Source organism: Hakea prostrata, chromosome 3, assembly GCF_041222555.1.
Source record: "Hakea prostrata isolate BN-2017 chromosome 3, UWA_Hpros_2, whole genome shotgun sequence".
Classification (NCBI taxonomy): Eukaryota; Viridiplantae; Streptophyta; class Magnoliopsida; order Proteales; family Proteaceae; genus Hakea; species Hakea prostrata.
In genome coordinates, this window is record NC_142602.1 from 64,247,137 (window position 1) to 64,319,225 (window position 72,089).

Consider the following 72,089-nt stretch of genomic DNA (forward strand, 5'->3'; position numbering starts at 1 on the left):
CTAAATCTATGCAATCTATGTTAATATGGTAACAACTTCCTTACCTTAAATAGATTCGAAAATATTCCCGACGGACAAGAGGATGAATCCAAAGGTAGCAAATAAACCCTAGAATAGCATCACACAATCATTAGGAAGTAGTCCTAAAAGAATAAGCATGAATCGAATCGAATCGGACGAAGAAATCAGATTCTGTTCTTGCGGGTTGATTGGCTGGGTTGAGTGCTCCAGTCGACCCAGGCAATCTACCCAAGAGCAAATCCGAAAATAAAAAGAGAATCTTGATCCGAAACCTATGCTACACAAACCAGAATGCGACGAAACTTGGAGAGAATGTCTAACACAGTAGTCTAAGACTAAAAAGCATAATTTAGACATCAAACCACCATTAAAACATTACTTACTAATTTAGAATCATAGTTTCTATTTTAGTAAAAATCATAGTTTTCATTGGAAACATGCTATGAATGAAAGAGATGAACTAGAGATGATTAAATCTCATTCTAGTACAAAAACACAGTAGATCAAAGGTATGAATAATCATAGAGAAGTATCTATAATGCTAGAATGAATCAAAATAGGAATATTATCATAGTTTAAGAAGAAATCATAAGAATCATGTCAAGAATGAATGAGATGATCATAGTACAAGAGAATGAGAAGAGATTGTAAAGATATGACTACAAGGTTGCAGCATCTTCATCATCATCTCAGTTCAGAGATGAGAGTGATCATAGAAAGAATAAATCAATAACATGAAAGATAGATTACTAACCTTTAATTGAAGAACAAGAGAGAGAGAGTTTGCAAGATTGCAAGATTAGGTCTTTTTCTTCACTCTTGGAAGCTTGGAGATGGTTTCCCTTCGTTCTTTAAGTGTTATGGAGGCTAGGGATACTAAAATCACGAAGTCATGGGGTATATATAGCAAGATACTCAAAACAGAAGATCTCGTTCGAGTTCAGCATCTCTGGGTTGATTGGCTGGGTAGCATGGCCCAGTCGACCCAAGCACTCGACTCAGGCTGACAGCAAAGCCAAAGATAGGGATTTGAGGGTCTTCCACTACTCGGAATCAAACGAAACTTTAAACACAAATTCTATAACATACCTAGCATGGAAAAATGGCTTTAAATCATATCCCACCAAGCTCTAAGGTCATCAACTAATCTTCTATTCATCAAGGTGCAATCTCTTCTCTATATCTAACATTGTCTTCAAGTATGGGGCATCATCTTCAATCTCCATAGGTTCGGAGTCGAACACTATATCTTCTACCAATATGGCCCATAGTTGACTTTCACTTTTACTTCGGGTCTTCGGACCTACAATCAAAGAGTATCCGGGTTAAGGTTAGGGCCGGGTTTCACATTCCCCCCACCTTAAAAGAAATTTCGTCCTCGAAATTGAAAGTATACCTGAACTTCCAAAAAGATGAGGAAACTTCTCCTTCATGTCTTCTTCCTTCTCCCAAGACGCTTCTTCAGGGGTATGGTTCTTCCACTGAATCTTCACCAAAGGGATAGTTTGATTCCTTAACTGCTTGTCCTTTCTATCCAAGATTTTAACCGGTTCTTCCTTATAAGATAAATCAACACAAAGTCCTTCAGGTTCTTGCTGTAGTATGTGTTCCGGGTTCTCAACATACTTCCGAACCATTGAAACATGAAATACATTAAGAGTCTCAGCGAGTGACGGAGGCAAAGCCAAACAGTAAGCAACTGATCCAATCCTTTCAAGAATCTCATAAGGTCCAATATAACGAGGACTAAGGTTTCCTTTAACATTAAACCTCATTACACCCTTCATAGGCGATACCTTTAGAAAAATGTTCTCACCAACTTGAAATTCCAAATCTGACCTTCTTCTATCAGCATAAGATTTTTGTCTTGACTAAACAGTCTTAATCCTTTCTCTTATCATATCTACCATCGCACTTGTAGCTTCAATCATTTCTGGTCCTAACACTTTTTTTTCTCCAGTTTCAGTCCAATACAGAGGTGTCCTGCAAGTGTTTCCATATAAAGCTTTAAAAGGAGCCATGCCTATCGTAGACTGATAACTATTGTTATAGGCAAACTCAACCAAAGCTAAATGTTCATCCCAATTACCACTCATAGCAGCAACACACGATCGAAGCATATCTTCCAAAATCTGAATTGTCCGCTCAGACTGTCCATCACACTGAGGGTGGTGAGCAATACTCAAATTCAACTGGGTTCCCAAAGCTTTCTGCAAACTATTCCAAAATCTTGAAGTAAATCTAGGGTCACGATCAGACACAATACTCACAGGCACTCCATGCAGACGAACAACATTGTCCACATAAAGCCTAACTAACTTATCCATAGTGTGAGTGATCTTCATACGAATAAAATGGGCTGACTTGGTCAATCTATCAACAATTACCCACACAGTGTCATTACCTCTACTTGTTCGAGGCAAACTAGTCACGAAGTCCATAGTAATGTTCTCCCATTTCCAACCAAGTAAGGGTAGGGGCTGCAATAATCCAAATGGAGGTTGTCGAACAACTTTAACAAGTTGACAAGTCTCGCACTTTGCTACAAAATCTTCTACATCAGCTTTCAATCCAATCCACCAAAAATGTTCTTTCAAATCCTTATACATCTTTGTACTTCCTGGATGTACAGTAAAGATCGACTGGTGTGCTTCCTTCAAAATTTCCTTTTTAACTTCTTCAAATGTAGGCACACAATGTCTTCCTCTAAACAATAAGGCACCATCCATAGACATACTAAAATCAGGGTCCAAATCAGAATTTAAAGAAATCTTCTCTATCTTCTCTTTCAATTCCGGATCCGAATCTTGCAAGGCAACAATTCGATCCCTAAGGGTGGATCTTGCTGTCATGGCTGAAAGCACAACATCTAAACTTTGCGAAACAACTTCCAATTCAAAATCTGAGATTGACTTCAACAACGACTTGCTCAAAGCATTGAAATCTAGATCCTTCTTGTTACTTTTCCTACTAAGAGCGTCCGCAACAACATTTGCTTTACCAGGATGATACTGGATATCGCAATCATAATCAGAGACAAACTCCAACGATCTTCTTTGTCTCATATTCAACTCCTTTTGGGTAAAGAAATACTTTAAGCTCTTATGATCTGTGAAAATAGCAATCTTCTCACCATACAAGTAATGTCTCCAAATCTTTAGGGCAAAAACAACGGCTGCAAGTTCTAAATCATGAGTGGGATAATTCCGCTCATATTCCTTCAATTGTCTTGAAGCATAAGCTATCACCTTCCCATGTTGCATTAGAACACAACCCAAACCAATCTTAGACGCATCAGTATAGACTGTCAGACAACTGGAATTATCGGGTATTGTCAAAACCGGGGCACGTGTCAATCTATCCTTCAATTCTTGAAAATTCTTCTCACATGCGTCAGACCAAACAAACATCTCTTCTTTCTTAGTTAGCTTAATCATAGGAGCAGCCAACTTAGAAAAGTTCTCAATAAATCTCCTATAATAACCAGCCAAACCTAAGAAACTTCTTATTTCTGACACCGTCTTCGGTCTTTCCCACTTGGCAACTGTCTTAACCTTGTCGGGATCGACACGAATACCTTCGGCTGAAACAACACGACCAAGAAATACCACTCTTGGAAGCCAAAAATCACACTTACTAAACTTGGCATACAACTTCTTCTCTCTTAGTCTTTGCAAAGTAAAACCAAGATGCTTCCTATGCTCTTCTTCGCTCTTTGAGTAAATCAAAATGTCATCGATAAAGACAATAACGAACTTATCTAACACATCATGAAATACTCAATTCATCAAGTCCATAAACACAGCAGGAGCATTAGTCAAACCGAAAGGCATGACTCTAAACTCAAAATGACCATATCTTGTCCTAAAAGTTGTCTTACAAATGTCACTGGCTTTCACCTTCAACTGATGATATCCGAATCTCAAATCAATCTTCGAGAACACTGCTGCACCTCTTAACTGGTCGAAAAGATCATCAATCCGAGGCAGCGGATACCTATTCTTAATGGTCAATTTGTTCAACTCACGATAATCAATGCACATACGCATACTACCATCCTTCTTCTTAACAAACAAAACCGGGGCTCCCCAAGGCGATACACTAGGTTGTATATAACCTTTATCTGAGAGTTCATTCAGCTGGTCTTGTAGTTCTTTCAACTCGGTAGGCGCCATTCTATATGGAGCTTTAGATACCAGAGCGGCTCCTGGAATTAATTCAATCGAAATTTCCAACTCTCTATCCGGAGGTAATCCTGATAAATCATCCGGAAAGACATCCTTGAAATCACAAACAACTTCAACTTCTTCAAGTTTCTTCTTCACTTCCTTGACTTCACTTTCAGCTATAGCACTTTCCACTAATGCACAAACTTGCATCAAAGCAGACAAAGTCTTCTTACTAACTCTTCCTTTATCACCTTGAAACTCAAAGGCTGAATTACTACTAATCTGAAATTGAATTTTGCTCGAAGAACAAACAATTACAGCCTTATGGGCTGTCAACCAATCAATTCCAAGAATCACATCAAAATCTTTCATGTCAAGAATCACTAAATCGGCTTTCAATTTCTTCTCGCAAATCATAATGGGACAATCTTCTATCACTTTATCTAGTTTCACAACTGATCTAGTAGGAGTATTAATCATTAAACAACTAGACAAATTCTTAGGTAACAAGTCAGTCTTCCTAATGAATGCAGATAAAATGAATGAATGAGATGCACCCGTATCAAACAATACAAATGCAGGAATAGAAGCGATTAACAAAGTACCTGTCACAACTTCATGACTTGCATCTTGTTCAATACCAGATATACTAAAAACTTTTCCAGGTACAGGGGCAGATACACTCTTCGCTACAGGAGCATAGGGCTGATTAGGCTTCTTGGGACAAGTACGAGCAAAATGACCGGACTGCTTACAAAAGAATCAAATCGGCGGTCCAACTGAAGGTACAACAACAAGAGGCTTCGAACCCATAGGTCTAGGGTTCACACTCACTGGCTTAACATTTGGAACATTCGCAATTGGCCTGTTCCCACTGAATTGACGCTGTTGTCCAGCTGGTGCAAAACTAAAATTTTGGCTCACACTTCTAGGCTGAAAACTAGGAGTAGGATATGGTGTAGGCCTAATGAATCTTCTTTCCGTACGGTCAACCAAACCATTGTTCCTTGGCTGCCACGTCCTTTGCACACGTGCACTTTCCTTCTCAGTTTCTTCAATCTTCTTCGAAACTTGAACTACCTGAGAGTAGCTCTCAATTGAAATCACAGTCAGATAAGCCTTGATTGCAGGACACAATCCCTTGAAAAACTTCTTTGCCTTGGCACGATCAGGTCTTACAGAATCAGGGGCAAAGTAAAATAATTCCTCAAACATCTGTTGGTATTCCAACATAGACAAAGGGCCTTGAGTAAGGGCCATGAACTCAGCTTCCTTAGCGTCAGTCACTGCTTCAGGGAAATAGTTCTTACAAAATGCATCCTTGAAAATTTCCCAGGTTAATCCACCAATATGCAAGGTTTCCAAAATAGGACGAGTGGAGGTCCACCAAGCATCTGCTTCTTGCTGAAGCTTCTATTTGGCAAACAAGATCTTCTGTGCTTCAGAACACTGCAAGTGACGGAATGCTTTCTCTAATTCCCTCAGCCACTTGTTAGGAAACAAAGTGTCCTTAGTAACACTAATGAAAGAAGGCACTTGCATCTTCAGAAAACTTTCCATCAGACGAGTATGAGGAGTTCCAGCTAACCTTTCCGCATTAGGGACTGCGGTATGAGGAGTTCCATTCACACCAGTACGAGTCTCAGTATGAAGAGTCATGAAACCCGTCATCATCTGGTTGAACTGATTCGACTGCTGCTGCATGATGTTTCCCATGATGTTGGCAATATCACGAAAACTGTTCACTTCCGAAGCATTGTATACTGGTCGTATTATTACCATTCACATGGGTTTGCTAACCAGTGCTACCATTAGGAGTATCTCCATGAAGTACTTCTTCCTCATTTCCAGTACTATTAGAACCAATATTGCGATTCCTTAGCACAACCATTTTGCAAAATCAAAATAAGTCAAAACACCGAAAATTTCCAATATACCATCAATAATTCAATTGGCTGATAGATCAAATGTTTATCCTGAAAGAGTGTTAGAAGATGTTTAGTTCAAGTAAATGGATTAGTTTTTCCTGTAGATTTTTATGTACTTGATATGGAAGAAGACTAATTTCCTAATTTAAGTTTGATTTTATTGGGGAGACCTTTCTTGAAAACTACTAGAACTAAAATCGATGTGCATGATGGAACATTAACAATGGAGTTTGATGGCGAGATCATTAAATTTAATATCTATGCTTCCATGAGATATCCTAATGATGTATATGTTGTTTATGCTTTTGATGCCATTGACACTCTAGCTCAAAAAACCTTTAATTTTTGTGATGAAGACAAGTTAAAAATTGCACTTAGTAATGGTTTAACTCTTGAAGAAGTGCAGCTTGCAAAAGAAGAGTTTGCAATAGAGGATGAATTGCAAAATACTATTTTTGAATTAGAGTCACTTAGACCTATGAGGGTTAATGTTCCTTTTGCTAATCTTCCTATTTCTAATACAAAACTTTTACCCTCTATTGTGCAGGCCCCCAAGTTGGAACTCAAAACATTGCCAGATCATTTAAAATATGCATTTTTGGGTGATAATAAAAGTCTCCCCGTAATTATTTCAAGTAAGCTGAATGCATTAGAAGAAGAAAGATTGCTTAGAGTGCTTCGGGAATATAAGGAGGCTATGGGATGGACCATAGCGGACATAAAAGGTTTAAGTCCCTCAACATGTATGCACAAAATCCTGCTTGAAGAGAATTGTAAACCTTTTAGGCAACCTCAACGCCGTTTGAACCCACCTATGATGAAGGTAGTGAAAAAGGAAATTTTAAAACTCCTTGATGCAGGTATGATCTATCCAAACTCAGATAGCAAATGGGTAAGTCCAGTTCAGATAGTTCCAAAGAAAACTGGCATCACTGTGATTCAAAATGAGAATCGTGAGTTGGTGCCCACCCGAATTCAGAACGGATGGAGAGTTTGTATAGATTATCGTAAATTGAATGCATCAACTAGGAAGGATCATTTTCCTCTCCCATTTATTGATCAAATGCTTGAACTGTCACATCCACCCAGCCGGTACCCCATTTGGAATACCCGGGATGTGATCCACAGTCCAAGGATCAATGATCTGAGGTCCATGCCTCCCACATATACGGTAACACAATCATGAACAATAATAATCAATGGTAAAAACAGTTAATACTAAGTATCATGAATAAGATAAGATTAACTAAATCAGAGTGCGGAATATAGATAATAATAAAGTGTGATCAAAATCATAAAGGGTGAGAAGGTGTGGTAGCCACCCTCTCAGAGCAGCGGAAAAGAAGTAAATCAAGTTAGTTACATATCCAAATGTCACCAGAATAATTCAAAGACAAGTTAATTACAATATCCAAGGTTCCACAAATACACCAGGGGAATGGGGCACTATGCTAGGGTTTCTTCTATACTAATGGTAGTCTCCTCAACTGTACGGATGAAGTAAACCCAACGCTGCCTCTCCCGCACAACTGTGGGGCTAACCCTGGTGCGGATAGTAATCCTCCTCGGCTCCAATATACGGATCCTCACCGACGCCACTACCCGGAGGATAGTATGTGGAATCATAGTCCGAATCATTATAAACAAAAGCAAATCAAAATGATAAAGTAACACAACAAAAGTATAAAGATTTAAATGCTACTGTTCTAACACATATGTAACAGTCTCATAATGATTTAAAGGAAATTTAGGGATTTCATTCTTTAAATAAAGCACAGTTCAATATTTGATGACTTATATGTTTATGGATATAACCATCCTTACCTTGGATGAGTTGATGATGAATTGAGAATACCAAGAATAGTCCAATAGAATTGTTAAGGCCCTAAACAAACATCAATAATAAATTAGAAAAGAAGTCGGGAAGATCGGATGTCATTTGGGTCAAAACTGACCAAGGTTGTAAAACCCAGCCCTAACCTTGACCCGGAAACCTTGTTATTTGTAGGTCCGATGACCCGAAGTAAAGTAAGAAGTCAGCTTTGGGCCATCCCAGTAGAGGACTTGGTGTCTGGCTTTGAATCCATGAAAGTTGATGATGAGGTTCTATTTATGGTAACTGAATCCTGATGAAGATCTAATTAGTTGATGGACTTGGAGTGCTCTCTATCTTGGTTTGAAGGCATTTCTACCTATTAGGTAAGTCACTTGACTTGTGTGCAAAACCCCTTTAGGATTGGATTTGATCTGGACCTTCAATTCCCTGTTTTGGTCTTGCTTGTCAAGCATTGGTCGACTGATTGGTCGACTGGGCCAGTCGACCAATCCACTCGACCAATGAGTGTTGTCTTTGGCAATTAGGTTGTTCTTGCTCTATTTAAGTCCAATCTCGAGTCCACTTCGTATTTGCTGCCTCCAAACCCTCTGGAACGAACCAAAGACCTCTGCAAGTCATCTCTCTTGCATCCTTGGTGTTTTCTTGACGGATCTTCGTCGAAACTCTTCTTTTTGCATCAAAAGGTATGTCTACTCTCTCTTCTTCTCCTCCATCTTTGTTTTTCTTTCCTTTTTGAGTTGAGACAGTAGAAGAGATGCTGCATTCTCTGTTGCAGACATCTCTGAACATGTTCTCATGATCATCCTAAGGATTTGAGGCTAGAACAATGATCTTAACCATGATCATTGCAAGCTTTTGAAGGAATCATGATCAAACCATGATTTAATCTCTGTTAAACTTCTAATCTGAATTCTGATCTCTTTGGATCTTCTATGTTGATTATGTTAGTAGGTAATTACTGTGTTTTCTTTCCATGATCCATAATCTATAGATTTCTAGTTGTTCTCTTCTACCATACTATGTGTTCTTCATGATGCATGATAGTTACATATATGGTAGGTTTTATTTCCTTATTTAGATTTATGCTTCTAAGCCTTATTCCATGAAGATCTATGTATGTTTTCATGTTTTCATTACCGAAAGCAATGATCCATCCTCCTATTGTTCTTGTCTTTGTTTTCTATTTCAAATTCATCAAGATCCATGGTTGAGTTAATTATGGTAACTTTTTGTTTCCTAATTTGGATCTTGATACCTTGATTGGATTAGTGTTTTGAGGTCCCCTATTTGTTAGAATACTACTGATGTAGTCTACCCCTTGATTAGTACCCTTTTGAACCACCAAATTCGGATTTCATATCTTAAAACTCTGATTTTTAGGCTTATCATCCGCATTGGTCGACTGATTGGTCGACTGGACCACTCGACCAATCCACTCGACCAATGAGTACAGCAACTCCAGATTTGGTCTGTTTCGGATGTTTTGATATCTTTTCTGTTAGGGATCTTTCCTAATATGTTGTATATACTTGTTTAGGACCTTCTTCTCAAGTTTGCCAAGATCTTACTTGATTTCTTAGGATTCCTTTGTGAGTTATAAAAGGTAAGGATGGTTATTTCCTTAATTACATACATAGCATGAATCTAGTTTCTATATTTGAATATCATTAATATGTTTCCTAAATTAGATTCTTACAATGATATACTACTGTTGTATAACTTTGATTACAGTAGCATTACTTATTCATATTAAATTGATTCATGTATGATTTACTTACCAATGTTATACAAGTGATTGTAATTACTGATTTCTTTCCATATATGAAGTTACCATATATGTGATGATATGAATTGATGCATGTGTATGCTTACGTATGGTTTGGAAAGGAGAGGTGTCCTTTCGACACTTCTGTCCTTGGACTACTACGGGAATACTATGGGATGTTTCCGGAGATGCCCTCTGGACACCTTCCTAAACTGTTGGATGACATATCTAGGATTGTCTAGTAGTGTTTGGCTAGGATGTCCTGTTATGTCAGACCCTAATCGGAGGGGTATTGAGACCGAACGACCCGTGGTAGCAATGGGGATTCATGGGCGCTCAAGACCGGTAACCAACCCGTGAGAGGACAGGAATCACATTGTGGGGGCCATTTATTGGTAGGGTTGCATATGGTTAGACTTGGGCTCACGGGCGCTTAAGACCGGTAACCAACCCGTGAGAGGACGTGAGAGCTTCCCGTTTACCATATGTGGATGATCAATAGGGTTGATGAGTCCGTAGTCCGAGTTGGTCGGTGCCATAGGATACGCTGACTCTAGTGTGAAGGATACCGGAAAGGATCGTCAGGGACGAGGAATGGAAGTATCTGGATCTGACTTGATGTAACTAAGTAGAAGACTTGCATTTGGCTAGGTTTTACCCTGACATGCGCCAAGTACTTATACCAAATGGTTGTGAGAGAGTGTGTTGACTTAACCCCCTGCCAAGGTTTGTCCCGAGGGATGAAGGACCCATTACCAATCGGCTGCTCAAGACCGGTGAAATGATCCGTGAGAGAATCCAAGATATCTTAAATGGTTGAGGATGTGAGTGGACTTTCCTAAAGAAGTACGGTGCTATGACTTAAAGCATGTCTCGCCAATAGAGACCAGCATACATAGAGTTAGATTCATTCATTCATTGTTTGTCTCATATCATATTGCATTTATGTTTGTTCGGAATCCTGCCATTTATGTTATTATGGATTTTAATTGCCTTACCGAGTTTCTTTGAAACTCATTCCTTTATTGTACAATGTTGTTAGACTATCCTGCAGTACTTGAGTACTATGACGGTCCCTATGAAGAAGCGCAAGACGAAGAGGCATATCTCCGGGAAGGTGATTGCGGTTACCACAATTACTCGAAGATCCCGCGGGTGGTTATGCTCCGTACGATGCTTAGTCCGACCATTGAGTGGAAGCGTCCTTGTGCCATTTATGAGATTTACACTTACAAGGATGTTGTCTATAAAGTGGAGAACAATTTAGTTACCCAATGTACTTGTTACTGGGATTAGGTTTTGTCTAGTTTATTCTTTTAGAGCTACTTTTCCGCTGGTTGTAAAGTGGAATTTTTGCCTCGCTTTACTTATCTGTTTGATACTCTGATTATATTTAGTATTCTGATTCATTTATGATTCATTCTTTCTTTATTGGATCTATGATTTATCTTCCGCACTCATGTTATGATTGTTCATGATTATGTTATTGTTTATGTGGGAGGTTGATCACTCGATACCTGATCTTCGGGCTGTGGATCACACTCTCGGGTATGCCAGATAGGGTACCGGCTGGGAGGGCGTGACAAAGGTTGCTGTCAGCAACAACTTTGGTCGATGGCCTTGGTCGATGGTATCGACCAGAAGGATCGACCAAAATTGTCCTCGGGGCAGAATAGTGGATTATTGGGATTTTGGTCCGAAATGAGTCTTCCGGTGTTCGGATCAATCTGAAACTTGGAGGCATACTTAACAACAGTAGTAGGACACTATAAATCAAGGAATTAACCCAATCCAATGGTCTAATTAAGAAGCCCCAATTTGAGCTATCAAGTTCAAGTGATAAACATCATGGCATGAGTTGGAATTGATTGCATTGATGAGGAATAGCATGCAATAGTTAGAGGAACTAATAGAAATTCGATTGGAATCATATGGCAATGTTAAACATGAACATAATACATTCATAGCTCAGTTTGATATCAAATGGTATGATGTTAATAGGTAAATCATGGAATACATATGCTAAGCATGAGATATAAGCATAGCATCAATGAATGGCTAAGGGAATCATGGATTGAGCATGAGTAGGCACTTGGAATGGTGGTTGCAAGGTTGTAGCACCATTCCAAATGTCTCATCAGCAAGATGACAATAGAAAAGAGTAGAAAATGGTAGGGTAGAGAGTGGAATGAGGAGTCATACCTTAGTGTGGAAGATGAAGACAAGAATCTATGATAAACTAAGTGTCTTTGATGAGATACCCTTCACACTAACCAAGGAGCTGCTTTGGGAAGCTCTCCCCACGTTCCCAGGTGAGAAAAATGATTGCAAAAGGCTCAAGGCTCGAGGTCACATTAAATAGAAAAGGAATATTCCATGGAATCATTAACTTGGCAAACTGGGATATTTTGGTCGATGGTCCTTGGTCGATGGTATCGACCAAAAGGATCGACCAAAATGTTTTCAGCAGAAAACTCAGGTTTAGAACAGCAACTTCAAGTAGGGATTTAAAAGGCTATACAAGGTCAAATTGAGTGAGGTTTTCTTCCACAATTCAATCAAGAAGTCTAGTTTCGGGGAATACCTTCGGATTGTGCACAGGAGGTCATTTGGTACATCAACCATATTAATCTTCTCCGATGCGCAGACTTTCCTTAAACACTGACAATGCATTTAAGCAAGGGGTATCATTGTCAATGTCCATGGGCTCGGTCTCCGAATCATGATCATCAATCAGAATGGTCCATAAATCTCTTCTTCCACCGCTTTGGGTCCTCGGACCTAAATACAACAGTGGATCCGGGTCAAGGTCAAGGTTAGAATGGGGCTGGATATTACATTCTCCCCCCCTTAAAAGAATTTCGTCCTCGAAATTGAAAGCGTACCTGTGCTTCCAAAAAGATGAGGAAACTTCTTCTTCATGTCTTCTTCTTTCTCACATAAAGATTCTTCAGGGGTATGGTTTTTCCATCGAATCTTCACCAGAGGGATGGTGCGATTCCGCAACTGCTTGTCCTTTCTATCTAGGATCTCGGCTGGTCCTTCATCGTAAGAAGATCGGCACTAAGTCCTTCGGGTGCTTCCTGTAGTATGTGCTTCGGGTTTTCTAGGTATTTCCGAAGCATTGAAACATGGAACACATTGTGAACTCCAGCAAGTGACGGAGGCAAGGCCAAGCGGTATGCTACAGGTCCAACCCTTTCCAAAATCTCAGAAGGTCCAATGAAGCGGGGACTAAGCTTTCCTTTCACATTGAATCTCGTCACCCCTTTCATAGGTGATACTTTAAGGAAGACTTTTTCTCCAATTGGAAATTCTAAGTCGGTTCTTCTCTTGTCGGCATACGACTTCTGTCTAGATTGAGCAGACTTGATCCTTTCCCGAATCATGTCAACCATATCACTGGTAGCTTCAATCATCTCTGGACCGAAGACTTTTCTTTCACCAGTCTCAGTCCAATACAAGGGCGTTCTACAAGTGTTACCATACAAAGCCTTAAACGGAGCCATGCCTATTGTTGCTTGATAACTGTTGTTATAGGCAAACTCGACTAAGGCTAGGTGTTCATCCCAATTTCCACCCATGTCAACCACACAAGACCTAAGCATGTCTTCAAGAATATGAATTGTCCGCTCAGATTGTCCATCAGACTATGGGTGATGAGCTGTACTCAGATTCAATTGGGTTCCCAAGGCTTTCTGCAGTCCATTCCAAAACCTTGAGGTGAACCTAGGATCACGGTCCGAAACGATACTCACTGGCACTCCGTGTAGACGAACTACGTTGTCCACATAAAGTCTAGCTAGCTTATCCAAAGAGTAGGTGATCTTCATAGGAATGAAATGGGCTGATTTAGTCAACCTATCAACAATCACCCACACAGTGTCATTTCCCTTACTCGTCCGCGGCAAGCTAGTCACAAAGTCCATTGAGATATCTTCCCACTTCCAACTAGGAATAGGAAGGGGCTGAAGTAATCCAGATGGGGGTTGGCGAACAGCTTTCACACGTTGGCAAGTTTCACACCTGGCAACAAAGTCTTCAACGTCTGCTTTCAAACCATTCCACAAAAAATGTTCCCTTAAGTCCTTGTACATTTTGGTACTTCCAGGGTGTACTGCAAAGATGGACTGGTGTGCTTCTTTCAATATTTCCTTCTTGATTTCATCAACAGCGGGCACACAGAGTCTACCTCTAAACAATAAGGTACCATCCATAGATGTACTAAAAGCAGGGCCCATTTCCGAATTCGAGGCAATTTTATCAATCTTCTCTTTCAACTCTTGATCAGAACTTTGCAAGGCAACAATTCTATCTCTAAGGGAGGATCTTGCAGTCATGGCATAGAGAATACAATCCGAACCCTTAGGGACCACTTCCAAACCAAATCTTTCCATCGAGGACAACAAAGGCCGACTCAAAGCATTTAAATCCAACTCTTTTCTTTGACTCTTTCTACTAAGAGCATCCGCCACTACATTCGCTTTACCCGGGTGGTACTGGATGTCACAATCATAGTGAGAGACCAACTCCAACCATCTTCTCTATCTCATATTTAGCTCCTTCTGGGTGAAGAAGTATTTCAAACTTTTATGATCCGTGAAGATGGCGATCTTCTCACCGTATAGATAGTGTCTCCAAATTTTCAAAGAAAATACAACAGCTGCAAGCTCTAAGTCATGAGTGGGGTAGTTCCGCTCATAATCCTTTAGTTGTCGAGAGGCATAAGCCACTACCTTTCCGTGTTGCATCAACACGCAGCCCAAATCGATTTTAGAAGCATCCGTGTAGACCGTCAATCCACCGGAACTATCAGGTATAGTCAGAACCGGGGCGCTTGTCAATCTAACTTTCAGCTCTTCGAAGTTCTTCTCACAAGAATCGGTCAAGACGAACTTCTCTTCTTTTCTAGTTAGCTTAGTCATAGGGGCAGCCAACCTAGAAAAGTTTTCAATGAATCTCCAGTAGTATCCTGCTAATCCAAGAAAACTTCTTATCTCAGTCACGGTCTTCGGTCTTTCCCAATCAGTAACAGTTTGGACTTTCTCTGGGTCAACACGAATACCCTCGGCTGAAACAACATGGCCAAGAAATACTACACTTGAGAGCCGGAAGTCACACTTGCTAAATTTAGCATAGAGTTTCTTTTCTCTCAACCTTTGCAACGTGCGATTCAGGGTGCTCCGCATGCTCTTCCTCATTCTTTGAGTAAATCAAGATGTCATCAATGAAAATGATTACAAATTTATCGAGTACATCATGAAATACTCGGTTCATGAGGTCCATGAACATGGTAGGGGCATTAGTCAAGCCGAAAGGCATCACTTTAAATTCATAATGTCCGTACCTTGTTCTGAACGCTGTCTTAAGGATGTCACTTGACTTCACCTTCAGCTGGTGATATCCCGATCTCAAATCAATCTTTGAAAAGACAGCAGCACCCTTCAACTAATCAAAAAGGTCATCAATCCGAGGCAAAGGGTATCGGTTCTTGATTGTCAGCTTGTTCAATTCCCGGTAGTCAATGCACAGGCGCATACTACCATCTTTCTTCTTTACAAACAAGACCGGAGCTCCCCAAGGCGACACACTTGGCTGCACGAAACCTCTCTCTAAGAGTTCATTTAATTGAGTTTGCAACTCTTCGAGTTCGGTAGGTGCCATTCTGTACGGGGCCTTGGATACAGGAGCCGCTCTAGGAATTAAGTCTATAGAAAACTCAACTTCCCTATCAGGAGGCAAACCTGACAAGTCATCCGGAAAAACATCAGGGAATTCACTAACAACTCTGACTTCTTCAAGTCTCTTCTTCTCTCTGACCTTGCTTCCAGACGAAGCATCTCCCAAAAAGGCATGGACTTGCATTAGAGTGGACAAGGTCTTCTTGCTAAATCTTCCCTTCTCTCCTTGAAATTCGAAAACTGAATTCTCTTCTACACGGAACTGAATCTTCTTTGAGGAGCATAAGATCACGGCATTGTAGAAAGTCAACCAGTCGATTCCTAAGATTGCATCAAAATCTCTCGTGTCAAACAATACAAGGTTTGCCTTCAGATTTCTTCCACAAATCAAAATAGAACAATCTTCTAACACTTTATCTAGTTTAACAGCAGACCCAACAGGGGTACAAATTGATAAATGACTAGATAAACATCGAGGTGTCAAGTTAGTTCTCAAGGCAAAAGTAGATGATATGAATGAATGTGATGCACCCGTATCAAATAATACAAATGTGGGAAGAGAAGCTACTAACAGAGTACCTGTTACAACATCGTGGCAGGGGTCTTGCTCGGTGCCTCTAAATACTCTGCCAGAGGGAGGGGCAGAAGTAGCAGCAGGAGTACTCTTCACTACAGGAGCTTGAGGTTGCACAGACTTCTTGGGGCAGGAACGAGCATAATGGCCTGCTTGCTTGCAGAGGAAGCAAGTAGTATCTTTCGGTCCAATAGGAGCTGCATCAAGGGGAGGTCTCTGATAAGCTGGTCTAGGATTCATCATCCCAGGCCTAGGAGGATAAGTAGCTCCCTGAGGTCTGGCTCCACTGGACTGACCATAAAAGCTCACAGGAAGGGAATTAGGATTCTGACCAACATTTCTCGGCTGAAAGGCGGGTGCAGGATAAGGAGTAGGTCTAGCAAAACGCCGATCAGTGCGGTCTACAAATCCAGAAGGTCTAGGTTGCCAGGGTTTCTGAACTTGAGCATTTTCCTTTTCATTTTCTTCAAGCTTCTTCGAGTTTTGAACCACCTGAGCATATCCTTCAAGAGGCAAGACAGTGAGGTAAGCCTTAAGAGAAGGTCGCAAACCCTTGAAAAACTTTTTCGCCTTGGCTTCTTCAGACTTAATAGACTCGGGGGCGAAGAAGAAAAGTTCTTCAAATTTCTGCTGATACTCAAGCACAGACAAAGTTCCTTGTACTAAGGCCATGAACTCGGCCTCCTTTGCGTCCTTTACAGCTTCCGGAAAGTAGTTCTTGCAAAAAGCTTCCTTAAATTTCTCCCAGGTAACAACACCACCATTCAAGGTCTCAAGGATAGGCCTAGTGGAAGCCCACCATGCATCGGCTTCTTCTTTGAAGCACGCTCGGCAAACAACACTTTCTGAGCATCAGAACATTGCAAATGTCTGAAGGCCTTCTCCAACTCACAAAGCCACTTGTTCGAAAAGAGGGTGTCCTTTGTTACACCAGTAAAGGAAGGTACTTGTAACTTTAGGAAACTTTCCATCAAACGAGTGTGGGGTGTCCCGGTGAATCTTTCCATAAGAGGTGTTGCGGCTCCAGAAGTTCCAATTCCGGCACGGTTCTCATTGCGAAGGGTAGCAAAACCAGTCATCATTTGATTAAATTGGGCAGCTCTTTGTTGCATCATGTTGGTCATGACGCCGCGATATCTCTAAAGCTTCTGATATCGGGGGCACCAGGAATGCCATTCGTGGTGTGGCTATCATCCTGTGTCTGCTGATCAGAGCCCCCAGCAGGGGTTTCTTCGTTTCCGTTGCTTCCGGATCCGACGAAACGATTTCTAAGTAAGACCATTCTGCAAGGATCAAAGATAAGGATACCAAAATTTCAAATTTAACAAAGATAACTTGACCAACGAATAGGATAACCAAATCATGGTTAGAATTATCAATATAACAGTAAAATAAATCAGCATTGATCAAAATCCAAAGGAAATGAGTCAAAGAATCAAAAACTCCCAAAATAACCCAATGCAGAAAACTGAAGAATTTTGGTCGATGCTTCTTGGTCGATGGTATCGACCAAAATAAATTCTGCGCGAAAATCAGATTTAAAGGGCCCACTTCTCATTTCATTTTCATTTCTTACTCAACCATTTCGAGTTTAGCTCTAGAGAAAGCGATTTTCTAGGGTTTTCAAAAGTGCTAGGACTTGATTCAAGGCTTCAATCATTCTTGATAATCTCACTTGATCATCTACACAAGTAAGTTCTCTTTCTTTTTCTCTTTTCTTGTAAACTTCATTCACCATTGTTGTGTTCTTCAATAAAACTGAGTAATACTTGTAGCTAATGGTTAGAATCATACATATAAATGATTAGAAACATGTTTTCATAATTTTTCAAGTAAGGTTAAGTTCCAAACACAAGATTGCATCTATTTTGGTTACCAAAACACTATTCATTTCACAAAAACTCAACTTTACAAGCACTTGTCTCATTTTCAAACCAAAAGGAATTTTGACATGAAACAAATTTCTACAACACTGATCTACTAGGGGAAAAGTGTTCCCACTCTCCATTCGGTCAAATTCCAATTTTTCAAAAATCACAAATGCAAGCCAAAAGAGGGATTTTTCTCTCTCTTACTTGCTGAATTTTCACTTTGAATATGCCAAAAAGATGGATTTTCACCAAATAAAGTATTCTAGCATGCTTGTATAGGTCTCATGCATATGTTAGAATGATCAAATCAAAATTTCACCAAAATCGAATTTTTTGAAAATTTACGAAAATGCCCTTCATCTAACAATCACACATTGAGACTAATCCAAATGAGTTTCTTTCCTTGTTTCAACAGATACACCATGCCTAGAGGAGGGAGACGAGTGGACAGGGGTAGAGGACTTGTTCCCCGGACTGAGGTCATAGACGAGGAGCATTTCACTACTCCTATGGCGGAGTTTCTATACAAGCATTATTTCCATGATATACCGATCGAGCACGAACGATTGGTGGATGTGAATGATTTAGAGGTATTTCGCATCCGAGAGAGATTAGAGGCTATGGATTGGCTTCACTTATACACTACGGCACAGCCAGTCTACCCAGATCTTATCAGATACTTCTATAGTAATCTGACTTACCGTATAGAGGATGATCCGAGGGATGGTTATAGGATTGTCATAGATTCCATGGTCGGAGGTAGAGAGATCAGCTTCACTACGAGGACACTGGCTCGCATCTTAGATGTACCGATCGTACGAGATTCCCGTTGGCGGATTCCCGCTGGTACAGATATCACAGAGGTGCTTCTTCCTTATGAGGTATACGAGGTGTGCATGACTCTATGGGATGACATTGACTGTTATATGCCCCGGTGTGGTACCGCAATGCGTCCTTCAGCTAGAGTTATCGCTCGCATCGTCGAGCGAAACATCCTTCCGAAGGCAGGGCATCATAGCAAAGTGTCGGCGATGGAGGCACTGGTCATTTATAGTATGTATACTGGAGTACAAATCGATTTAGCATACATCATGCAAAATGGCATGATTGATCGGATCGAGTTTCCTGGGAATAGGAACTTGGCTTTCGGTCGACTCTTGACTCGTATCTTTGAGTACTTTGGTGTGGACTTGGAGCATACACCTACGATTCAGGGTCGAGATCTAGGTGAGCCCATTTGTACATGGTTGATCAGGAAGATGGGGCTCCAGGATGCAGTCAAATCAGAGGATGAGGATGATATCGATGATGCATCGGGAGATGACGACTCAGAGGATGATAGTATTGATGATGATGATGGTGGTGACGATGATGAGCATAGTGAGGATGATGATCAGGGTCATGAGGAGGCTCCGAGGCATGAGGAGGTTCCCACTCCACGATTTACTGAGGTCAAAGGCCCATCACGCACGACTTCTGAGGCTCCAGATGTGGCTTCTCATCAGTCATCGATTTACTCTATTCTTGAGAGGATCGAGGCTCGGCAGGAGAGGATGGAGTTACACATGTGCACCCTCAGTGCGAGGTTTACACGACTGGAGGAGGAGTTCAGATCTAGGAGGAATCAGACAGATCGCAGGAGTCATTCACCTACATAGACATCACTAGGAATTTTCTTTTATGTCATTATGGATGTATTTCTCTTTTTCAGACTTGTAAAAATTTCCCTATGAAATCAATGAAGTTCAGTTGTTTTGTCTATATTATTGTATCTTATTCATGAGTCAAATTATGTTTAAATATTTTGGTTTCTAGTCCAGGTTATTTATTATTCGCTTCTAGGAGTACTTGAGTCACTTTCGGATTTGTGACTCTGAATGTTCCGTCACCGTTTCTGTGGTCGGGGTTCCACTTGATCTTGGGCTCTGATACCAATCTGTCACATCCACCCAGCCGGTACCCCATTTGGAATACCCGAGATGTGATCCACAGTCCAAGGATCAATGATCTGAGGTCCATGCCTCCCACATACACGGTAACACAATCATGAACAGTAATAATCAATGGTAAAAACAGTTAATACTAAGTATCATGAATAAGATAAGATTAACTAAATCAGAGTGCGGAATATAGATAATAATAAAGTGTGATCAAAATCATAAAGGGTGAGAAGGTGTGGTAGCCACCCTCTCAGAGCAGCGGAAAAGAAGTAAATCAAGTTAGTTACATATCCAAATGTCACCAGAATAATTCAAAGACAAGTTAATTACAATATCCAAGGTTCCACAAATACACCAGGGGAATGGGGCACTATGCTAGGGTTTCTTCTATACTAATGGTAGTCTCCTCAACCGTACGGATGAAGTAAACTCAACGCTGCCGCTCCCGCACAACTGTGGGGCTAACCCTGGTGCGGATAGTAATCCTCCTCGGCTCCAATATACGGATCCTCACCGACGCCACTACCCGGAGGATAGTATGTGGAATCATAGTCCGCCTCATAGGAGGTGCCATCGTAATCTTCGGTACCTGGAATGTAATCTAAAACATTTGCACGAAAAGGAATGAGTTCGAAGAACTCAGCAAGGAAGTTATTCCATAATTAGAAATCATACACATTCAGAACATATAGTAATGAAATGCGATATGGAACATATGATGTAGATATGAGCCTAACTCTATGAATGCTGGTCTCTAGGGTAGACATGCTTTAAGTCATAGCACCGTACTTCTCTAGGTCGTCAGTCACTCTCCCATTTCCATATCTTGGGAATGCCCGGGGAAGATCGGTAAAGTCATAAAAAAGCCATGGTAAGGGGATCGGTCACCACTCTCTCACATCACCATTTGGTCAAATCTTGGCGCATGTCACAGAGAAAGCCTAGCCCAATGCAAGTCATCTACTCAGTCGGTCAAGTCAGATTCAGATACGTCCATTCCTCGCCCCCGGCGATCCTTTCTGGTATCCTTCACACTAGAGTCAGTGAAATCCCAGATTTCGGACTCATCAACCCTATTGGTCATCCACATATAGTAAACGGGAAGCTCTCACGTCCTCTCACGGATTGGTTATCGGTCTTGAGCGCCCGTGATCCCAAGTCTATCCATATGCAACTCTACCAATAAATGGCGCCTTTCAGGTATCCGTAGCATGGTTTATGTCCCCTACCGGATTGGCTACCGGCCTAGAGCGCCCATCCAACCATACATTACCACGGGTTGTTCGGTCTCAATGCCCTTCCGATTCGGGTCTGACACGACAAGGATGAACCTAGCCACACAACTAGACAATCCTATGTATGTCATCCAATAACTCGGGAGAGTGTCGATAGGCACCATCGGAGAACATCCCATACTATTCCCTCCGATGCCCAAGGACAGAAGTGTCAGTAGGACACCCCCAAATCCCAAGTCATACGTAAGCAATCACACATCCAATCTCATCATTTCTCATGCATCCAATGCATATTCATAATAGTAATCAAATCATGATATTGAAACGAATCATTATAAACATAAGCAAATCAAAATGATAAAGTAACACAACAAAAGTATAAAGATTTAAATGCTACTGTTCTAACACATATGTAACAGTCTCATAATGATTTAAAGGAAATTTAGGGATTTCATTCTTTAAATAAAGCACAGTTCAATATTTGATGACTTATATGTTTATGGATATAACCATCCTTACCTTGGATGAGTTGATGATGAATTGAGAATACCAAGAATAGTCCAATAGAATTGTTAAGGCCCTAAACAAACATCAATAATAAGTTAGAAAAGAAGTCGGGAAGATTGGATGTCATTTGGGTCAAAACTGACCAAGGTTGTTGTCAGCAACAACTTTGGTCGATGGTCTTGGTCGATGGTATCGACCAGAAAGATCGACCAAAATTGTCCTCGGGGCAGAATAGTGGATTTTGGGGATTTTGGTCCGAAATGAGTCTTCCGGTGTTCGGATCAATCTGAAACTTGGAGGCATACTTAACAACAGTAGTAGGACACTATAAATCAAGGAATTAACCCAATCCAATGGTCTAATTAAAAAGCCCCAATTTAAGCTATCAAGTTCAAGTGATAAACATCATGGCATGAGTTGGAATTGATTGCATTGATGAGGAATAGCATGCAATAGTTAGAGGAACTAATAGAAATTCGATTGGAATCATATGGCAAAATTAAACATGAACATAATACATTCTATAGCTCAGTTTGATATCAAATGGTATGATGTTAATAGGTAAATCATGGAATACATATGCTAGGCATGAGATATAAGCATAGCATCAATGAATGGCTAAGGGAATCATGGATTGAGCATGAGTAGGCACTTGGAGTGGTGGTTGCAAGGTTGCAGCACCATTCCAAATGTCTCATCAGCAAGATGACAATAGAAAAGAGTAGAAAATGGTAGCGTAGAGAGTGGAATGAGGAGTCATACCTTAGTGTGGAAGATGAAGACAAGAATCAATGATAAACTAAGTGTCTTTGATGAGATACCCTTCACACTAACCAAAGAGCTGCTTTGGGAAGCTCTCCCCACGTTCCCAGGTGAGAAAAATGATTGCAAAAGGCTCAAGGCTCGAGGTCACATTAAATAGAAAAGGAATATTCCATGGAATCATTAACTTGGCAGACTGGGATATTTTGGTCGATGGTCCTTGATCGATGGTATCGACCAAAAGGATCGACCAAAATGTTTTCAGCAGAAAACTCAGGTTTAGAATAGCAACTTCAAGTAGGGATTTGAAAGGCTATACAAGGTCAAATTGAGTGAGGTTTTCTTCCACAATTCAATCAAGAAGTCTAGTTTTGGGGAATACCTTCGGATTGTGCACAGGAGGTCATTTGGTACATCAACCATATTAATCTTCTCCGATGCGCAGACTTTCCTTAAACACTGACAATGCATTTAAGCAAAGGGTATCATTGTCAATGTCCATGGGCTCGGTCTTCGAATCATGATCATCAATCAGAATGGTCCATAAATCTCTTCTTCCACCACTTCGGGTCCTCGGATCTGAATACAACAGTGGATCCGTGTCAGGGTCAAGGTTAGAATGGGGCTGGATATTACATGAACGGTTAGCGGGAAAATCTCATTATTGTTGTTTGGATGGCTTTTCAGGTTTTCATCAAGTTTTGGTTGCACCAGAGGATCAAGAGAAAACCACATTTACATGTCCTTTTTGTACTTTTGCTTACCGACGGATGCCATTTGGACTTTGCAATGCGTCTGCTACATTCCAGAGATGTATGGTTAGTATTTTTTCTGAGTATGTTGAGAACATCATAGAAGTGTTTATGGATGATTTTACACTCTATGGTGATTCTTTTGATATATGTCTAACTAACCTAACAAAAGTGTTGCAGAGATGTATAGAAGCTAATCTTGTTTTGAATTATGAAAAATGTCACTTTATGGTAGATCAAGGACTTATTCTTGGACATATCGTTTTTGCAAAAGGATTTTATCGTCACTTTATCAAGAACTTCTCCAAAATCACACAACCTTTGTGCAGACTATTGCAAAAGGATGTAGCGTTTGACTTTGATAAAGCGTGCAAGGAAGCTTTTGACATTTTAAAAGACAAGTTGACTTCAGCCCCCATCATTAGATCACCAGATTGGAACCACCCTTTTGAAATCATGTGTGACGCAAGTAACTATGCAATAGGAGCTGTTCTTGGACAAAAATTTGGAAGAGAGTCTCACGTCATTTATTATGCTTCGAGAACTCTTGACAGTGCACAATGCAATTATTCAACAACAGAAAAAGAACTTTTAGCTATTGTATTTGCTTTAGAAAAATTCCGTTCTTATTTATTGGGTACTAAAATTGTTACTTACTCTGATCATGCAGCTCTGAAATATTTGTTTTCAAAGAAAGAAGCAAAACCGAGGCTGATCCGTTGGATACTCTTGTTACAAGAATTTGACTTGGAGATCCGTGACAAGAAAGGTGCAGGAAATTTAGTTGCCGACCACTTGGGTAGATTGATTTCAAGTGAAGACTCATCTCCACTATAAGACAATTTCCCAGATGAGCATCTCTTTTTCTTTAATGAGGTTCCTTGGTATGCAGATATAGTTAACTATTTAGTTACTAAAACTCTACCTAAGGATTTATCTAGAGCTCAAAAAGATTAAATAAAAAGTGATGCCAAATATTATATGTGGGACGATCCTTACCTTTGGAAGCATTGTTCAGATTTAATTATTCGCAGATGTGTCCATCAACAAGAAATATCATCCATCTTACAATTCTGTCATTCATATGCTTGTGGTGGACATTTTGGTCCAAAAAGAACGGCTCGAAAAGTTCTAGAATGTGGGTTATATTGGCCAAATTTGTTTCATGATGCATATAGGTTTTGTAAATCATGTGAGCGTTGTCAAAAAACTGGGAACTTAGGACATAGAGATCAATTACCCTTTATCCCTATACTTATTTGTGAAATTTTTTATGTCTGGGGTATAGATTTCATGGGTCCTTTTCCTAATTCTTTTGGTAATTTTTATATAATTCTTGCTGTGGATTATGTCTCTAAATGGGTGGAGGCTAAAGCTACCCGAACTAATGATTCTAAAGTGGTTGTGGATGTCAAGTCACAGATTTTTGTCAGATTTGGCACACCCAAGGCAATGATTAGTGATAGAGGCACTCATTTATGCAATAAAGTGATTGAAGCATTGTTCCGCAAGTATAATGTCACTCATCGTGTTTCCACTGCATACCATCCACAAACAAGTGGGCAAGCTGAAAGCTAAGGTGTTAAACCGAGAAGTCAAGTCCATTCTTGAGAAAACGGTAAATCCAAATCGAAAAGATTGGAGTTTAAGACTTAATGATGCATTGTGGGCCTATCGGACAGCCTACAAAATACCTATAGGTATGTCTCCTTACCGTTTAGTGTTTGAGAAAGCTTGTCATCTTCCTGTCGAGATGGAGCATAGGGCATTTTGGGCTGTAAAACAATGCAATATGGGAATGGACAAAGTTGGAGAACAATGAAAGCTTCAGTCACAAGAGTTGGAAGAAATTCGCAACGAAGCCTATGAGAGTTCAAGGATTTACAAAGATAAAACAAAGGCTTTCCATGATCAGCAATTGCAAGGTAAGAATTTTACAATTGGTCAAAAAGTTTTGCTCTACCAATCTAGATTGAAATTGTTTCCAGGAAAACTGCATTCTAGATGGTTAGGACCTTTTGTCGTTACTAATGTCTTCTCTCATGGTGCAGTTGAAATTCAAAGTTTTGAGACTAATAAAATTTTCAAGGTTAATGGTCATCGGTTAAAACCTTTTTATGAAGGTTTTCAAGTGCATAATGTTGAAATTGAGCTTGGTATTCCAGAATACAAGGAATGAAAATGCACCAGGTCTAGCCAAAGACGTTAAATGAAGGCGCTAATGGGAGGCAACCCAATTTTCTTTACTTTAATTATTTTTTTTTTATTGATTTCATTAATTACTTGTTTTTTTTTTAATTTTAATTTTTATTGTTAGAAATCTTAATTTAATTTTTTTTCTTTTCTGACAACCAGTTTTTTTAACTCTTTGCCTTCCGCTTGATTGCTCAGCTTCAGTCCACTGTTCTATATATGAGGGGAGTATTCCTAGCTTCTTTTATTTCTATGACAATGGGGACATTGTTAAATTTAAGTGTGGGGGAGGGGATCACATATTTATACTTTTTGTGGGTGAAATTTTCTGAAATTCTTTTTAATGATGTTTCATTTTCTATGAGTTCAATGGAATGCATGACCAATATTTATAGGTTGAATTCAATTTTGATGAATCATGATCAATTAAATTCTTTGAAATCACATGCTAATGAAAGATTGTTTTAATTTTTGATTTAGAGGAAAAGATGCTAAAGATTCATATACACAAACAATTTTTGTGAGATTTTGAGCCTAAGAGCATATATCATTAGTTTTGCTCTGATTTTCTTGATTGAGTGGTAATCTTTTATGGTTGGGTACTTCTAGAACTTGTTTAGTTTTGCATGTTGAAATCATATAATTGGATTAAATGCATACAAATGACAAGGGCATCTAGGATTTACCACTTTTTAGCTTTCTTTTGATAGCCTATCCTTGATTATTACCTCTAGGAGCCCACTTTGAGCCTTGACCTTTTCTTTTGATAATATACCACTGTATAAACCTCATTAACCTTTTTTTGTTCTTTTCATTCTATTGAACCCAAATCGAAGGATGGTTGAGTTACTGATATGAAATATCAATTAATGTGAGAAGGAAAGGCAAGTACTGTCAAACTTAATGCATCTTTTACTTAAAGTGCATCGAGGAAAAAAAAAAAAAAAAAAGAAGAAGAAGAAGAAGAAGAATCAGTTGTTTGGGAAATAATATCATTGAGAAAAATACTTTATTTTTTTTCAGTGCATACTGTTTTGCCTTTTTGCTTTATGGCTTCTATAAGTTTTTGAGAATCTGAAAAGAAAAAAAAATTGATTATGACATATTATTGTGACTCAACTCATTCCTTTGGTTTCATTTTATCCCAGTTTCCTTGTTTTTCCATACCCTACCTAAAGCCTCATTTCAACCTATTAAAGACCTTTGGATGTATGTGTTTAATTCAATGCTTAGTGGTAGAGGTGTGATTTCTTTACAAGCATATGGTAATTATCCTTCTGTGATTGATTTGAGTGACTTTGTTACCTTTAAACACTGAGTGTATAGAGTGAATCCAAATGAGAGGGTATTGGATCTTGATGCATCTTGAATCTGATGATTTATTGAAACTAGTTCATTCATGTCGATTGATGAAGTTTAGTTGAAATCGTTGAGTCTTAGTTGAAATTCAATATATTTTTGAAATCTTAGAAGAAAAGAATATTTAAAATAATGCTTGAGGACAAGCAATGGTTTAAGTGTGGGGGAATTTGATAGGTCATTTAATTGCATTAATATTATATCAAATCATTTATATTTTAATGAGACTAATTGGTTGTTTTATTTGGATATGGACAGATTATAGCATTCGGATATCAAATCTATAAAAAGAATGGTTAGAACCATATTGGCACATTTTTAAATCAAATCAAAGAATCACACCCAAATTAAGATGGAAGATTTGATTATGTCCAAAGCTAGAGGTTTGATCTTGCCCAAATCAGAAGGATTTTCGTAAAAAGTCTTAATTCAACAAGCAAATATTTCGTTCTCTCTTGCGATCAGACATCTAAGGAAGAAGCTGAATTGGAAAGGGACTAAATTGGAAACCATTGCATTGGCAAAGATGACGAAAGGAAACAACTGAATTGGGAAGAATTGCATTGCCAAAGCGAACGGAAATAACAGATTTGGAAAGAATGCAGAATTGGCAGGAATCCTCTATAAGAAGGAACGCATTTTCAAAGATTGAAGAACACACACAAGCTACAGCAAGAGGAAGCCACAGTTCTGAGGAAGAACGGCATAATGTTTTCTATTTTCGTTTCTTTGTTTTTCTTTTCCATGTCTAGCTAATTCTAGCTTTCGATCAAGATTAATGGAAGTTTGATTTTCACCAATTGTGAGACTTTGGATTATCAGTTTTCTTCAATTCTTAGGTATTTATACGTTTTCTATATTTATTATGTTATTGTATTAATCCTTAGACAAGAGGCTTGTTGTTTCATGATTAATACAATACTCAGTCAATTCTTATATAAGTGACAAATAGCATTCTCAAATGGTTAATCAATGCCCTGGAGAATTTGCTATGAGAATGTATATCCTAGTTTAAAAAAACAAGGCTTTTCCGGGTTTATTGACTAGGGATTGGGACTTTCAATTTTTAATGCGATTAATAGACATAACTCAAAGGACAGATCCGAAGGTTATCAATAAAGTAGGGAATGATTGGTTGTTAGAGGACTGATCCTCAATGACCATAACCAATCTACCCGACATTAAAGTTTTTATTTTTTAAGTCAATGATCACTTGAGAGAATCAATTCTGAAGTTGAATCTTGATCGAAAGTTTTTATTATTCTTATTTTCTTCTTAACTACTGCATTCGTTTATTTTTATTTAATTTGTTGATTCAAAACTCCCCAATTTTTATCAAAGAATAAATCTTCACCAATCTCTGTGGATTCGACCCTACTCACTACTAATACAAATTCAGTTGAGATAAGGATTATCTTTGGTGGATTCGACACCCATCAGGATCGGATAGTAGTAATACCATATCTACATCCTATTATATTTAGACGCATTCGGATAATATCCTATCAATTTTCGAATGGATTCAGATGATAATTGGATAGTTATTTTCTTAGGTAGATTCTCAAATGGGCATGAATACAAATTGAATACAAGTTTTTGACTACCTAATTACATCTTTACCATTTTATTTTTGAGGGCTATTTTTGAAATTTAAGAATTTAACAACTTTGGTAGCTATTTTAGTAGAAAATCCAGAAAAATGGTCACATAGCATTGGTAAAAAATTTATAAAAATAAGAAAATAAATCTAAATAAGTAACTTAATCGGATATATAATAATCGGTAAGAAAGGGGTATACCATATCCGCATCCTATTAGTAATCGAACGGATTTGGATACCCCTAAATGGATACGGATGCAAATTCGAAGTGAGTTTCAGTTATCTACACCCCTAGAAACAGATTAGTCAAGTTGAGGTATCCACAGTGGCTTATGCCTTCAAATCTTGCGTGTGAGCTGAATTAATAATATTATTGTTTCTATATGATTATATGAAAACTCTAAATCTGTATTCCATTTTCCCTCCCCCTTTCAGAGCTTGCTTTTACAATGGTTATAACGGAAAAGTGTGATGTTTATAGCTTTGGGTATTGATGTTGGGGACAATCATGGGAAAGCATCCAAGAGAACTCATCTCTTCATTGCAATTGCTGAACACAAAAGATATTGTATTGAAGGATGTATTAGACCCACGTCTGCCACCACCAACACAATTGGCAACAGAAGACTTGAAGGTGTTAATGATGCTTGTAATTGCATGTTTGCACAACAATCCAAATTCTTGTCCAACCATGCAATTTATGTCTCTTAAACTAGCAAGTCTTACAAACCATGATTGCAACTCTCCTACACAAGTTCATTATGGAAATTAGGTACCTCACAATATTTTCAAATCCATAAAGACTTATGGAAGTGGATTGTAGATGGCTAAGGTGTTTTCTTGTTGAATTTGAAGTATTGTTAGTTTCTTTCTTCAATTGAACTATGTCATTGTATTCATATATAGGACCTTCAAAAAGAAAAGGGAAAAAAATAGAAAATAAAAGGAAAGAAAGAGGTGCATATGGCTATATTCCTTGTTGAAACTTTATGCATATCATATCTTGTATTGGGGAAGAAAAAAAAACATGGAATTTTATTTTTAGAATGGTCAATAGTTTGTAGATTTTGAGCCTTAAGTTTCCAACTTAGAGTGCAAATGATTACATAGGAATGAATTGGGAGTTGCACCAATTCAAGAAAATTCAAGGAGAGTTGTTGAGACGGTATAGGTATACTCAACGTGACCCATTGATAGTAGGAAAGATTGATAACATTCAGCAAAAGAAGAAGGGATATGCCTAAATTATCTATTTGACAGAATGTATGGAAATATATGCATCTGATGGGGCTTGATTCTGTTAAGGTGATAAATATAGTCTTCTTCAAAAACAAGTTCACATCTTGGACCCGTTTTAGGGGGATGTTCCTAGAATGTTGCTTTGATAACAAAAAGTTTTATTTCCTTTTCTACCTATTGTCCTCTCAATTTACGTTTACTCTTTTTTATGTCTTATTATCTTTTTTTTTTTTTTTTTTTAAATCTTTGTAGGCAATACAAGTTAGCTTACAAAGTAAACTTCTCAATGATGCTCAAAAAAACTGTATACTTGTACAACAAAAATCTTAATTCTTGTCTAACTATGCAATAAATGTTTAGGGAATAGGAAGTACTATGAATGTCAATTAAAACTACTCTACACAAATTCCTTGTGGCAATTAGAGACCTTGAAATGAAGTCATATTCATGAAGCTTCATGGAATCATAGATTGATGAGATATTTTCATAAAATGTCCTACTTCATGCCTGGAAAATTTCCTAATTAATTGCAACCCCTTCACAATTTGCACAAGGTCATAAATAACTCTAGTCTTTGAATTTATATGATTAGTTTCTTAAATAAAAATTTCAAATAGCTTTGGAAATTTTTATTTCTTAATTAGGAGCAAGGCAGAAATTTTCTAAGGTCCTAAATTATGGTGTTGATGATCAAAAAAGGCCTTGAGATGATGACCCAGGATTTTAATGAGTGAAGCTTTATCGATAAGTTAGACTCTACAATGACAAAGAAAGTCTTATCCTAAACATACTAAATAATTGAATTAAAAAGAATATTTTTGTCGGACTTGTTGATTTTGATTACAACTTATCTCGTGGGAAGGGCAAATTACATACCTTATTGAGTTTCACTTGATACTGACTGAGGTTTTAAATGAAATTAGTATAATTGACATTGTCAAGACAATGAGTAATTGGATCTGATGCGTCCAGAAATTGTTAAGCCTCCGGATCTTCTGGAAATGGCTTGCAAAACAAGGTTAGACGTGGCCCGACCGTTGGGGTCAGGAGCCACCTCCGAAGCTTTAGTCAGTAGCTAAATTGATCACAAAAAGCTCTGGCTAATTGTAGAGCATAAACATGAATGTTAATAGTAGGGAAACGATTCAGATACCTCTTGCGTGAACCAATCACTTGCTTATATAGGATTTACCCTTGATTCTCGAACGTCGGATGAACTCGTGATCTTTGCAGGTTGCCGTCCGATTGTAAGGTTTCCCCCCCCTGAATATTCGGGGGTGATAGCAGTTAACCGAACTTCTCACGATTCCCTCACCGCTCTGTCGATAGTTGCTTCCTACTAGGAAGCTTTATCTACCGCCAGATTCGGGAGGGAGTTCATGGCCAGTAACTTACAAAGTGGCGCCCTCTTGATGGTTTAGATTAGGTTAGAATGGGCCTTGGTTATGGTCTAACCGGGCGAAAAATGTGAACCCGGTCCAGATGGGTTCGGTGCAATTTTCCTCAATCATTTGCCCTGCAGACCTAGCATTCGAGCAACGCCGTGGAATGCTTGGTCTGGTTTTGCATTCTTCCTGAATATGAGTGAAGACAAGAAGTCTTTTCATATTAAGATATCCTCGCATTTAATGTTTCTGACATTTACTTCCAACAAGGTATCGTTGAACCGTTCCAACGCCTCGCTCCTTGTGTATAGTGTGCCACGTGGCAATCGGGGAGGTGCGAACATTAGAAGATGCATTTGAGAGAGAATATGATGGTTTACCTTGTATGATGATGAGTGAGTGTTGTAGAGTTGTTGTTGAAGCACCAATCTACTCTTGAAACACTTAGAAATGCTCTAGAACTTCTTCCCTAGAGCTCTCTCTCAAGTTTGCAAGGTTTGGAATGAGTTTGAATGAGGATTTGTGACTTAAAACCCTGATTTTCGCGTGTTGTGAGCATTGGTCGACTGGGTCAATCGACCAATCAATCGACCAATGGATCCAGTAGCTCCAATTTCTATTGAAATTTGGAAAAATGTGATTTTTGCCCCATGGTTAATTGTTTAATGACTAAATGGATGTATTTGAGCATGATTTAAGATTCTTAATCATTTGGACTTGTGGATTACGATGAAACTTCGAAATTTGGTGTTTTTGACATTTCGGTTTTTGCAGAATGGTTACATTAAGAAGTGGGCGTGGTGAATCCAGTGGTCACGGAAGTGGTGAGATACCAATTGGTGGTGATGATCAGCAGACCAACACTGGTGACCAAGGTACCCATGATGTACCCGGCGCCCTGAACATCGGAAGTTTCCGCGATATTGCCAACATTATGGGCAATATGATGCAGCAACAAGTAGCCCAGTTCAATCAGATGCTGGCAGGTTCTGCACAATGAGACTCGTGCCGGTGCCAACGGAAATCCTCATGCCGCAGTTCTGAATGGGGAAAGGTTAGCTGTAACTCCTCATACCCGCTTGATGGAGAGTTTCCTGAAGCTGCAAGTGTCCAACTTCATCAGAGTATCCAAGGATGCCTTGTTTCCTAACAAATGGCTGCGTGAGTTGGAGAAAGCTTTTCGACACCTGCAATGTACTGAGGCCCAGAAAATTCTATTTGCTGAGCAGAAGCTGCAACATGAAGCTGGCGCTTGGTGGACTTCCCCCCGGCCTATTTTGGAAGGTTTGCATGCGGGCGTTGTGTCATGGGATTTGTTCAAGGAAGCTTTCTGCAAGAACTATTTCCTAGAAGCAGTGAAAGATGCGAAGGAGGCTGAATTTATGGCTTTTATGCAAGGATCTCTGTCTGTGTTGGAGTACCAATAGAAGTTTGAGGAGCTTTACTTCTTTGCTCCAGACTCCTTGAAGCTTGACATTGCCAAAGCGAATAAATTCTTCAAGGGATTGCGACCTGCAATCAGGGCATATCTCACTGTTCAGCCTATTGAAAGTTATGCCCAGGTGGTGCAGAATGCCAAGAAGTTGGAAGAAACCGAGAAGGAGAATGCTAGAGTGCAAAGACCTTGGCAGTCAAGGAATCCTGGATTTGCGGACCGTACTGATCAGCGCTTGTGAGACCTATGCCACACCCTACTCCTGCTTTTCAACCTAGGAGTGTAGGTCAGAGTTCTGGATTTCAGCAGCCAGCCCAGTATAGTCAGTATGGTGGGAACCGACCACCGATGAATGCGAATGCTAGGCCCGTGAATGCTATTCCTAGGCCTTTGGTTTAGAAGCCTCCAGTTGCACCTATCCCTGTTGGACCTAGTAACCCTGTTTGCTTCTATTGTAAGCAGACTGGTCACTTTGCTCATGCCTGTCCTAAGAGGCCAATTCAACAGCCGGCTCCTATAGTGAAGAGTACTCCTGTCCCTCCTTCTGGTAGAGTATTCAGTATATCTGGTATTGAACAGGATGTGAATCATGAAGTGGTTACAGGTACTTTAATTGTTGCTTCTATTCCTGCATTTGTATTATTTGATATGGGTGCTTCCCATTCGTTCATATCATCTGCATTCATCAAGAAGACTAACTTAGCACCTGAGAATTTATCTAGTCATTTATTGATTTGTACACCTACTAGACCTGTTGTGAAACTAGAAAAAGGGTTAGTTAAGTGTCCTGTTTTGATTGGTGGGATGAATTTGGAAGCCAATTTGGTACTCCTGGATATGAAGGATTTTGATATCATTTTGGGTATTGATTGGTTGACTACCCATAATGCTATAATTCTTTGTTCTTCAAAGAGAATTTAGTTTCAGATTAGTGCAAGTTCAATTTTTGAATTCCAAGGTGAGAAAGGAAGAATTGGTAAGAAGACCTTGTTCGCACTGATGCAAGTCTATGCATTAGTAGAAGGGATGCCATCTGAAGGAAAGAAAGTAGAAGAAGTCAAGATTGTATGTGACTTCGTTGATGTCTTTCCGAAGGATCTGCCACGAGTGCCACCTGATAGAGAAGTGGAGTTTTCAATTGATCTAAACCCTGGAGCTGCCCCAGTATCTAAGGCTCCATATAGAATGGCTCCTACTGAGTTGGAAGAGTTGCAAAAGGAGTTGGAAGAGTTGCAAAAGTAGTTGAAAGAATTCTTAGACCGAAGTTTCATTCAACCTAATGTATCACCTTGTGGAGCCCCAATCTTGTTTGTCAAGAAGAAGGATGGTAGTATGCGTCTATGCATTGATTACCGTGAGTTGAACAAGCTGACCATCAAGAATAGATACCCGCTGCCTAGAATTGATGATCTCTTTGATCAGTTGAAGGGTGCAACAATGTTCTCGAAGATTGATTTGAGGTCTGGATATCACCAATTGAAAGTGACAAGTGATATTTTCAAGATGACATTTAGAACAAGGTATGGGCATTATGAATTTCGAGTCATGCCTTTCGGTTTGACTAATGCTTCTGCTGTGTTCATGGACCTCATGAACCGGGTATTTCATGATGTGCTTGATAAATTTGTGATAGTTTTCATCTATGACATCTTGATTTACTCGAAGGATGAAGAAGAGCATGCAAGACATCTAGATTTCACTTTGCAAAGACTGCGAGAAAAGAAGCTTTATGCTAAGTTTAGCAAGTGTGATTTCTGGCTCAAGAGAGTAGTATTCCTCGACCATGTGGTTTCAGCTGAAGGTATTCGAGTTGACCCCGAAAAGGTACAAGCAGTTTCTGATCGGGAAAGACTGAAGACTGTGAAAGAAATAAGGAGTTTCCTTGGTTTAGCAGGTACTACAGAAGGTTTATCGAGAACTTTTCTATGTTGGCTACTCCCATGACTAAGCTGACTAGAAAGGAAGAGAAGTTTGTTTGGTCTGACGCGTGTGAGAAGAATTTCCAAGAATTGAAGGATAGATTGACAAGTGCCTCGATTTTGACTATACCTGATAGTTCCGGCGGTATGACAGTCTACACCGACGCGTCGAAGATTGGTTTGGGTTGCGTGCTGATGCAACATGGTAAGGTCATAGCCTATGCTTCTCGGCAATTGAAAGATTATGAGCGAAATTACCCCACTCATGATTTAGAGCTTGCCGCTGTTGTCTTCGCTCTAAAGATTTGGAGACATTACCTCTATGGTGAGAAAATTTCTATTTTCACGGATCATAAAAGTTTGAAATACTTCTTCACCCAAAAGGACTTAAATATGAGACAAAGAAGATGGTTAGAATTGGTCTCTAATTATGACTGTGACATTCAGTATCACCCTGGTAAGGCGAATGTGGTTGCTGATGCTCTTAGCAGGAAAAGTCGGAAGAAATTACTGGACTTGAATGCTCTGAGTCAACCTCTGTTGTCTTCAATTTCAATTTTTGATTTGGAAGTGGTCCCTGAAGGTTCGGATTCTGTTTTTTCTGCCATGACAGCAAGATCCACCCTTAGAGACAGAATTGTTGCTCTGCAAGGTTCTGATTAGGAAATCAAGGAAAAGATTGAGAGGATTTCTTCGAATCCTGATTTAGACCCTGACTTTGGTATATCTATGGATGGTGCTCTATTGTTTAGAGGTAGACTTTGTGTGCCAGCTGGTGAAGAAATCAAGAAAGAGATATTGAAGGAAGCACACCAGTCGATCTTTACAGTACACCCTGGAAGCACCAAGATGTATAAGGACTTAAGAGAACATTTATGGTGGATTGGTTTGAAGGCCGATGTTGATGATTTTGTTGCCAAGTACGAGACTTGCCAGCATGTGAAAGCCGTTCATCAACCCCCATCTGGATTACTTTAGCCTCTTCCTATTCCTGGTTGGAAGTGGGAAGATATCTCTGTGGACTTCGTGACTAGCCTACCCTAGACAAGCAAAGGTAATGACACTGTATGGGTAATTGTCGATAAGGTTGACCAAATCAGCCCATTTCATTCCTATGAAGATCACTCATACTTTGGATAAGCTAGCTCAACTTTATGTGGATAATGTAGTTTGTCTGCATGGAGTGCCAGTGAGTATTGTTTCTGATCGTGATCCTAGGTTCACCTCAAGGTTTTGGAACAGTTTGCAAAAGGCCTTGGAAACCCAATTAAACTTGAGTACAGCTCATCATCCACAGTCTGATGGACAATCTAAGCAGACAATTCAAACCTTGGAAGATATGCTTAAATTTTGTGTAGTGGATATGGGTGGAAATTGGGATGAACACTTAGCTTTGGTTGAGTTTGCCTATAACAACACTTATCAAGCAACAATAGGCATGGCTCCATTCAAGGCTTTGTATGGTAACACTTGTAGGACACCCTTGTATTGGACTAAAATTGGTGAAAGAAAAGTCTTAGTTCCGGAAATGATTGAAGCTACAAGCGCAATGGTCAACATGATTAGAGAAAGGATTAAGTTTGCTCAGTCAAGACAGAAATCCTATGCTGATAAGAGAAGGACCGATTGGAATTCCAAATTGGGGAGAGAGTTTTCTTGAAGGTTTCACCTATGAAGGGGGTAATGAGATTCAATGTCAAAGGAAAGCTTAGCCCTCATTACATTGGACCCTTCGAGATTCTGGAAAAGATTGGACTTGTTGCATATCGTTTGGCTTTGCCTCCATCTCTTGCTACAATGCATAATGTGTTTCATGTTTCGATGCTTCAGAAATACATAGAGAATCCGGAACACATACTATAGCAAGCGCCCGAAGGACTTAGTGCTGATCTTACCTATGATGAAGAGCTAGCTGAAGTCTTAGATAAGAAGGACAAGCAACTACGGAATCGCACCATCCCTTTGGTGAAGATTCGGTGGAAGAACCATACTCCCGAAGAAGCTTCTTGGGAGAAGGAAGAAGATATGAAGGAGAAGTTTCCTCACCTTTTTGGAAGTTCAGGTACGCTTTCAATTTCGAGGACGAAATTTCTTTTAAGGGAGGGAGAATGTGAAACCCAACCCTAACCTTGACTCGGAAACCCTGTTGTTTGTAGGTCCGATGACCCGGAGTAAAGGAAGAAGTCAATTGTGGGCCATCTCAGTGGAAGATATGAAGTTTGACTCTAAACCCATGGATGTTGATGTTGGTGTTCCAATAATGGAAACTTGCTCTGAACTAGAAAGGAAACTACACCTGACTGAAGATGAGATTAGTTGAAAGACTTGGAGTATTATCTAACTTGGTTTGAAGGCATTTCTACACCCTAGGTATGTCACTTAATGTGTGTGTAAAAGCTCTTTAGGTTTGGTATTCATTTGATCCTCCAATTCCCTATTTGGGCCTTGTTGACCTGATTGGTCTATTAGTCGACTGGCCCAGTCAACCAACAGTGTGTTAAACCGAGAAAATCCAATTTTAGGGTTTTTCACTTCTATTTAAGCACACTTCGTGTTTCTTAGTATCCTCTGCCTCCAAAACACTCTGAGAATGTGGGAAGACTCGTTCAAAACTCTCTTCGATGATTTTGAAGAATTCTCCGCAAGATCTGAAGTCTCTCATCTTCGATCTACCAATTCAAGGTGAGTAATCTCTTCAGTGTCATGATTTATCTTTCGATCTTGTTCTTGGTCGAGATTGAGAAGAAGATGCTGCATCCTTGCAACCATCTCTTCCATGATCTCATTCTTTTCTTAAGGGTTTATGATCAGCATAGGGATCTCAACCCTAATCCTTGTAAGACCCTTTTTAAACCCTAATTCTTCTTATGGATCTAATTTCTTAGCCGAATGAATCTAATTTTCATGGCATACTTGTGTTTGATTCTGATTACCTTTTTCTTGGATGAGATCTAAATCATCCCTAGTCTTTTCCATGATTTCAAAGTGTATTTTTTTGTTGAATTCTAGGGTTTTCACCCAATTGGGGAAACCATGATTTCAAATTGAAAGGTTTTTAATCATTATTAGTGCCTAATCTTTGCTCCTTTAGTGTTAGAATACTATTCTAAAGTTTTCCTCCAAGTTTCATGAAGTTCCGAACCCTGTAGATTGAGTTTCGGATCAAATTTCCTGTATTTGCTTCGTACTGACCCTATTGGTCGACTGGGTCAGTAGACCAACCAATCGACCAATCAAGTCAGAAGCTCTGTTTTTCGCTCAATTTGATTCATTTGCTCTCCAATCTTTTAGGCTTCTTTCCTAATGTTGTATCTATGATTGTTAGGGGTTTAATTGCTAAGTTTGGAACCTCTCTCTTTGATCTTTGGATTATCTTCGACAACAATTAAGGTAAGGACAATTTTTTCATAATAACATAGATCGCATATATTTTGGTTTCTAATTTAAGAAACTCTGAGTTAAACTACTGATATTGTATTTTATACTTATGATGTACTACTGTAAGTACAGTAGCACTTTACTTATGTTTTCTTTTTCATTATTCAAGCTTATATGAAATGCTTATTACTGCATATTGTTTAATGATTGGATCATGCTTTTACATCCTCTTTTGTATGATGAGGTGTTGATTGTATATGTCATGACCGATCTGAGAATGTGATTGATTAAGTATGATTTGGGATTGGGAGGTGTCCTTTTGACACTTCTGTCCTTGGACATTAGAGGGATAGTATGGGATGTTCTCCGAAGATGCCCATTGACGCTTTCCTGAATTGTTGGTTGTCATACCTAGGGCTATCTAGCAATGTTTGGCTAGGATGTCCCTGTTATATCAGACCCTAGTCGAAAGGGTATTGAAACCGAACGATCCATTGTAGCAATGGGGATTCTTGGGCGCTCAAGACTGGTAACCAACCCGTGAGAGGACAGGAATCACATTGTGGGGGCCATTTATTGGGAGTGTTGCATATGGATAGACTTGGGCTCATGGGCTCTCAAGACCGGTAACCAACCCGTGAGGGGACATGAGAGTTGTTTACCATATGTGGATGACCAATAGGGTTGATGAGTCCGTATTCAGGGACTATGAGGACTCTAGTGTGAAGGATACAGGAAAGGATCTCCAGGGGCGAGGAATGGACGTATCTGGAACTGAGTTGATATGAATGAGTAGAAGACTTGCATTTGGCTAGGCTTAACCCTGACATGCGCCAGTACTTAGACCAATGGTGATGTGAGAGAGCGGTGACCTAACCCCCAGCCATGGATTGTCCCGAGGGATGGAGGACCCACTACCAATTGGCGTTGTGAGTTGAGACCGTCCTAAAGAAGTACGGTGCTCTGACTTAAAGCATGTCTGCCTATAGAGACCATCATACATAGAGTTTAGATGTATACATACATTATCTGTTTCATATTGCATTGCATCTTGTTATGTTCTGCAGCATGTTATTTATGTTGTTATGAGTTAACTTGCCTTGCTGAATTCATTCGAACTCACTCCTTTTTGTTCAATCTTTTTATTAGATTATTCTACAGGTACTGACTACGATGAAGCGTACTACACGTAAGGTGCTGGCAACAATGAAGATCACACTGATGATCCCATGAGCGATCACGTTGCATACTACGATTAGACATAACGTAGAATGGGAACATCTGTGTTGGATTGATGAAGTCCACTATTTTGAAGATGTTATCTATAGAATAGAAAACTCGTAGTTTAGTTTGACTTTCTTTCCTTACATTCCTTTAGAAATAGTTGTAATTCTTTTTAGACTTACATGCTGCATTCCGCTGTAACTGTGGAGTGAGTTTCCGCCTCACTCTACTTCTTTTTGATGTGCTTACATCTGGTATCATTTTTCGCACTCTGATTATACTGATATTCATTTCCTGATTTAGATCTTTTGTTTATAATATTAAAACGTTGATTATTTTCTGTTCATGATTATGTTATTGCATATGTGGGAGGATGATTTCCTCGATACTTGATCTTCGGGGCTGTGGATCACACACCCTGGTATGCCAGTTAGGGTACCAACTGAGGGGATGTGACAGAGGCCCCCCGATGAAGCCATCGTAATACAAGGGATAAAAGCCCTCCTGGGGACTAGTCACTCTTTCATTCCGCCTCGGGAGAACAACTTCATACCCCTCGGGTATATCGAAGCTATGTAGAAACCTCTCTAAATCATCAAAGAACAGGGAACAAGCATAAAATTTAGGTCCTGAGGAACATTGAACAAAATCAACATGCCAAGGAGTTAAAGGCTGAGACTTCGCCAAGGCTAGGGCATCCTCATCTAAGGTTCTCCTATTTGGCTTATGAGGAATGGCTCCCCGAAACCACTAGGATGCTTGGAAAGGCGGACGGGGTGGAGCTCTTCAGGAAAAAGAGACTCGGGTGGAGCTCTTCAGGAAAGAGAGACTCGGGTGGAGCTCTTCAGGAAAGAGAGACTCGGGTGGAGCTCTTCAGGAAAGAGAGACTCGGGTGGAGCTCTTCAGGAAAGAGAGACTCGGGTGGAGCTCTTCAGGAAAGAGAGACTCGGGTGGAGGTTGAAGGTTTTGGCCTCAAGTAGACTCGAGAAGATGAAGCCGAAGGGTCACGAGAAGTGACCGTAGATTTAGGCCTTAAAGCACTCTGGGCAGAAGGGGTGGCGGAATCAAAAGCAGTGGCAGTGGCAGAAGAATCCCGAGGCTCAACACTAGGAACATCATCAACTCGAGCCTGGGTGGCCTAGGCCCGAGCGGCTTGAATTTCTTTATCCCTACGATTCATCTCCCTTATTTCCTCGAGAACCCTAAGATCATCGTCGGGAGAACTATCACTAGAAGTACGGGAACTCTCATCTTCCGAAGACTACTCAAGAAGATCTTTCAGACAATCTCCGGTTAGGTTAACTCCTCTCGTCTGATCACTATCACCCTCACTCGCGTACCCTTCACCCCGATGATGTCTTCTTTCCCGATATACTGGGACGGGAATACTAGGCTAATGCCTAAAACCTCTCAAACTCACCTAGGTCTCTTCGGAGCCATGATCGGAAGAAAATAACTTACTGTTTAAAGTTTGAAAGATCTCAAAGTGTAGTCGGGAGAAATTCTTGGTCTAGAGCAACGAAAATGGTGGATCGAAACAAAGCAGGAATAGAAGTATTTATACTACCGGAAGAGGCATTACTTTTCTTGATCGAATGGTTACAATGTTACATGATTGACGGTTCAAGAAAGAAAACGGTTCTTCTTCCTGAGGTAGCCATAATGGCTCTACACTTAGCCATTCGACGTGGCAAAGCTGGACCGGACGTGGGCTTCAAGAAAAACCATTAGCATAACGGTTAGTCACTTCACACCAAGCATTAAATGCGCCCAACGGCAAGACTCCCTCATAATCCCGAATGACTAAAGCAACATTCGGGATAAGACAATTTTGTCTCTTATACGGGTACTTCACACCCGACTCTCATAAGCCCGGGCACATCCAAACTGATTACTTGGTCGGGACATATGACATGGGACAACACGCGATTTCCAACCATAGACAGATACATCTCTCACTCTTAACCTAGCTCTCTTTACATTAGATATGACTATCCTCGGGGTGTTCACCCACAATTTCCTCAATCATGGATAGTCAATACTCTCTCGAAACTTGGCCAGGTTATGAAATGGTATCATATGAAGAAGACCCATTCAAAATAAGGGTCGGGAAAGTTAAATACACCCGATGGTTAAACTTCCTTGCTACCCACAAGATGAAAGCAACGTTCAGGATAGGGGGCTTATGATACAAAAGTTTCCTACCCGATCGGGTTAAACCCAAGTCGGGGCTCCACATGACATGCAGTCGGGACAGGAACCGACCATCTTGATCGAGGCGTAATGTATGCCAGACTTATATGGCAATTGCTCTCAGTTGGGAAGGTCAACTCAGTAACCGATCGTGTGGGACCAACGACAAGAAGGCATAATCCCAGGAGAAACAACAGCCTTCGTCGGGTAAACTTACCAAATACATAAAATGTAACACTTACAGCATAAATACAAAGACACTCCCCTCCGGTAAGCATCCAATACATTCTGAACATAATCTTGTGTAATTCTTGCACGAGATCTTAATTTGTTCACTGTCTGACTAAGCCATCGGAGGTAGTTGCCCGGTATTCTAGCCGGCCCGCGTCTAACCTTTCTTGCATGACTCATCGTCTTTAGAACGAGAGGTGATTTAGTTGGGTGCAACAGCAACATAATTGTGACTCATCAATAGATATTGTATAAGCAAGTTTTGAAAGAGGGAGGGTGGAGGGGGAAAACTAATTTAGAATCTTCAATTTTTTGAGCTTTGTACTTACAAGGAAGAAACTTGGTAAATTTATCACTGCCACTCTTCCTGCAGAATTACAAGCTATCCCATCCCACATGCAATGCCTTGTACCATCTGCACTCCATGAATTGGGAAAGTCATAACCACTAGCCTTTGAATCGAGTAGAGCCTTCACTTCTACTACTAGTGGTGGTGAGGGGGATGACTCAAACGATAGCGTTGACATTGAAAGAAGTTCACTCAACAACCATTTTCATGAAAAATGTAAGGAAGGATGCCATGGCATGGGAACAATTAATAATTGGATTCTGACAATTGGCATGATGTCACTCTTTGCTCTTTGTATATAAGTGATATCACAGCTTTTCTCCTAAAAAAAAAACAGACCAAAGAAAATAAAATATCACAACTTCTCTACCACAAGAAGAAATACATCACAGCTATACTTTCTTGTCAATAGTCAAATCTGGCGAGTTGGATTAATATTTCTGATTCAGAATTGGTCAATAATGATAATCAGATAATGTTTCATTTGATCTTTGTAAGTGAGGCGTCCCGAATCTGGCTAGCCCTTAGATCTTTGAAGATTAACCTGCAAAACAGTGTTAAGTGTGGTCTGACCATGGGGTTGGGCAGCCACCTCCGAAGGCTAAGTTAGTTAAGGAATTGATCACAGAGCTCTGGCGAGATGTAGATCATAAATTAAATGTAATTGTAAAGGAAACGATTCAGATACCTTGTATGCGAGTAGGCTACTCGTTTATATAGATTTTACCTGTGATTCTCGATCGTTGGATGAGTTTGTGATCTGTGGAGGTGGCCGTCCGATTGTAGGGTTTTACCCTTGATATTCAATGAGGAAGGTAGTTACCAATCTTGGCACGATCCCCACTATGTCTCAATGGTAGTAACCTCTTTTAACTCGATTACGTATCCTGTAATATTCAGATCACGTCCAGGCCCTTCAACCGTCGAGTTGCTTTCTTGTGGACGATCATTGAGACCTGGTCAAGACCGGTCCTGATAGCGGTTCAACCGGGCTTCAAGGCTTGAACCCGATAGGATTGGGTTCTGTTTAATTTTCTCTGTATCACTAAGAAAAAAAACCAGGGCTAGAATCTAGATGGATGGAACACAAACACACCAACTTCGGAGTGAAAGTCATACTGATTTTGATCCAATTACTCATTGTCTTGACCATGTCAATTACACTAAGTCCACTTAAAACCTCAGTCAGTATCAAGTGAAAATCACTAAGGTCTCTTTAATTTGCCCTTCCCGCAAATTAAGTTGTAATCAGAGTCAACAAGGTCTACCATAAAAAAATATTATTTTCATTCAATTATTTTAGTATGCTTAGGACAATACTTTCTTTGTCTTGGGAGAGTCTAAGTATCTAATTGATCAATAAAGATTCACTTATTAAAATCTTTTCTAGATCATCAACACCATAATTTAGGACCCCACAAAATTTCTGGCCCGCCCCCAAGAAATAAAAATTTCCATGGCTATTTGAAGATTTTATTTGAGAAACTAATCATATGAATTAAGTGACTAGAGTTATTTGTGACCTTGTGCAGATTGTAAAGGGGTTGCATTTAATTAGGAAATTTTCCCATGCAGGAAGTAGGACATTTTATGAAAATATCTCATCAATCTATGATTCCATGAAACTTCATGAATATGACTTCATTTCAAGGCCTTAATTGCCACAAGGAATTTGGGTAGAGTAGTTGCAATTGACATTCATAGTACTTCCTATTCCCGGCATTTATTGTAGTTGGACAAGAATTACGATTTTTGAACAATTATATAATTTTTTTTAGCATCATTGAGAAGTACATTGTGAGTTAAATTGTATTGGCTACAAGGATTAAAAATAATAATAAAAATATAAAATAATAAAAATATAAAATAATAAAAAGAAAGAAAGAAAGAGAGTAATGTAAATTGAGAGGACAATAGGTAGAAAAGGAAGTACAAAATTTTCTAATCAAAACAACATTCTAGGAACATCACCCTAAAACGAATCCAAGGCATGAAACCTTGTTTTTGAAAAAAACTATATTTAACACTTCAACATAATCAAACCCCATCAAATGCATATATTTCTATACATTCTCCCAAGTAGTTTACTTAGGCATACCTCTTCTTCTTTACTTCCAACAAGCTGAATATAGTCAATCTTTCTTACTATCAGTGGGTCACATTAAGTGTACTTATACTGTCTCAACAACTCTCCTTGAATTGTCTTGAATTGGTGCAACTCCCAATTCATTCCTTATGTATCATTTGCACTCTAAGTCAGAAACTTAAGGCTCAAAATCTACACTCTATTGACCATTCTAAAAATCAAATTCCATGTTTTTTTTTCTTTCTTTCACTACAAGTCATAATATGAATAAAGTTTCAACAAGGCATATAGCCATCTGCACCTCTTTCTTTCCTTTCCTTCTGGTCCCATATATGAATACAAAGACAAAATTCAATTGAAGAAACAAACTAAAAATACTTCAAATGCAGCAAGAAAACACCTTAGCCATCTACAATCCACTTCCACAAGTCTTTATGGATTTGAATATATTACAAGGTGCCTAATTTCGGTGATGAACTCGCGCAGGAGGGTTGCAATCACGATTTGTAAGACTTGCTAGTTTAAGAGACACGAATTGCATGGTTGGACGAGATTTTGGATTGTTGTGCAAGCACGCAATTCCAAGCATCATTAACACCTTCAGGTCTTCTGCTGCCAATTGTGTTGGTGGTGGGAGACGTGGGTCTAATACATTCTTGAGTACAATATCATCTTTTGTGTTTAGCAATGACAATGAAGAGATAAGTTCTCTTGGATGCTTTCCCATAATTGTCTCCAATGTCAATACCCCAAAGCTATAAACATCACACTTCTCTGTTATAACCATTGTAAAAGCAAGCTCTGAAAGGGGGAGGGAAAAATTGAATACAAATTTAGAGTTTTCATATAATTATAGAGAAACAATCATATTATTAAGTCAACTCATACGCAGTATTTTAAGGCATAAGCCATTGTGGATACCTCAACTTGACTAATCTGTTTCCTAATATCCCAAATGATTTATTGTCCAAAAATGCTAATTAACTAAAGTTCATTTTTATGTAGGTTTATTTGTTAAATAATTGGATTTCAAGAACATTACTTGGATATATTTCAAGTGATTTTACAATCAAATAAACATCACTTAACTAGTTCTAAAATATTGACGAAAGAGGTTAATTGCAATGTTTTATTTTAATAAAAGTTAAGAGTAATGTTGCTCCTAGAGTAGGGATAGGATCGGTAATTTTAGAAATGCAGGGAATGTGCACTTAATTCTAATATAATCAGGTAATATCTAATATACTCTTGAACTTTTGGGGTGAAAATAATTGAATGGTTAAAACATTATCAACCTTTTTAGTCTTAAGTATGGAAAAAGCAGAATTTGGTAACTTACCTGGGGCAATATATCCATATGTGCCTGCAAGTATAGTGCGGTTGGATGAACCAAGATCTAGAAATCTAGAAGTTCCAAAGTCTGCAACATGAGCTTCGAAATCTGCATCCAACAAGATATTGTTGCTCGATATGTCCCGATGAATTAGTGGTGGTGTGCAATCATGATGTATGTAAGATAAAGCATGAGCAACCCCTTTGATGACATTCACACGTTTTTTCCAATCCAATTCTACAACTTCTGCTTCATTTCCAAGAATATAAGCTAAGCTTCCTCTTTCTATGTATTCATAAACTAAAAAGTTACACCTTGGATGACAACAAAACCCATAAAGCTTCACAATATTGTGATGCCTTATTCTTGTTAATGTGTATATCTCATTAGCAAAGCTCTCCTCATGAGCTTCCACTTCAGCTTCTAGGCGATGTAGTTTTTTCACAGCAACTACTTTCTTTGTAGGTAGCTTTGCTATGTAAACACTCCCATACCCTCCGGTGCCAATGCAATATTTGATATCAAATTCCTCTGTTGCTTCCATGATATCACTGTATGCAATTGTTCCATCATAGTTCCATATAGAAAATATATCTCCATTTTGTTGTGTTCTTGTTGTATCAGTGACGGAAATTATTGACCTCTGGTTGATGATTAAACGGAGGAATACAATTATAAATGCAACAAGCATGATGCCAATAAAAGATATAATAATGGGGATCTTGACTTCAAGCGTTTTCTGACTAGTTTTACATGGCAGATTCCAATAGTAACTACACAAACCATTATTGTTCTTGCATGACTCTGGTGGAATCCTCTGAGCTACTTCATCCGGAACAGGACCCTCCAAATCATTGTTGGATAAATCAATATCAATATCCATGTAATTTAAAGTATGACCAACTTCCGCTATTTGTTTAGGTATCTGACCACTCAGTTTGTTGCACGAAAGATTAAGTAACTGCAACAGAGCCAAATCACCAATTTTGATAGGGATCAAACCCGCAAACTCATTGTTACTTAGGTCTATCCCAACTAGTTTTATCAAATTCCCAATTTGTATAGGTATCGAACCAGAAAGCTTGTTATCTCTTAGGTTAAACAAAGTGAGATTTTTGAGGTCACCTATCTCCGGTGGTATTGAGCCATCGATCCAATTTCTAGAGAGGTCTAACAGGGTGAGACTTTTGAGGTTTCCTATCTCTTGAGGTAGTTTACCATTGATCTCATTGACAGAAAGGTCCAACCATTCGAGATTTTTGAGGTTTCCTATCTCTTGAGGTATTTTACCATTGATCTCATTGAAAGAAAGGTCCAACCATTCGAGATTTTTGAGGTTTCCTATCTCTAGAGGTATCAGGCCACTGATTCTATTGAGTGAGAGGTTTAACTTAGTGAGATTTTTGAGATTTTCCAACTCTGGAGGTATTGACCCATTGATCCTATTACTTGAGAGGGAGAGCTCGTTGAGGTCGGAAAGCATACCAATGTTGCCCGGGATGGTTCCCCAAATTTCATTCGAACTAAAATCCAGGTACTTTAGATATTGAAAAGAGGAGAAATTCAATTTATCAAGCTCTGCACTTACATAGAAGAAACTTGATAAGTTCAGCACTGTAACTCTTCCTCCTGCGTTACAAGTTATTCCGTCCCAGCTGGTGCATGGACTTGTATCATTTGCAGTCCAAGAGTCTGGAAAGTTGCTACCACTAGCCACCCAGTCGAGTAGAGCCTTTGCTTCTGGTGGTGATGATTCAGTCCATAAAGCTGCATTTATTGTTGCAGGGAATACAACAATGGTGAAAGAAGCCCACACAAAAACCATTTCTCTGACAAATGTAAGGAAGAATGCCATGGGAACAATTAACAATTGGATTCTCATAATCAGTTTGCTTTCACTCTTTATTTATATATACTTTACTTTATTGCCAAGCAATCATTTCAAGCCGTTTCCGGATGAGATCCACTAAATTAAATCCAGGTTGTTTATTGGTATTGTTATTAATCGAGTCAGATTATTACCAATCATTTCTGGCTTCTCAGCGATCTCACATATAAAATTTGGGACTCAAAATTTGATTCCAAAAATCAGAATTGGATCAATAGACTGGATTCAGAACTGGTCAAGATGGATAATCAGATAATGTTTCATCTGGTCTTTACATGAAGAAAACTAAGGCAGGAATATAGATGGAACACCAAAGATCACTCTGGAGTGAAACTAAACCAATTTTGATCCTATCACTTATTCTCTTTGACCAATTCAATTACACTAGTTCCATTTAAAATCTCAATCATTATAAAGTAAAAGTCCTTAAGGTCTTTTGCCCTTCCTGCAAGGCACGTTGTAATTAAAGTCAACAAAAACTCCACAAAAAACATTTTTTTCATTCAATTAAAATGTCCTTAAGGTCTTAAGCCCTTCCTGCAAGCATGTTGTAATTAATGTCAACATGGTCTCTACAAAAAAAACATTCTTTTTTCCTTCAATTAAAAAGTTCTTAAGATCTTTTGCCCTTCCTGCGAGGCACGCTGTAATTAAAGTCAACAAAGACTCCACAAAAAACATTTTTTTTCATTCAATTAAAAAGTCCTTAAGGTCTTAAGCCCTTCCTGCAAGCATGTTGTAATTAATGTCAACAAGGTCTCTACAAAAAACATTATTTTTTCCTTCAATTAAAAAGTTCTTAAGATCTTTTGCCCTTCCTGCATGGCACGTTGTAATTAAAGTCAACAAGGTCTCCACTATTAATCGTAGTGGGTGGGTCCCACTACAATTTGTGCCATAGGTGGCAGCAACACGGTTATGTAGTCTAAAATAACAACCCCTCTATTTAGTTGAGTCTAAACCGGACTCTATTATTCTTCTCTTGGATGAGTTTAAGGAAAATCCTAATTAATGAATTAGGGTTGAAGGAAAATATTATAAAGAGAGTGATGGAATACCAAACAGAGTACTACTGATATTGGATACTCTTTGATAAGAGAGAAATAAACTAACCCAAACCAGTTCGATTAGACCTAGGTCGAACCAAGTCAGTCAAAACCTGGTCAAACCTGTTCGGATATACTCAGGTCAAACAGACCAAGTCAAGGTCGGTTACACAAGCGTAAAAGCAGGAGATTGGTAACCGAAGACAAAGTATTCAACTAAAACTCAACAATTCATATTTGAGGAGGACTCAATCACTGAGGATAGTATTGCAGTTCAAGGAATGTTTTAGTTCGAGAGGAACTCATACTTAGAAAACCTATATATAGGTAAGGTATCACAAGAGGAAGGTACGCTAAATAAAACTATCACTATTCGTGTGATGCCCCACATTTTTATATTATTATTTTATTATGGTGTGTGGATGTGTTAGTCTTTAAGATTATTAAAGGATCCGATGATTGGTTTAATCAAATGATCTGAGTGTAGTTAAAGGATAGTTTAATTGAGACTAAGTTCCAATTGATATTTGGTTGAGGTCAGACATCGCTTATGGGTCCCACAACATTGGAATTAGACTGAACTGAAAATGAGGTAATGATCAGCATGATTTTCTGAACCATGAGGTATTAATATTAGCACCTCAAAGTGGGTCTTGCATAAGATATTAAAGCGGGCCCACGAGCCCATACGGAAGCCCACTATTTAATATATGTTATATTATGTATAAAAGTAAAGCATATATATGAATATTATATTATAAAATATATACACGTAAAGGAATTAAGGAAAGAGAGGGAGGGAGGAGGTGACAGCTTTCCCCCAACCTCTCACCTACGTGTGACTACATAAGTGAAATAAATTTAATCAGAGATATGAGGAGGAGGTGGCTTTCCCTAAAGTGGTAAGTGCGTAGAATTTTGGAAAATGAATAATGAGGCGGTAAGAGGGAAATAAGAGAAGAGGATTAAGGAGGAGAGAGAAGAAGTGAAGCCGTAAGAGAAGAAGCAAGAGGAGAGAGAATACTGAAATGGAAAATAAGGAAAAGCTGTGGAAAAATCGAGGAAGGAGAGAAAGTTAAAAAAATGAATGTTTGCGTGGGATAGGTTTAAGAGGAAGGAGAAAAATGAGTGGAGAAGTATTAAGAGACAGAGAGTGGAAGCCATTAAAAGGGAAGAGTAGAGGTAGAGAGGAGAGAGATGACAAGTGGAAAGAATGATCAAATGGAATGCTTTCTACGTGTAACTGAAGATAACAGACATAAAGAGAACGAGTGGACAGGAGAGGAGAGAAGCGAGAAGGAGTTGAATGGAGAGAGAAATAGAAAAGGTAAAAGAAAAGCCATTAAAGGTATTAAAGGAGGAGGAGAGAGAAAGGAAAGAGAAGAGACGAAAGAGAAAAGAGGAAAGAGGAAAGAGGAAAGAGGAGAGAGAAAAGGAAGACAAGAAAGGAGAGAGGAAGATCGTGGGGAGGAGAGAGAAAGTAGGAGAGAGAAAATATTATAAAAAAAGGAAAATTTCCTGTTGGTTCCCGCATATTTGAAATAGCTAATAATTATTCGGGGTACAGGAGCGAGAGCGGATTTAACGGAACCAGAATAAAAAATACACACGAATGGAACAGAGACAGGTAAGTGATATTGAACAACCTATGTATGTTAAGTAAGTGATTCCATTCAATAGACATGTAACATTCATATGATGACATGAAATCTATTTTATTTATTTGTTGATGCTAATTATGGAAAATGCATGATATATGTCTTTGTGTATTGAACAAAATGCATGGGATTGGATGACAGTTTAATGACTTGATTGAATTGTTTGAATTGCAATGCTGACAGTACTCTCGAACTGTACGTTAATTATCAATTGAAAATGATGCTTATGTTTATCAGATGTGGAATTATCATGCTTTCATATTTAAATGATTGAATTACATGAACTGTGTTTAGATGAGACTGAATGATGATTGAAATGAAAAGTGTACATTGAAATGGACAGAGCATGATAATGTGATACTGAAATTAAATATAATAAAGAATAAAAGAAAAATGAATAAAATGTTAAAGGCTTCTGAAAGTCCTGGTACTTATGTATCCAAATGGGAAGGCATGAAGCAAGACTGTAAAGTGAAAGAAAAGAAAGGAAATAATAAGAATAAAGAAAGAAAGAAAATGTAATGGCTTTTGTAAGTCCTGGTACTTAATGTACCCAAATGGGAGGGCATGAAGCAGCCTGCGGTAAGTCCTGGTACTTATGTACCCAAATGGGAGGGCATAAAGCGAGACTGAAAAGTGAAAAGATATACTAGACTGATGATGGCCTTCTGTAGAGAACACCTGGCCTTGTGCCTAAAGACTGAAAGAGAATTTCTTCACGAGAACCTCTAAGACTGAGACTGATGCCACTTGTGTGGTTTAGACTGATGATGCTCTCTCTACAGTTAGCGCTTAGGTCTGGTTTAATAATGAAAAAGGAAAAAGGAAAAAGAAAAGAAAAGAAAAGGAAAAAGGAACAGGAAAAGGATAAAGGAAAAAGAAAAGAAAAGGAAAAAGGAACAGGAAAAGGATAAAGGAAAAGGAAAACGAAAGGAAAAATTGGAATGTATGATGTTATATGATTTTGATGTGATTATTGATGCATGATGAACTGCATGACTTAATTACATGGTTGTCTATATTGCTTACTGGGCCACAAAACTCATTATTGTAAATGTTGACAGGTACTCAGGTTCATGATAAAGGCAAGGGTGTTGCCACCTGTCGATACCTTTAAAGTTGAAGATGGAAATGTTTTCCTTTTGTTGCAACTGATGTTGGTTTAACTGAATTGTGAATGTATATATTTTCTTGAGACTGTATGTACTTTACTAGACACTGTGGAAATGACAAATGTAAATATAATAGGACTTTAGACTGTATACATATGTTTATGAGTCAAACTGTCAAACAGGTCGTTTGTTTGTTCTTGAGAATGTTTAGTTTAGCATTTGGTCTTAGTAGTTATAATCAGGTTGTTTACGGAAAGGAACTGCCACGTGCCCTAGTTGAATGTCCATAATGTGGGCCCCACCAAGCATGTGAAAACTGAGGTCGTGACAATTCGTATCATTATTGTTCATTACTTTCTTGTCTTCCTTTGTCGGATTCTTAACTAAATCGTCGGAGGTGAAAACTCGACCTCCGCGGTCTAGCTCATTCTTGCAGGTTTATCAGGTTGAAGGGACAAACAGGATTGTGCAGCAACAATTGGCGCCATTTGTGGGAATCTTGATCAAAAAGTCATTGTGCAAATCAAATCAGAAACGCTAAATCAAGCCTTTGAATAATAATGAGGTGATCAAATTCCTTTGTGAGGTAATACTACCTTCAAATTCTCTTTTTGAATAATTCAATCATAAGGTACATGGTACATTCTCTCCTCTTATTAAAATATTCATTATTTTTTATCGAATGGAGAGTTATTCCCAAATCGAGCTTGTCAAACCAATAAATTGAAATTTTATGGGAACTCGCCCTTGAAGAGAACTTGAACACTCCATCGTACTTCAATAGTGAATTTTTAGCAAGCAACCACTTGGCTTGGAATTCCCATGGCTGAAAAACCCTGATGGTGGAGAGTGGAAAAGCATCGACTATTTCACTTTTTTGAAATCTAAACCATGATTCAACACAATTCTTGAGATGGTTGTGGAATTAAATAGGATATTTGATTTTGAAATCAACTGGATTCATCTTTTGATTAAAAAAAAAAAAAAAGTTTGTGATGGGTTGCTCAAATTCAACATTTGTGCTAATAAGAAAGAAAGACAGATGGGAGTTGAAGAAGAAAGAAATATCTGATATTTCTACTTAGCAACTCCTCGGCTCTCAACTTCATGCAACCTTTTCATCTCGTCTTCTCCTCTTCACTGTCGGCGATCCTCTATTCCATCATTGGCGTTTCTCCACAAAGAAAATTTCTGAGAGCTCAGAGAAGATGATGACAGCAAAGCATTTGATAGAAGAGGATGAGGATAGAAGAGATATAGAAGAAGACTTTGAAGAATCGTTGACGCGGCAGTGGTCGTCGTCATCCTTCCTACTTATGCTACCCCTTAGAAAGAGGTAGCCGTCCTTCAATCTGGAGAAGGCAATGTGCAGTCAACATGGAAAGTTGCGGCTGTGAAGAATCCGTGGGAATTTTCAATACTAACTTGACCCACCAATTCAAATCGTCGTCGATTCCGTCTCCAATCAATAGATTCAAGTGGCGTGTCAACAAAATAAGAAGAAGAAGCAGTAGCAGCAGCCACATTTTGAATTTGATGTGTATCTTTGCAACACATTGATGAAGGTCTGATGAAAGGAGGGTTTGAAATAACGTACCTGTCCAGAATGCAATCTTGACAATGAAATTCTTTAAGAGCTGCTGAAAGCCTGGAAAGAATGTGTTATGAAGCTGTCCCTGGTCTTCAAACTTCTACTTTGGTTACCATGGCCTTAGCCAAGTCAGGCAATCTAACTCAAGAAATTCTTTTTACATTTGATGCATGATCAGGATTATTTGAGTTGGATATGGAATATCAATTCAAGCAATATTATTCTTAAGTGAGTTAGTATGGATTCAACAACAATAATATATTAGGCTTCAACAACAAAAGTCTTATATACAATATTTTCAAAGCCTTTGAGCTCGTGAGTTCTACATACAAGCAAAAGCTCTCAACTGAATGAACCATATAACAGCTCAGAAAAGACTTGACCTATCATGCTTGGGGGAGTAAAGAGAGATAAACATCTCACATCTCGACCTATACAGAAAGATTAAAGATTTCTTCAGTTCTCAACATTGAACTCCCTTGCTCTTCAGCTTGGCCAGTTCTCAACATTGAACTCCCTTGCTCTTCAGCTTGGCCAGTTCCCAAAATTGAACTCCCTTGCTTATCAGCTCAGCCAGTTCCAAGATTGAACTCCCTTACTGTTAAGCTCGGCCAGTTCCCATATTGAACTCCCTCTTGCTCATAAGCTTGGCCAGTTCCCAAAATTGAACTCCCTTGCTCAGAAGCTTGGCCAGTTTCCAAAATTGAACTCCCTTTCTTATCAGCTCGGCCAGTTCCCAGATTGAACTCCCTTGCTGTTAAGCTCAGCCAGTTCCCAGACTGAACTCCCTTGCTCATAAGCTCGGCTGTTCCCAAAATTGAACTCCCTTTCTCTTCAGCTTGGCTAGTTACCAAAATTGAACTCCCTTGCTCAGAAGCTTGGCCAGTTCCCAAAATTGAACTCCCTTGCTCGGAAGCTTGGCCAGTTCACAAAATTGAACTCCCTTGCTTATTGTCACATCCTGCCCAAAAACACCCAGCCTATACCCTATCTGGGTTACCCGGGGGAGTGATCCACAGCCCAAAAGATCAAGTTTAGGAACGATCATATCCATTTAGCACAATAACATAATCAAAAGCAAGAACAAATCATTGTATTCTAATAAGTTAATAATAAAAGTCAAGAAAGGATTACAGAAGGATCACTAAAGAATATTAGAGTGCGGAATAACAAGATACCAAATCAAAAGACAACTGTAGAGTATAGCGGAAATATACCCCACAACATATGCGGAAGGTAGATCGAAATCTAAAGCAAGCTCTAAGCTAATACAAGTAAAATAAAAGTCTAGAAAAACAAGAGAATCTAATCAACATCTTCAGTCGGCTCTTCTTCTTCTTCTTCTTCAGTCTTCATCCTCTTCACTTTAGGGTCATGCTCTTGAAGCTTCAGATCAGCATCTAGCGCACGATCCCATCGACGAATAAGACGATGTCGGCTGCCATCAATTGAAGTCGTCAGTGCAGCCCAAATCCAAGTGTTGGCTGCCTCGCTGTTCATTACCTTGTCCAAGGACATCCGGAGCTGAACCATATAAGGAAAGGTCCTCCGTACTGGGGCACGGGTTCTCTTTCGTACCTGCAATGTCATCTAAAAACAAGTCCCCCGAAGGGTAAGCTCAACAGAACTTAGCAAGTAATCCAAACACAATAAGCATCTTCACATGCATTCACAAACAAACATATATGCAGTGATATGAAACAATAAATGCAATATGCTTCTAACTCTATGTATGTATGCTGGTCTCTATTGGCAGACATGCTTTAAATCATAGCACCATACTTCTTTGGGTAGGTCTCATCTCACAACGCCGGTTGGCAAAGGGTCCTTCATCCATCTTGGACAATCCATGGCTGGGGGTTAAGTCACCACTCTCTCACATAACCGTTTGGTCTAAGTATTGGCGCATGCAAACGTAAAGCCTAGCCCAATGCAAGTCTTCTACTTAGTCATATCAACTCAGATCCAGATCCGTCCATTCCTCGCCGCTGGCGATCCTTTCCGGTATCCTTCACACTAGAGTCAGCATAGTCCCAGACTACGAACTCATCAACCCTATAGGTCATCCACATATAGTAAACGGGAAGCTCTCATGTCCTCTCACGGGTTGGTTACCGGTTTTAAACGCCCATGAGCCCAAGTCTATCCATATGCAACCCTACCCATAAATGGCCCCCACAATGTGATTCATGTCCCCTCAAGAGTTGGTTACCGGTCTTGAGCGCCCATTAATCCCCATTGCTACCACGGGTCGTTCGGTCTCAATACCCTTCCGAATCGGGTCTGATATAACAGGGGTATAACCTAGCCAAACACTGCTAGACAAGTCCTAGGTATGACAACAAATAATCCGGGAAAGTATCAAAGGGCAACATTGGAAATATCCCATACTACTCCCAATGAGGTCCAAGGACAGAAATGTCAAAAGGACATTCCCCAATCCCAAATCATACCTAAACAATCACAATCATAATTCAGTCATATCATCCACGACAGATATCTCATCAAATAGAAGAGTATAATAAGACAAGATTAAATGAATAAGAAACATACATGAATAAGTATTCATTCATGATCAAGTACATAAATTAAATAAGGAAATAAGATCCTACTGTACTTACAGCATTCATATCATAATGGAACAAAACATAACAGTAGCTAAATCATGCATTCATGTCATAATACATGAAGACATGTAAATAGGCATATTGTGAGTTGGAATACTCACCTCGTAATCTGAACTTATAGTCTTCAAATAAGAGATCAGAGAACAGATCCAAAATCACCTAAACAAGCTTGACAAAACATGTATAGGTCATAAGAAGTGATTCCAAAAGATTGGAGTCGAAACGGATGAAAAACAGAGTTGCTTTGTTCTTGCGGGTTGATTGGTCGGGTTGAGTGCTCCAATCGACCTGGCAATCTGCCCAAGAGCAAATCCGGAAATAAAAAGAGAATCTTGATCCGAAACCTATGCTACACAAACCGGAATGCGACGAAACTTGGAGCGATTGTCTAACACAGTAGTCTAAGACTAAAAAGCATAATTTATACATCAAATCACCATTAAAACCATTACTTACTAATTTAGAATCATATTTTCTATTTTGGAAAACAAGACTTTCTAATTTGGAAAACAACATGGTTTTCATTGAAAACAAGCTATGAATGAAAGAGATGAACTAGAGATGATGAGATCTCATTCTAGTACATGAACACAGTAAATTAAGAGTAAGAATGATCATAGAGATACATCTAATATGCTAGAAGAAATCAAAATAAGAACATGATCATAGTTTAAGAAGAAATCATGAAAATCATGTAGAGAATGAATATGAAATCATAGCATATAGAATGAGAAGAGATTGTAGAAGATATGATTGCAGAGATGCAATATCTTCCTCATAATCTCAGATCAGAGAAGAGAATGATCATATTAAGAATAAATCAATAGCATAATAGATTGAATACTAACCTTTGATTGAAGAACAAGAGAGAGAAAGCTTGAGAGTTGAATGTAGCTCTTCTTCCACACCAAAGGAGGCTTGGAGATGAGTTTCCTTCGTTCTCTAGGTGTTTTGGAGGCTAGGGATACTAAAAACACGAAGTTATGAGGTATATATAGCAATAAGGACCTAAACAGAAGATTCTCGCTCGAATCTCGTTTGCTTGGGTCGAGTGGGTGGGTAGCATGGCCCAGTCGACCCAGGCTGACAGCATAGCCTAAAACAGGGATTTGAGGGCCTTTTTCTTATCGAAATCAAACGAAACTTTCTACACAACAACTATAACTTACCTAGCATAGGAAAATGGCTTTAAATCATATCTAACCATGCTCTAAGGTCATAAACCAATCTTCTCTTCATCAAGGTGCATTCTCTTTTCCAAATCAACCAAGCTCTTCAAGTAGGGAATTCCATCATCAATTTTCTATGGGTTTTCAAATCTACACTAAGGGAGAGGTCCGACTTGACTTCCTAGGACCTTCTAAACATATCAACACCATACTCAAGGTCCAACTTCAAGGTCAAACATCAAACAAGTTCTTCTTCATCCAAAACAAATAGGGTGTCTAATTTAGGTTTTGGGCTGGATTTCACACTTATCAGCTCAGCCAGTTCCCAGATTGAACTCTCTTGCTGTTAAGCTCGGCCAGTTCCCAGACTAAAATCCCTTGTTCATAAGCTCGGCTGTTCCCAAAATTGAACTCCCTTGGTCATCATCTTGGCCAGTTCCCAAAATTGAACTCCCTTGCTCATCAGCTCGGCCAGTTCCCAAAATTGAACTCCCTTGCTCATCAGCTCGGCCAGTTCCCAAAATTGAACTCCCTTGCTTATCAGCTTGGCCAGTTCCCAGATTGAACTCCCATGCTTATCAGCTCGACCAGTTCCCAAAATTGAACTCCCTTGCTGTTAAGCTCGGCCAATTCCCAGATTGAACTCCCTTGATTATCAGCTCGGCCAGTTCCCAAATTGAACTCCCTTACTTATCAGCTCGACCAATTCCTAGATTGAACTCCCTTGCTTATAAGCTCCGCCAGTTCCTAGACTGAACTCCCTTGCTCATAAGCTCGGCTGTTCCCAAAATTGAACCCCCGTTGCTCAAACTATGAGCATGGGCTGTTCCCAAAATCGAACCCCCATTGCTCAAACTATAAGCATGGGCTGTTCCCAAAATTGAACCCCCTTGCTCGAAATCACGAGCATGGGTTGTTCCCAAAATTGAATACCGTTGCTCGGAATCGGGAGCACGGCCAGTTCCCAAATTGAACTCCCGGTGCTCGAACTACGAGCACGGCCAGTTACCAAATTGAACTCCCTTGCTCGGAAGCACGAGCACGGGCAGTTCCAAATTGAACTCCCTGGCAATTTCCGAAATCGAACTCCCGGTGCTTGGAAATTCGAGCACGGGCAATTTCATAACCATGGTCAGTTCCCAAAACCGAACTACGGGTGCTAGGAAATTCAAGCACGGACAGTTCCACAAACATAGGCACAAGCAGGACATATAAGGAGCCAAGAATAAAAGAGAATATTTGACTACATTCAAGGCGGATTTCGTATCAACAATTTGAATATGATAGTCGGAAGTTCAAGCATGTTCGGCCATCAAATCTCTAAAATTCGAACAGCATGGAGCTCGGACTTCAAAGATTGAGGGGCTTATGATAAGGGAGAAATAAACTAACCCGAACAAGTTCGGTTAGACCTAGGTCGAACCAGGTCGGACAAAACCTGGTCGAACCTGTTCGGATATACTCAGGTCGAACAGACCAAGTCAAGGTCGGTTACACAAGCGTAAAAGCAGGAGATTGGTAACTAAAGACAAAGTATTCAACTAAAACTCAACAATTCATATTTGAGGAGGACTCAATCACTGAGGATAGTATTGCAATCTAAGGAATGTTTTAGTTCGAGACGAACTCATACTTAGAAACCCTATATATAGGTAAGGGATCACAAGAGGAAGGTACATTGAATAGAACTATCACTATTAGTATCATTATTGTTCATTACTTTCTTGTCTTCCTTAGTCGGATTCCTAACTAAATCGTCGGACGTGAAAACTCGACCTCCGCGGTCGAGCTCATTCTTGCAGGTTCATCCGGTTGAAGGGACGAACAGGATTGTGCATCAACACTCTCTTATTCTCTACGAATTCTCCAAACTAGTCTTGAATCTCCATTGTTGTGCTTCGTCGATTTGGAAGCGTTGAAATAATCTAGAGTACACAAGCTGAAAGAAGGGAAAGGGAACACAAAAAAGCACCCCCAATGTCTAGATCCGTTGCAGAACATCACTAAGGTAAAGGATCTAGAACTTTTCCTTTTATGATTTCTATTTACATTGGTATCCGAGCCAAGTTGGGGTTAGAGACGCTGCCAATGATTAGTTTTTTTGGTTGATGATGAAAATTATGGGTTTTATTTTTCTCATTGACATGAATGAATGTCAGATTTAATTCTTAACCAATGCTTAACCTCTACCCAATTTGTAGTATGAAATTTAATGAGAAGTTTATTTTCTTTTCCTTTAAGTAGAAGGAATTTTTTTTTAAGATTAAATTTTTTTTTTTTTTAAATTGAGTTCTTGATGACTATCTTGATCACCGCTACTCTGTATGGTCACCCTTTTTTTATTAAAAAAATTATGTATTTTCATGCGTGAAAGTTTTTTTTTTCTTTTAATTTTTATTCAATTTTCATAAAATAAAATTAAATAAAAAAAATAAAAAAAAGGAAAAGAGAGTCTCCTCTTTATGTGGGAAGAGAGAGAGAGAGTGGAGATCCTCCCACGATTGTGTATGATATTTTTTTGGAATAATTACTATTGCCCCCTTGTACTTTAGTTTTATTATTAATCAAACCTCTTTTTTTAGGAAATTACTATTGCCCCCCTCATTTCTAATGGTGTTAAGTGGCTATTAACATCAAATATGTAATGTCTATTTTGCCCTTCATTAAAATTAAGAAGTAAAAAAATATGGCATTACCTTCATTTATAGAAATTATATTGAATGTTAATTATATCCTTAAAATCTTATTTTTAGAATCAATTTTGGATTTGGTGGGACCACACACTTACGGTTGTTGAAATTCTCATATTCTATTTAAACTTTTCACAATTACAATAATGAAAATTTAAAAACAAATTAGCATATAAGATGCTAATTGATAGGAAATTTGGTAACATGCATAATGGTCAACATATATTATGTGGTTTTCAAATTTCCAACTTTGAATTACATTTGATATTTCTAATATTTTAGTTTCTATTTTAAGTTTTATTTAATCACATATTTCATTTATTAGGTGATTTCTTTTTAGAGAAGAAAAATCAAATATTTCATTTATTTGGTGGTTTCTATTTAGAAAATAAAAGTTAATTTTTTTCCCTTAGTTAATTAAGGTAATATTATAACTTAACAAAAGAGTAAATAAGTAAAGAGATAACTATAGGGTTATATTTGGAAATTTGAAAAAATATATAGGTGCCACATCATCAGTAAAATAACAGAACTTAACAGTTGGGGGCATTAGTAATTGTAGACAAAGTTAAAGGTTGGATTATAAATTTTAAGAAGTATAGGGGATAATGTAGTAATAAAATCGGAGTACAAGAGAGCAACAGTAATTATCCTTTTTTTTTTCAGATTAAAAAAAAAGATTCTTTTCTTTTTAAGGTTTGTTTTTTATATATTTTTTTTCAGATTAAAAAAAAGATTCTTTTCTTTTTAAGGTTTGTTTTTTATATTCAGTTTTGGAAAAGAATAAATTGATGCTAAAGTTAGGTTTGAACCCATGACATTGAAGTTGTCAACCACAAATTCAAACCAATAGAGTTCTTCTAACACCATATTAGTCTTTGAATTAAAATAATATTAGCCTGGAGTTGTTTATGATTGAATCTTTCTATGTATTTGCATACAATTTGTTTTTGTACAATTTTTTTGATCATTAGATTTACTGTCATGTTTGTTATATTGTTCTAAAATTCTTCGCTATGATAATTATGCAGAAATTTAATTAGCAATGGAACCCTCCCATGGCGGTTTAAACCTTTGATTCGCTCCATTAGATGGATGCAGAACAATCTCTTCCAAAATAGACTATAAAAACATTTATTTATTTCTGGAAGAGATCCTGTTTGGTGTTACCATAATGACACATTTTAAGTATGTACGCTAGAGTTAGTATTTGAGAGTGATGCAAAGTGTGGTACATCCTAGTAATGTTGTAGTAGGATTCTTTGAGATGTAATTAAAGAGTTGTAATTTTAATTATTTTTTGGAAACCATGTAATAGGGTTGCCACTATACTTGCCATCACAATCTTGTATTGACTCAATGTGTCATTAACCAAACTTTGGGTTTCTCTGGTGGGACCCATGCGCACCCATATGTATGGCACAATTATGTGATAAGAAATGCCCATTCCTCCGCTATATACTTTATTAGAATAATTTAAATTAATTATTCTCAATACACAAATAGTGGGGTTTGACATCAAACAGTGTTAAATGATTGACACCACAGTGTGGAATAAGGATAATTAAATTTGAAAAAGAAATTCCAATAAGTGGTGAAAAATATACTGTCTTTTCGCATTTTGGATGTAGTCTAGATGGCCTCTAAAAATGTGATCGCTAACATTCTCATGGGTGAGAAATTTCTCAGTCATGAGAATTTTGAGAAGTGGCAACGGAAAGTCCAGTACTACCTTAATGACCAAGATAGCCTAGAGCATCTTACCACGGAAATTACTAAAATGACCAATCCTCCCTTAGGAAGAGAGACTACACAATCTCGTGGAGAAAAGGAAATGTATGATGTTTGGTTTAAGAAAGACCGAAGTGTGCAGTTTTTCATGCTAAGTGCCATGTAAGATGACCTATAAGGGGAATATGAGGATTTCCCTACAGCTAAGTCCATGTGGGACGAGCTGAAGGATGCTTTTGGTTGTACATCCACAATCAGACTATGAGGTATGATCCTCAAGTTTGAGATGTACCAAATGGACCCCCAAACATAAAATGACTGAGCATGTCAGAACTATCAAGGAAATGGTTTGCAAATTAAAAGATGTTGGGCATGACCTTTCTGATGAGCAATAGATCCAAGCCTTGGTTAGGACCCTACCTGATTCTTGGGTACCAATGAAACAAGCACTTGCTCACCTTGAGAGCATCAAGACGTATGCTGATTTAGCTTAACACCTTAAGATGGAAGCGGAGTGCCTAGAGGCGACTCGCACAACTGCTCTTATTGCTCAGGCAAGTACACGTAAGATCAAATGGCCCAAAAGTAAAGGACTTAAGAGAGGGAATCAGGAGGGTACCAAGAACTCGGCACATAGGGGAGGAATGGTCAAACAGAAATGTGGAATTCATGGGGGTAAGAAAGAAATGTCCAAAATAACGTGCTACAATTGCCAAAAGAAGGGACAGTTTGCTCTTGATTGCACTGAGTCAAAGAAGGTACCATCTTTATCTTTTCCTTGTACCTTTGTGAGTACACATGTTTTGGTTGCCTTAACACAATCAGATTGGATTGTTGATCCAAGAGCAACCAGGAACGTCACGCGGGAAAGCGGCAGTTTCATAAATGATCACAAAGTGCCATTGGGAATGCATAGAATCTACATTGAAAACGGCGCCAACATTGATGTTCAAGGCATTGGAGCAGTCCAACTTAGCTTACGAATGGGCTGCATGTCGATCCTCCATGATGTACCAGACATAATGCATAATTTAGTTTCGATTTCAACATTTTTAAGTTTTGGATATTCTTTCAATTTTTCCAACAGTACTTTGGATTTATTATTTAAAGGGGCCATATGGGGCCATTGTATTCTTGATGATGGATTTTTTAAATTAAATTTGATTCCAGTTATCTTTAATTCTTCTTCTTTAATTGTTGACAGTAATATAGAATCTGGAAAATGGCATTCTAGGTTAGGTCACATTGGGAAGGATAGGATGTCAAGGTTAGCTAGAGTCAGCCTTTTAGGCTCACTCGCTAAAGTAGACCTGCCCATATGTGAACCCTGTCTGGTTGGAAAGGCTCATTGAAAGCCTTTTGGAAAGGCACCTAGATCAACTCACCCATTAGAGTTAGTACACTCTAACATCTGTGGACCCATGAACGTTAGGGCAAGACATGGAGCTTCCTATTTTCTCACTTTATAGATGATCATTCACGATATGGTTACGTTTATTTGATTGCTCATCATCATGAAGCAGTGGATTGCTTCAAACGCTTTGTGACAGAGGTTGAGAATCAATTAGGCAAGAATTTACAAATTTTGCGAACTGACCGTCGACGCGAATATTTATCTGAACAATTTAAAGAATTGTGTGAAGAAAAAGGAATTGTGAGACAATTAACTATTTTCTTACACTCCGCAATAAAATGGTGTAACAGAAAGAATGAATAGAACTCTATTGGACATGGTTAGGTCCATGAAGGCGCAAACAAGCCTCCCAATTAGTTTTTGGGGAGATGCACTTCATACTGCAGCCTATATCCTGAATAGAGTACCATCTCAGTTAATACCATCTATACCCTATGAGCTATGGAAAGGTACAAAGCCTGCTCTAGGACATTTATGACCATGGGGTTGCGCTGGGTATGTTCACACCCCTTCCCATAAGTATGGGAAGTTAGGACCTAGAGCTAAGAAATGCATCTTTGTGAGGTATCCTAATAGCTCTAAGGGATATGTTATATACAATGAACACCCTAGTGGAGGTATGACTGAGATTGAGTCACGAGCTGTCAAATTTTTAGAAGCAAATTACCCTAGTTTATCTAATTCACATAGAGATCTTAACCTCTATGAGATAGAGGAAGATCACAGCATACCAAATCCTCCTCTTGGCGAGGGTGGGGATAGTACATATCCTTTAGTCACTAGAGAAGATATTGGTCATAGTGCACCAAGTGGGGGCACAAATATAGTCTGTGAACTTAGTGGGAGTGTACCTGGCGGGGACACACCCATAAACCAATGTGATCTCAATGCACGTAGAAGCACAAGAGGATATATTCCCCGTTGTCGACTTGAGATTGAAGGGGATGCCCTTTTGTGTGCCTTAGCTGATGAGGAGGAGCTTCCATCCCTAAAAGAAGTGTTATCATCACATGCTAAGGAAAAATGGTTGGTTGCTATAGAAGATGATTTGAGTTCTATGGAAAGGAAACAAGTCTGGGAGTTAGTTTATCCTCCACCTAATTGCAAAACTATTGAAAACAAATGGGTTCTTAAGGTTAAGCGTAAGGCTGATGGATCGAATGACAAATATAAGGCACGACTTGTGGCAAAAGGCTTCACCCAAAGAGAGGGTGTGGACTATGATGAGACATTATCCCCTGTGGAGAGAATAGCATCCATTCGTCTTATATTGTCCATTGTGGTAAGACTAGATCTAGAACTCTTTCAAATGGACGTTAAAACGGCATTTCTCAGTGGAAAAATGGACGAAAAGATCTATATGGATCAACCTATGGGTTTTGAGTCCAAGGGACATAAGCGCAAAGTTTGCTGCCTAAAACGTTCTATATATGGCCTCAAACAAACGTCTAAACAATAGTATTTTAGATTTCATCATGCTGTAACTTCTTTGATGTGATTGAAGAAGATCATTGTGTGTATAAATGGTTCAATAAATGATTTTTAGTTCTCTCTTTATATGTCGATGATATCCTTTTAGCAGGGAATGACATTGACATGATTGTCGCCACTAAAGAGTGGCTGTCCTCCACATTTGAGATGAAGGACATGGGTGAAGCCAACATTGTGTTAGGCATCAAGATAGTGAGGAATCGCTCCAAGAATTTTCGTGGTTTCTCTCAACAAACTTACTTAGAGAAAGTCCTTGAACGATTCCACATGCAAAATTCGAAGCCCATTGACACACCAATGGACAAAGCGTGCAGACTGAGCCTAGATAAATGCCCTAAGAATGAAGAAGAGAAAAATCAAATGTCAAGAGTACCCTATGCTTCTATGATTAGTAATTTGATGTACGCAATGATCTGCACGTGCCCAGATATCTGCTATTTTGTTGGGATGGTCAGTCGTTACCAGAATAACCCAGTACTTACCCAGTGGCAGGGAATAAAAAGGATTTTCCATTACCTTCGTGGGACGACAAATCTCATGCTCACAGATAGTGGTTTAGATTTGAGGTTGAGAGGTTACAGTGATGCTCACTAGGTGGCTAACCATTGACTAAGCCTATACCAAGGGATGTGTTTTTGTCACATGTTAGGAGTCTGGGTCTTAGACGTGGATGATACTTTCTTTTATTTTTTAAGACATCTTCTTTTGGACATAATGAAATCATTTTTTTTTCTTGCATATTTGATGCATGTTTATGATAAGTGAGTTAGTATATTTTATAAAGATGTCACCAAGCATTGAATTGACCAACTCACATGGGTAATTCGCCTTGGTGCTTGTAAATAGAGAGCAAGATGAGCCTTTGGGTTTGTAAGGCTTTAGGGGGCTTTCAAACCAATGAAAGGTGCCTTAGTTGGAACTAAGATGAGACCTCAATGGTCAACATAGAATCATCACATTTCTATGTTGCATGTATTGTAGCCAAATGTAAATCATTTATAATTGGTCATTGAGTGACTGATTGTAGAAGAATCAGGTTAGGTGCTTTAGGTAGCAACTGAACCAAGATTCGTATGGCTTTTTTGTAGGAGTTACACCATAGCATGCCTATTTGTTGCATGTGCTGAAGTCAATCGATGATGAGAGTGATTGAATGGATCCATGCTTCGTCACTGTGTGAGCCTCCAGGATCACATTTTGTTGATCTTACTTGTACCCTTTACTTTTTACTATGCCACGAAGAGGACACCCATTAATGCTACTTAAGCTTGTTCCTTAGGACCATGGATGATGTGATCCTATAGGACAAGACTGGGAAAGCAGTTGGGGATAATCCAAATGGCATGAGGGCTATGGGAAAACTTTTCATTCTATACCCGACAATGATGCGACTCATTGGCTGGGTAACTTGTCATTTGACAAAGACATGAGTACATCATATGAGGACAATTTACATTGCTCACTATGAGGGATCGAGAGTGTGCAACTGGGTATAATTGAATTGTTTAGGGTATAATGAGTTAATTCCGAGTGATGTGCTATGTTGGCTAGATGGAAACTTGATATAGCACTCCTACCCTAAATACATCACTTACGTCGTACTTTCCATTTCCGCATTGAAAGGATTAGAGTTGATGAGAGCATTTGGATAACTCTGCCACCTTGTGGCGAGTGGGAGATGTTAACCGTTGTGGGTGGGTCCCACTACAATTTGCACCATAGGTGGTGGCAAGACGGTTATGTAGTCCAAGATAACTACCCCTCTATTTAGTTGAGTCTAAGCAGGACTCTAATATTCCCCTCTTGGATGAGTCTAAGGAAAACCCTAATTAAGGAATAGGGTTGAGGGAAAATATTATAAATAGAGAGATGGAATACCAAATAGAGTACCACAGATATTGAATACTCTCCTATGCTCTGCAAATTCTGCAAGCTAATCCTGAACCTCCATCACTGCGTGGAAATAACCTATAGTGTACACAAGTTGAATGAAGGGAAAAAGAACGCAAAGAGGCACTTCCAGTGTCTAGATCCATTGCAGAACATTACTAAGGTAAAGGATCTAGAACTCTTCCTTTATGATTTCTATTTACATCCACAAAAAACATTCTTTTTTCATTCAATTATTTTGGTGTGTCGCACACAAGACATTCTTTGTCATTTGTAGAGTATAAATCATTAATAAAGCTTCACTCATTAAAATCTTGGGCCATCACAATGAGGCCTTTTTGAATCATCAACCCCATAATTTAGGGTGTTTGGCTTTAGTACTGTTGTGCAATTAATGCCCTACACTGAGCTATGAATTGTTATAAGGATTAAAAGTCGTAGTCAAGATTCAATCCCAACCACTCAATTTGCTCTATCTTTTTTTCTTTTTATTTTTTTTTTTATTTTTTTTATTTTTTTTTGAACTACACTGATTTTAACAAAAAAAAAAAAAAAAAAAAAAAAAGAAAAAAGAAAAAAAGAAAAAGAAAAGAAAAAGAAAAGAAGGCAAAACGGTGGTCAAGATACCACCACTTTGAACACCATAGGTGGTGTAGTGCTGCGCACTGAAGCATGACCCTAATTTAGGACCTAGAGAATTCCTTACTCTCAAAAAATGCAACATGACTAGAATTATTTGTGACATTGTACAAATTGTAAGCGGGGTGCATTTAATTAGAAAATTTTCTCATGCACCTAAGTAGGACATTTTATGAAAATATCTCATGATTCTATGGTTTCATGAAACTTTAAGACTATAATTTGGGTAAATTTCATCTAGACCCCCTAAGGTTCAGTCAAGGTCGCTAGGAGTTCCAAAAAAAATAATCCTTTTCCATCTAGCTCCCTAGTGGTTTCAAGAAATAATCAAATAAGGACACTCAATTAGTTGGTTAACAAAAACCATTAATTTAGTAAATTGTATGACAAAAGTACCCGTATGTTCTTTTGGGTTTCTTTTTCTTATCATTCTTTTTTTAGGGGGGGTACCTTTGAATGTGACGGGAGCATAATCCTCTATCCTAACTCCATGAACCCTAGATCAGAACACTTACAAATATTGATAACAAAAAAAAAAAAAAATCCCTTGAAATCTCAGTTAAAACTTAAAAAAATGACTTGACTTGAATTTCAGAACCACTCCAATATAGCTACTATAGATGAACCTCACAGTAGTAGCAGATCACAACCATCTTTTGGATGGAAGAGTCTCTCAAAACACTTAAAAACAACAACAACAGTGACGGTTGGATTGCAAGTAGCTATCTAATCCAAATAGAAATTTAAGTAGCCAATGGATAGACCAAAATCACACGCTAAATTTTATAAAGAAAAATACTTATACGACCATGGTTTACAACTTATGGTTTTTCAGTTTTGTATAAACTGAACCGGAAAGAGGAATCACTACTCCACATGTGATGCCATTCGATCCCAAATGATCGCCTCAATTTGGTTCAATTTTGACTCCCTTGGCTCAAGCATGCTATGTGAGTGTGCACCCCTCGCCCATGGCGGCACAATTAAACAAACTAGCATGGTGGCTACGTGAGAATTATCTCAATTTGACGTGTTAGGCGCAATGGTAAGGGCCAAAAGTCATCCTTCTTCCTCTTTGAATTTTATAGGGCACATTATTTGGTTGTTGTGTTGTATTTCGATGGGAGAGGATGCTGAAAATGTTGAAAACTTATGTATATTTATTTCAAATATATATCTTATTTATGTCGTTTTATCTTATGATTTTTATAACAAAAACTTTAGTCCCACATCGGGTAGATATGAGTTGGTTATTTGGTTTCTATATTGTAAAGACCTATGTAATATATCTTTAGGGTTAAGGATCACAATCATGCAGTACGATGCAATCCCATGTGCAACACGAACCAAGCATGAACCTTGGTGTGACCCAACAATGGTTATGTAACTATATATTTATTAATATTAATATTTCCATATGACTTGGGACTTGGGATGTGGATCGTTGATCGTGGGTCATAGGCCTTCATCTGGAAAACCCATTTTGTCGTGGGCCCTAATCTAGAAGGCCCACTACTGAGTGGAAGTGTGGAGATGACATTAGAGATGCACTTTCCCTTAGAGAGGTCAGCTGAATAGATTTCTTCCTATAGGGAATTGAGCTGAATAGGTACCCTCACAAAAGGAGGTGACCATACCCTTTCACCCACAGCTTTTGGGGCTCTATATAAATCCATTTTCGAGCTTGTTTTTTACAATGCATTTTCTTCCTCTCTCTCTCTCTCTCTCTCTCTCTCTCTCTCTCTCTCTCTCTCTCTCTCTCTCTCTCTCTCTCTCCCTGTTGTCTTTTTGTTAAGCAATGAAAACAACCTGATTACTCCTGAAGTAACATTATGAATTTTGGGAGGCATTGGTCAACAAATATACTCTTGATGATGCCAAAAACTTGAGGTTTGTAGTTGAGAATCTTATGGATTTACAATGTTTGATGGGATTAGAATATTTTACCAAGTAGATAAATATCAAGTACTGGTAGGGAATCTGACAAAAGAGAACATCATTCTACTAGATGCTTTTGTGACTAGTGCTTTTGTCACACCCCACTCGTAGGTATTGGACCCGTCGATCCGACAACCCGTGGGTGTGATCTACAACCATAATATCCTCAATTACATCATTAGCAATAGTAAATACACAAAATGCCATAATCAATAGTAAAGAACAATTCAATAATAAGTTAAGGAATAAATGGTTCCAAATCCAAGAAAATAACACTAAATTATAGCAAAAGAATATCTCAAAGGAGTGTATCAAAGGTAAGTAACAAAGTATGTAATAGCATAAGCAAAAATTATCCATAAAATGTTTCATCATATTTTATTATTGTCCTGCAACTTCTTAGGGTACTGATGAGCACATTTATGTGTGAAAATCTTAGCGCATAAAGCATGCATTTTACACACTTAGAGTGGAGCTACCCTGGGTTTTATGTTGTTTTTGCAAATTTTAGGACTTTTCAGTATTTAAACAAATATTTGGAGTTTTTGGTATGAATCATGCAATTTTACATGTCAAGAGGTCCATTCAAATTCTCAAATGCGAAAATGGCCTTGATCTGGAGTATGATGGGCTAGAGATGTGATTATGGGTGAACTCCGAAATATTTAAGAGATAAAGAAGGCAAATTTGATCTACGGCTGAGATTATAAATTATCAATCAAATCTACAGAGATATTATTGAGAGAGTCCAAATGGAGAAAAGAGTCATTGCATACCTCAATATCTTATTTCCTATTTGTGATTTGATTAAAGAAATAAAAAGAGGAAAAATAATTATATTCAGATAAGAAAGAAGGAAAAATCCAGTTTTTGAATGTCTCTGTTCAATTTTGATCAAGCCCTTCATCGAACAGTCATCCGGTGTCCAATCTAGCTGATTTTTGGAGGACAGCTTCAAAGTTTCTTGATCCTCAAATCCAACGGTGGAATTGTGCATTTGATCTCTCTAAGTCAATCTGATTAGTACGTCAAAACCCTAATTGGTTGACTCAGATAGGAACCCTGAGTTTGACTCAAATTCTATCAAGATTAATATCCCATGTAAACTCTATAAAAGGAGATCATACTCCATCAAGGGAGAAGGTTTTTTAGAGCTTAGTAGAAGCACTATTTCTTTTCTCTTCAGTTTATTTAGGCTTTCTCTAGTTTTCTTAGCTTGCATTTGTGAGATTTAAAATTCTAGATTGAATGTTTAGGTTTAATTTTTCTATGTAATGCAATTCAAGTTCAAGTTTCAAGTTTTAAGATTCGTTTTTCTCTGGGTCTAGCAATTGCAAATCTAGATCTGGTTGTTAGGGTTGGTTGAGATTCGAATCATTTGTTCAATTCAAAAGCAAGTAACCTTCTTAAATTATCTTCTCTCCTCCCTCCATTCCCGCTTCTATCTACCCCTCCATATTCTTAATTTAGGATTTACTTTCAGCATTTATTTATTGTTCTCCCTTCCCCTAGGTCCTTGATCAGAGATGCCTACAGTCGTGCCTCTCTTTAGTAAAGGTTTCCCTTTCCTTTTATTACTCTGTTATTTACTTTCAGCATATATTTATTGTTCTCCCTTCCCCTGGGTCCTTGATCAGAGATGCCTACAGTCGTGCCTCTCTTTGGTTAAGGTTTCCCTTTCCTTTTATTGCTTTAATTATTTCTTTTCTACAATTTCTTTTTCTCTAATATACGTTCCCCCGATCGGTGGACTTTAAGCTACGGCGAAGGGTCCGCAGTCAAAGTCATTATAATTATACTCCCCTTCCCTTGAACCATAGCTGACACTCGGATCACTTCCCTTTTATTTTTATTTATTATTCACATTTTTTTGCCTTTATTAATTATGCATTGATTATGTTTGCTTATTTTTCGTCTCAATTCGATTGCATTAGATGTATGGATTAGGACCGTTCGTTTAGTTTAATTAAGTAATTAACAAATTTGAATCATTGCACTCTTGCATTATCATTAAGAAGTTAATTCTAAAGTGGCATATCTCCTTGAGATCGACCCGTTAGCTACACGATATCGTGCGCTTGCAGTTACTTTTAATTTCAAAAACAGGTACTCTATCTCGTATGTCTCAATTCATGGACTCATGAGACCTTTCTTCATGGACTTGTCCAAGCGGTGGACAATCCGGAATCTCTTCCTGTCAATAAATGCCATAAAAGCATTCCATGCACCTGCAGGAAGCTTCGTGTGATCAGGACCAGATCCCATTGATGCCTTCAGTACCTCCTCAGAGGTGTTCTCCCATGCATGGAAAATTTCTCCTGTTTCAGTATAGACATCCCAAGAAAACAAAGATAATCCACAAGGATGAGTTCTAACAAATTCAGTAAGACAAAAATTCCATATATGTACCAAAATCACGTAGTGAAAAACAGATGAAATAATGAAGTGCATCTAGTAATCTAACTATGCAAGTCTCTATTCAAGCTTACATGCTTTAAGATATAATACTAGCCCTCCTTTGGGTAGGTCTTTTCACTTTGATCCCTCACGGGCTGGTTACCTTTGTTGGGATCCCGGGTAAGGGGTGGGTCCTCATCATCAACCATGGCTAGGGTATAGGTCCACACTCTCTCACCGCAACCATTGGTCTAAGTATTGGTGCATGTCGGGAATTCTAAACCCAATGCAAGGTCCTATGGTAACACACTAAATGTGGTCAAGATACCTTTCCTCATATCTAGTGCACTATTGGTCCAATATCCTTCTCCACCTATGAATGTGAATCATCACAGATTGATTACCTCTGTTGGATCCCATTCCTTAACCCTATGACCATTCACATATTCTTGGAGTGGATGCTCTCATGTTCCCTCATGAAACCCAAGAAGTCTTTTGGATGCCCATAAGCCCATCCCTAATATATACAGCTCTACCATTGCATGATAAATAATGGATCACTGAGTCTCCTGATGAACTGGTTACCTCTTTTGGATGACACAAAGTCACGTCACTGCCATCACAGGTCACTCAGCTTCAATACCCCGGCCGGAAGGGTAGTAGCATGTAGGAACCTAAGCATACAATCTAGACTTCCTAGTCATGTGAGACAACAACCATGAGAGTGCTAGGGGTATCAGAGGACATTGTCCCATATAATAGCCCCTGATATCCCAAGCTAGGAGAACAAAGCTAGGTATTCTCCAATCATAGTTGCACCAAACACATCATTCCACACTAAGAAAAGTAGTAAAATGCAATAATCATTATCATGACACTTCATTAACAAGCACACATGCATAACAATAATTACAGTAGGTTATAGACTATTGACATGTACAAAAAAGTAAACAGTTCATCATAACATCAATTCAGCCATACATACAATTGTGTCCTTACCTGTTTCAACGGAAAAGTATTGAAAAACGTGCTAGATCTCCCAAGAAAACACACTATCAGATCCCAGAAAAGTCATAGTTAAGAATATAAGGTTACATTAGGGTCTGAGAGTCAAACTAGGAAAAAAATAGTATCAACAGAGCCGTTGAAAACAATCTAATTGGTTAAGGCTGTCGGCCAGTTGATCAACTGCCCTAGGCGACCACCCCACTCTCGGGCAGAATTCCAAGTTCAAAATTCAAACTTTTGATCACCCACCCTCAATCTGATTTTGGGTTGGTCTAAGTCTAAATCACTTAGAACTCCAAAGAGGTCACTTAGACTACATATCTCAAAGAAGGAGAAATTCTAATCTAAACCATCTTTTTCATGAAGATCCACCATTAATTAGAATATAAAATCCATTGTTCTAGCATGATCCAGTTGAGATCATCTATGGAAGAGATAAACTCTACCAAAACCTCTACAATAGAGCAAGGGAAGAAGTAACTATTCTCTAAAAGACAAATATTCAATAGATTAAGAGGGTGGTTAAACTTACCTCCACTTGAATCCAAATAGTCAAAGGAAATTCTAAAGATTCTTCGAGAATAAAGGTTCCTCTCCATCGACCACGTGTGCTCGGCTTTTACTCAGTCCATAGCAGCGTCCATGAATAAAATAAAGAGAAATTAGGTCATGGAATGCTTTAAATAGGGTGTCGGCGGCAAATTAGGGTTTTTAGGTAGGGTTTTCCAATCGACGACCAGGGTGGCCGTTTGCTTGGTCAATTGATTGCCTTAAGTGACTGCACCCTGGTACTTTTCAGTAGGTAGCATTTGCACTCCTGGTTGATCCCTAGCT

The 72,089-nt window shown here is 38.7% G+C and overlaps 1 protein-coding gene across 1 annotated transcript; it reads right to left on the minus strand.

The window, feature by feature from the left end:
- Positions 1-44,052: 44,052 nt before the first annotated feature.
- On the minus strand, positions 44,053-46,821 carry LOC149022750 (MDIS1-interacting receptor like kinase 2-like). The gene is made up of 2 exons (XM_089147692.1): positions 44,973-46,821; positions 44,053-44,434 (listed from the first exon to the last, which is right to left on the minus strand). The coding sequence occupies exons 1-2, from the start codon at positions 46,819-46,821 to the stop codon at positions 44,094-44,096; spliced, it is 2,190 nt and encodes a 729-aa protein (XP_089003818.1). The 3' UTR covers positions 44,053-44,093.
- Positions 46,822-72,089: the final 25,268 nt, after the last annotated feature.

Coding starts and splice junctions, on each gene's coding strand:
- LOC149022750 (XM_089147692.1), bottom strand. CDS start 46,821: ATGGCATTCTTCCTTACATTTGTCAGAGAAATGGTTTTTGTGTGGGCT. Junction 44,435..44,972: donor ATATGGATATATTGCCCCAG/GTAAGTTACCAA, acceptor TCCCCCTTTCAG/AGCTTGCTTTTACAATGGTT.